This window comes from Daucus carota, chromosome 1 (genome assembly GCF_001625215.2).
Source record: "Daucus carota subsp. sativus chromosome 1, DH1 v3.0, whole genome shotgun sequence".
Taxonomy (NCBI): domain Eukaryota; kingdom Viridiplantae; phylum Streptophyta; class Magnoliopsida; order Apiales; family Apiaceae; genus Daucus; species Daucus carota.
This window is the reverse complement of record NC_030381.2, coordinates 39,286,906-39,357,792: the sequence shown is the minus strand read 5'-3', so window position 1 is coordinate 39,357,792 and position 70,887 is coordinate 39,286,906. Positions and strand designations below refer to the sequence as shown.

General features: G+C 33.1%; 9 protein-coding genes and 1 long non-coding RNA gene across 13 annotated transcripts; 3 read left to right on the top strand and 7 right to left on the bottom strand.

Moving 5' to 3' along the window:
* Positions 1-1,861: 1,861 nt before the first annotated feature.
* Positions 1,862-5,082, bottom strand: LOC108205471 (uncharacterized). Its single transcript, XM_017375445.2, has 3 exons — positions 4,730-5,082; positions 3,856-4,274; positions 1,862-3,386 (listed from the first exon to the last, which is right to left on the bottom strand). The coding sequence occupies exons 1-3, from the start codon at positions 4,820-4,822 to the stop codon at positions 2,123-2,125; spliced, it is 1,776 nt and encodes a 591-aa protein (XP_017230934.1). The 5' UTR covers positions 4,823-5,082; the 3' UTR covers positions 1,862-2,122.
* A 13,623-nt stretch (positions 5,083-18,705) lies between these two features.
* Positions 18,706-19,948, bottom strand: LOC108204630 (uncharacterized). Its single transcript, XM_064086385.1, has 2 exons — positions 19,382-19,948; positions 18,706-18,810 (listed from the first exon to the last, which is right to left on the bottom strand). The coding sequence occupies exons 1-2, from the start codon at positions 19,946-19,948 to the stop codon at positions 18,706-18,708; spliced, it is 672 nt and encodes a 223-aa protein (XP_063942455.1).
* Positions 19,949-20,577: 629 nt separating this feature from the next.
* On the bottom strand, positions 20,578-24,432 carry LOC108204631 (GTP-binding protein SAR1A). The gene is made up of 3 exons (XM_017374169.2): positions 24,162-24,432; positions 23,922-24,053; positions 20,578-21,291 (listed from the first exon to the last, which is right to left on the bottom strand). Exons 1-3 carry the CDS (start codon positions 24,288-24,290, stop codon positions 20,971-20,973), a joined length of 582 nt encoding a protein of 193 aa, XP_017229658.1. The 5' UTR covers positions 24,291-24,432; the 3' UTR covers positions 20,578-20,970.
* A 2,227-nt stretch (positions 24,433-26,659) lies between these two features.
* Positions 26,660-28,062, bottom strand: LOC108204632 (universal stress protein PHOS32). Its single transcript, XM_017374170.2, has 4 exons — positions 27,686-28,062; positions 27,391-27,500; positions 27,115-27,233; positions 26,660-27,023 (listed from the first exon to the last, which is right to left on the bottom strand). Exons 1-4 carry the CDS (start codon positions 27,864-27,866, stop codon positions 26,918-26,920), a joined length of 516 nt encoding a protein of 171 aa, XP_017229659.1. The 5' UTR covers positions 27,867-28,062; the 3' UTR covers positions 26,660-26,917.
* Positions 28,063-30,143: 2,081 nt separating this feature from the next.
* On the top strand, positions 30,144-41,314 carry LOC108212439 (uncharacterized). 2 transcript variants are annotated; one of them, XM_064083523.1, is made up of 9 exons: positions 30,144-30,391; positions 31,027-31,072; positions 37,954-38,026; positions 38,392-38,463; positions 39,124-39,188; positions 39,586-39,694; positions 40,392-40,472; positions 40,599-40,700; positions 40,795-41,314. In XM_064083523.1, exons 1-9 carry the CDS (start codon positions 30,340-30,342, stop codon positions 40,903-40,905), a joined length of 711 nt encoding a protein of 236 aa, XP_063939593.1. In that variant the 5' UTR covers positions 30,144-30,339; the 3' UTR covers positions 40,906-41,314. The 2 variants fall into 2 exon arrangements, with proteins under 2 accessions (XP_063939593.1, XP_017239657.1); XM_017384168.2 differs by lacking the exons at positions 30,144-30,391; positions 31,027-31,072 and having other exon boundaries at positions 37,735-38,026.
* Positions 41,315-43,090: 1,776 nt separating this feature from the next.
* LOC108222482 (histidine kinase CKI1-like) lies at positions 43,091-49,103 on the top strand. The gene is made up of 7 exons (XM_017396405.2): positions 43,091-43,144; positions 43,491-43,541; positions 44,128-44,361; positions 44,680-45,342; positions 46,351-46,723; positions 46,808-48,492; positions 48,708-49,103. The coding sequence occupies exons 1-7, from the start codon at positions 43,091-43,093 to the stop codon at positions 48,915-48,917; spliced, it is 3,270 nt and encodes a 1,089-aa protein (XP_017251894.1). The 3' UTR covers positions 48,918-49,103.
* A 3,327-nt stretch (positions 49,104-52,430) lies between these two features.
* Positions 52,431-53,774, bottom strand: LOC108205499 (bZIP transcription factor 53). The gene is made up of 2 exons (XM_017375480.2): positions 53,634-53,774; positions 52,431-53,500 (listed from the first exon to the last, which is right to left on the bottom strand). Exon 2 carries the CDS (start codon positions 53,111-53,113, stop codon positions 52,676-52,678), a length of 438 nt encoding a protein of 145 aa, XP_017230969.1. The 5' UTR covers positions 53,114-53,500; positions 53,634-53,774; the 3' UTR covers positions 52,431-52,675.
* Positions 53,775-55,606: 1,832 nt separating this feature from the next.
* LOC108211573 (calvin cycle protein CP12-1, chloroplastic) lies at positions 55,607-55,993 on the top strand. Its single transcript, XM_017383214.2, has one exon. It carries the CDS (start codon positions 55,607-55,609, stop codon positions 55,991-55,993), a length of 387 nt encoding a protein of 128 aa, XP_017238703.1.
* Positions 55,994-56,643: 650 nt separating this feature from the next.
* LOC135148398 (uncharacterized) lies at positions 56,644-57,293 on the bottom strand. The gene is made up of 2 exons (XR_010286566.1): positions 57,210-57,293; positions 56,644-57,055 (listed from the first exon to the last, which is right to left on the bottom strand). It is a non-coding gene; the product is annotated as an uncharacterized LOC135148398 (long non-coding RNA).
* Positions 57,294-58,103: 810 nt separating this feature from the next.
* Positions 58,104-68,469, bottom strand: LOC108205006 (histone-lysine N-methyltransferase EZA1). Of its 3 annotated transcripts, none has more exons than XM_017374748.2 (19): positions 68,298-68,469; positions 67,150-67,233; positions 66,795-67,069; positions 65,254-65,415; positions 64,287-64,371; positions 63,948-64,100; positions 63,804-63,851; positions 63,653-63,724; positions 62,417-62,528; positions 62,046-62,308; positions 61,832-61,941; positions 61,324-61,477; positions 60,152-60,372; positions 59,819-59,950; positions 59,488-59,575; positions 59,353-59,400; positions 59,137-59,265; positions 58,680-58,757; positions 58,104-58,598 (listed from the first exon to the last, which is right to left on the bottom strand). In XM_017374748.2, exons 1-19 carry the CDS (start codon positions 68,337-68,339, stop codon positions 58,407-58,409), a joined length of 2,448 nt encoding a protein of 815 aa, XP_017230237.1. In that variant the 5' UTR covers positions 68,340-68,469; the 3' UTR covers positions 58,104-58,406. The 3 variants fall into 3 exon arrangements, with proteins under 3 accessions (XP_017230237.1, XP_063939584.1, XP_063939588.1); XM_064083514.1 differs by having other exon boundaries at positions 63,948-64,103; positions 68,298-68,466; XM_064083518.1 differs by lacking the exons at positions 66,795-67,069; positions 67,150-67,233; positions 68,298-68,469 and adding an exon at positions 66,610-66,734 and having other exon boundaries at positions 63,948-64,103.
* Positions 68,470-70,887: the final 2,418 nt, after the last annotated feature.

Genomic DNA, 70,887 nt, shown 5'->3' with positions numbered 1-70,887 from the left:
TCAAGTCATCACTTGCAAGTGAGGTTTCTACATAAAATAATATTCCATTTTATTGTATAAAGTACTATAAATTTCGATTCTATGAACCCACCCAAATTTGAAAATTTTAATCACACGAATTAAAACAATTATTTTAAACAAGAAGTAAAAACATATGCATCAAAGTTTGCCCCTCCATTTACAAGAAAGCTCCATGTCTTGAAATTGAGGCACCATTATAATTTTAAACAATTTATCCCACAAAAAGACAGAGCTTAGCAAAGAATATTTGTACTTGCATTGATATTGAGAATGATAACAAAGCTCTTTTTCTCATGCAATCTTGTAAGTTTATGTGCAGTGACAAGTTTATAGAGTTTTGTGGTAGCAAAGTGTCAGAGCAAGTCCAATAGGTGTGCTAAATCAAGTCTTAAATCCAAAAATAGAGAATATGAGATAAAATTGCACTCCAACACTATGCTAGTGATGTGCTAAATCACTAGCACAAGCCTCCCCTTCCCTATTTTTAGAATATGCTAGCCACTTCTAAACTATTTCTATCATTAAAATATTCATTTCCCTCTCTCCTCCACATCATTTCCCTCTCTTGTTTTTCCTCTTTCCCTCTTTTTTTGATATTATTATAATAATAGGGAGTGGATATAGGGAATACTATTGGAGCTCATGTGCTAAATCTTGTGCTAAATCATTAAGACATATTATTCTATAATATTTTTAGGTAACCTCTTAGCATAGTGTTGGACTTGCTCTTATGTATTTTATAACACTGTGTGACATTGTTATGCTAAATTCAGATAGCATGGTAACATCATTTCACTAGCAAGGTGATGATTCCTTTTCATCATTTTCTTCTTGGCTTCTTCTGGGCTGCAGCTTATGATCTTTCCTTTAGTTGCAGAAAGACCATGCTCTAGAGAAGAAAGAGGAAATAAAGACTCTGGCTGGTTGTATTTAAAGGTTTTGCATCATAATTTCACTTTCCCCACCAAACCACTGCTCAGGTAATCAACAAAATTAAAACAACCTACACATGGACATGGCTTTATTTTTTTACCATAGACAGTATGAGTAACAACTGGTGACTAACTCGAGCAGTCAGACCGGTTAAATTCAAACACGACTCGAATTCGATCCAATTGATAAAAAAATATGAAAAAAATATATTTGAAATGCTATTTAAAATTGGGTCCGGTCTCAAACATATCTATGTTAATAGCATACTTTCACCAAGAACGAAAAAAAACCCCAAACATATTAACCATAAATTTTTATGTATATTCTACGGTATCATTAAGCGAAAAATTGTCTCGTGTTCCACATCCAACATTTTTTTCATTTTCTCCAACTGGAGGTGTACTATCAAATGATATGTTATGGACCTTACAATTTTGTTATCAACTTTGAATGGAAATACAGTGCTTGTCATGGAGACATCAAATATTCAAATGTCTAGTTTGGTCAAGAAGAAATTGAGGGAAAGGACAAGGGCCTTTCAAATCCGTACTATTCATTAGGGTAGATGACAAACAGATGAATGCTACCTACATACTATACGCAGAATTAATATATAACATGACAAAGTAAAGAATAAGACAATGGTAAACTAGCATATGAATCAGAAAACTAGGCTTGTGAATTGTCATGGATAAGCCTTTTGCAGTGCATCAGATAAAAACATGAGGAAAGGTAAATGCCAGCACTTTTTAATGCTGTCAAACAGTAAATTCTTCCATACTACTTTTAAGTTTTACACCTGCCATAGCTTTTCACGACCAATGCATTTATTCTACTTCTCTCCCTTTTTTTTCACTTATTTAGCAGATAAGAGAAAGAAAGTGATAGAAGATGATCACACAAAGTGTTAAATAGTTCAACAAGATTTAAATATAGAATTTCAGTACTGAGATTAAGTCTGTACACATAGGAAAAGGGACATGGGAAAGAAGAAAAGGGAAACAAGTGACAAAATTTCCCCAACAGGAGTACTAATATAACCATTTTATACAAATACAATACTAATAGACGCCCCTGCTGGTAATATCTGATTAACTTCTTGGCTGATCCACCCTGAGCCTTTATTAATCTTCATCAGAATCAGATATTGAACATATAGGTATGATAATTAACAGCTCAGTGCCTCATATTTTACTGCAATTGGAAGATTGAACCCAGTCTGCGATAACAAACTTCCAACTGCTGCAAGGTCCCGACAGAACACTCCTTGAAACACCGATGATGCAGCTGCAGCAGCTGCTGCTGCAGATGGGGTGCTTTTGTTATTGACCCTATTGAGATTCGATGACTCTGAAGTAACTATGTTCATAGAAGCTGCATTGAGTAATTCAGCTTGGTCTTGTTGTACCTGATGAACTTGCTGCTGCATTGTTGCTGTAGCTTGCAACGCCGCAGATGTCGTTTTCCTTTGCTTCTCCATTGATTCATCATCCATGATCGTAGACATAACATTAGTATAACCCTTCTGAATCATTCTGTACAACAGCAGTGAAGACATTCTAGCTCTGTCTCTGATCGAATCAACATCTTGTTCATCCGAAAATTGACATCTATCTATGAAAGTATTTGATTTATCAGGCTTGTGTCGTAAAGTAAGTAAGAGATGCGCTCTATCTAACTCAGATCTCGAACATCCCCTCCTCAGACCAATCAACGCATAGTAATCCACATTTCCAGTTTCCCCAGAAGCCACCCTTTGCTTCAAGGCTTGAATCTTTGTGGCCAATGTACATAACCTACCAGGGATTTCTCTATAATGTACGTATTGACGCTTCCAGGCTGGGCCCGGTAGTTTTCGATCACGTAAGATCGTATTGTATAAGAGCTTTAAGTGTTCAAGATCATGAAGTGAGTCAGGTAAACATCTGATTGTCTCAAAAAGAGAGGCTCTAGTACTAAGAGCATCAACACAAGATGGATTCAAGGCCAAAGCACGATTACAATCTGCCAACGATTCAGCAATTCTACCAGCGGATCTATATGCTGAAGCCCTATTCACATAACACTCAGCCAAGAAGCCTTGTGGAGCTCCACGTCGACCATCTACGATCTTGGAGAAGTGTCTTATGGCTTCAGCATAGAGCCCTGCATCAAGGGCAGCCATTGCTGAGGTCTTACGGCGAAGGAGAAGCTTAATGTGGCTTAAGAGTTGAGTAATGGTTTCGAATTCACTTTTAGGTTGAGATGCTGTCTGGTTATTTATTATAATTTCTCCAGAAACAGGGAATTTCGAGAAAAAGAAGCTGTCATCTGACCAGCAAACACTTTCTCGTCGAAATGCAGCAGAAGCCATCCGTTTACCAGTCTGGAGAAGTACCATAGCATCTTCCATTAGTCCCAAATAACAACATGCTTGTCCCAAAACCAAGTACCTGAAATTCCAAAATGTTTCATCAGCCAAAATGCTCAAAATCATATCATTACTAGAATTTACATCTCCCAAGTCCTAATGGTAAAAACCATCAACATTTGCTATGTCTAAATATACAACTCAAGTTCAAGTTTAATGTTTAATCCAATAATTTGATAGTAAGTACTCACATCCAATGAGTTTTTACAATTGGACATGGTAATTGTAATTCCTACTGACTAATCATAAGATATTAGATCAAACACAAATTTAATTCACTTATAACTAACTTACAATAACCAAACCAAAGGAGTTACAGATGTTGACTTTGTGTCCTATCAAAATCAAAAGCATGCTTATTGATTTCATTCATTTATAGCTGTCACTAATTAACAATCCAATGTTCTCCTAAATTTGACTTTAAAATTAAAATAAATCAACAGCTTAATTAAATAAACAATAAATTAAACAAAATAAATTTGGCAAATTACCTCCACTGCCCTTCTTTCTCAGAGCTTTTACAAAGCCCAGCCATAACTTTTTTCTTCAAATCAGATACAGAGAAGCACTTAAAAATCGGTTCATCTCGACCCGGTGAGTCGCCAGAAGACAGAAGCTTAACTCGTTCTCTGGAATGAGACGAGTTATCAGAAGACAACGAAGACGATGATGACGATGAATTGTCATCAGAAGATGACATTCTGAGACTGGGAATGTGGTCTTGTAACATATCAGCAACATCTTTATATCGCCTTAGAAAGAGTAAAGATCGAGCCTTTAACTCGAGAGCTGACTCAGATTTTGGTGTAAGAGTCAAGGCCGAGTCAAGAAGATTGAGAGCTGAAGCCACTTCACTCTGTTCTTGAGTCTCAATGAGATATCTTGCATCTTTCAAATATTTATCAACTATCTGCACATTCAAAAAAAATTAAATTAATGGGTATTCAAGAAATGTGATCAATGACATAAATACAACATAAGATTGAATTTTTGTGCAGATTAGATTAATGGGCCACCCAAAAATGTGATGAATGACATAAATACGACATAAAGATTGAATTTTATGCAAATTAGACTAATGGGCCACCAAGAAATGTGATGAATGACATATATACAACATAAAGATGAAGTGTTTATGCAAATTGGATTGATGGGTCACCAACAAATTTCAAGAAACGATGAAATTTGACAGAAAGATTGGGTTTTTATGCATAAAAATCAACTGGGTTGTCGAAATATGACACAAATAATGATAATATAACAGAAAGGTGCGATCTTTATGCAATAAAACTAATGGGGCTTGTTAAAATGAGAGAAAGCTCAGATTGTGATGAACAGTTTGAGTGTCAATTGGTTGTTAATTACCTTTTTGTTGGTAAGCCACCAGGGCTTCTTTTCTGCACAAGTGAGAGATGAAGATGGAGATGAAGGCATGGTTGATATGCAAATATCAACCATTAAACTCTTACTCCCTCACTGTATGTGTATGTATATGTATCTCTCTGACCAAACTGTGCAATGTGAACAGAGGAGAAGATAAGAGAAGATGGAGAGGAATAAAGAGAGAGGAGATGCTGTGGGGATTGAGATTTATAAATCCCTGCTCATGGTCTGATAGATAAAGAGAGAGATGGGAGAGAGATGAGGGAGAGAGATTGTAAAATATAAAAGAAGGGAAAAAACCCAAAGTGACAGCTTTGACCTGAGAGGAAAGCTTTGATCCTTCTATTTCTTAGCTGGCATATATAGATTCTCTCTCTAGTCCCAGAAGAGTCTACAAGGCCTCAAGCTATTCCAAAATGTATACATACACTATGCTTAATTTTGGTGGTGCAGGGTTGTAATTCGAGCCGAGCCGGGCGAGTTTCGAGCCGAGCCTAATTCGAGCCAATTTTAATCGAGCCGAGCCGAGCCGGCTCGATTAACTAATCGAGCCTAAATCTTTGGCCGAACTCGACTCGGTTAATTTCACGAGTCGAGTCGAGCCGGCTCGTTTAGCTAAACGAGCCGGTTTTAACGAGCCGAGCGAGCCAGCTCGTATAATTTTACACTTAATCGAGCCCAAACCTCTACCCGAACTCGGCTCGTTTAATTTCACGAGTCGAGTCGAGCCGGCTCGTTTAATTAAACGAGCCGAAAGCTTTACCCGAACTCGGCTCGTTTAACGAGTCGAGCCGAGCCGAGCCGAGCCCACTTAAACGAGTTCGAGCCGGGCGAGTTCGCGAGCCGCCCGACTCGAATTACAGCCCAGGTGGTGTATCTAATACTCTTGCTATCCTCATTTAACTTCCAACCCTCACACATTAATTACATTTAGCTTGTTTACTGCTGATAAAAGTAAAAAAGGCTAGGGGGGATGTTTGTCAAACAAGCTTATGGATGGAGTGATTAAATTGTAGATTAGTCCTCCTCTGACTTTTTGCACTTCACAGAATGAATTTTTTATGGTGTAGTTTTGAAATAAAAGATATTTAAATATAGTTTTTATATATTCAAATATATATAGGTAAGTGAAAATTACAAAATAAATTGAACCAAATTTGTTCAAAAGTTTTTCCATGATTTGAAATTATCATATAAAATAGAGTAAACTTCAGAGTTGTGGCCAAAATTTACACCGATTTTCAGAAAGTTGGTTAGATTTTCAAATTCTCAGAAACGTGATCAAAGTTTGGTTCCATTTTTTAAAAGTGTGGCTTCCGTTAAATGTCAACTAAAGGGAGCCACACTTTTAAAAGCAGAACCAAAGTTTGGCCACATTTCTGAGAATTTGGAACTCATTTTTACACATCTGTCCGTTACTCCCGTTAGTGACATTTAACGGGAGCCATACTTTTAAAATGCGGAGCCAAAGTTTGGCCATCTTTCTGAGAATTTGAAATTCTAGCCAATGTTTTGAAAATCGGTGTAAACTTTAGCCACAACTTTGAAGTTTACTCCATAAAATAATAGTGTATTTAATTTTGATTTAATTAAACTTGTTGGTTAAAACTTTATAACTTTATTGAGTTGCAAAAGTACATGTATAGTAAGAATTAATAATTTAATAATACATGTTTAAGGTACTAGATTTTGTGTCTCCTTATTTTGTCAGGTAAATAAATTTCTATCTTTTAGTTCAGAAGAACAAATCAATTAAGAGAAAAGATTAAATTTATGCACTATTAATTATTAAATCAATTGGTTATTCATTTCGATTTTATCTATTTCATGCTTATTTGAGAAATTTGTATTTATTGTTAATACTAATTTTATATTTAGAAAAGAAAGGTTAAAATTATTATGATAAGAATATTATATATCGCCAACAAAATTTTGGTGTGATGGTAAAACTCTTATACCCCTTGTGAGAGGTCGGGAGTTCGACTATTTACCAGTGTTGTGAAAAGCGCAAATCGTTTCTAGGCGGTGGAAGGACCTTCTAGCGCTTAAGCGGTAAAGCGGACGCTTAAGCGGAATTTTAAGCGGGCCAATAAGCGGATTTAATAAAATATAATACAATATTTAATTATAATATTAGTATATTCAAAAATAATATTATGTTGTGGTAAGAATTTAAATTTTTAATAACATATATATTTTTTAATTTTTTAATATAATTATAGTTATATTATATAAAAAAATATTTTAAAACTGAAAAATAGCAAGTCAAAATCATTTTAACCGTTTAAGCACCGCTTAATCCGCTTAACGACCGCTTAATCCGCTTAATAGCCCGCTTAATTTGAAAAAACGCTTAAAAATCCGCTTAATACAAAATCGAAATGTTTTAGGGCCGATTCCGCTTAGACGGCCACTTAAGCGACCGTTTAATGCGCTTTTTACAACACTGCTATTTACTGGATTATCGGTTACCACTAACACGTCATGGCTGGAGGTCCAATTGGACAATATCATGCTTGAAAGTGTGTGTCAACTTTTACCTGTGTACGTCTGTTTTTCTCAAACACGTGTCATAGTTTGGAAAGTCGAATTTTTTTTTTTTTTGACAAAATGCAAATTCACTCCATTAAATTAAAACAAGTCTGGTCAGGACAGATCCCCAACTGACAATGCAATCAGGTTAATAAACAATAAAACGAGCTAAACAAATAGCCGCATTGTTTCCAGACTGCTTAACACAATGAATCCAATGATTCTTGAAATTGAAAATGAATACAAAGGCTTCTCGAGTAATCCAGCCTACATCAATCCTGAAAATGGTAGTTTCACAATTGACCTTCACAATAGTTCCATGGCTGTTGCGGTGTTCAGACGACTCAGTTGTAAAAACTAAGCAATGAGGAACAAGAATCCTCGAATAATGAACAACTATAATTTGTGAAAGGTGAGCACATGCGATCACCACCGTTCCAAGCAACCGTTCCAAGCATACCCCAGCTATCTACATGCCGGGAGCCAGCTATAGACATGCCGAAAGTATTAATGATGCGATAAACCAGATCTCCCAAAACTCCATCCCAATCATTCTCATTGATAATGCAGGAAGACATAACAACCACAAATATAACACCCAAAAATTGGGTACTAAATCAACACACGCCAAAAGGCGAGACGGAAAAACACAATCGGACCTTTTTTTTTCAAAAGATCTGATTTATTCAGAAAACAATCAAGTCCAAACTCAAATCCGAAACAGATCTGAAAATAAAACTCGATTGGAATCTTCGAGGTTTAATCAACACTCGATTTTATTGAAAAACAAAAAACAGATAAACAGTGGAGAAGATGGGAGAGCGAAAATGATTTGGTGGATGTAGAAGATGAAGGTGAAGAATGGAGAAGTGACGGCTAATTTTGAGAGTCGACTCTCAAAACCCTAATTTGAAAGGTTTGGAAAGTCGATTTAATTCTTTCTACTGCAATATTCACAGGTGATAATTTGTTTTAATATTGTTAATAGTTTGTTGAGAGCTTTTAATATTATACTTTCTAATAAATTTATTTATGTCAAGAAATATAAAATTATTTATTTATTTCATTTCACAAAACATATTTTTAAAATTATAAGATAATATATTTATATTTATAGAAGAAAAATGATAAATAAAATGAGAACCTTAACTGTAATAAAAAATAAAATTAGGGTAACAAATAAAAAATAAAATTTAAATAAGATGAGAAATATAAATGTATATTTATATTTGAAATGGAGTTGATTAATATTTTTAAGAGAATTTCAAATCCTCAAATTATGAGTTGAATATTTAGATTAAATTATATTAATCTAATGCATAAATAACTTGATATGTATATATAGTATAGAATTGTAAAAATTAAAAATTATAGATGCATCATTTAAAAAAACATATTTTCCATGTCATATTTTTTAATTACCATATGATAATATACATTTTATTTATAACAAATTTAAAGAATAATAATTTATTATTTCTGAAATATAGCCGTCGAAGCAAAATGGTTTACGACAAATTTTACCTACTATCTTAGAGATCATATTGCCAACCATTTTTAGCCAACACTGCTCTTAGACTACATTTTTTTGATATATTACCTAAATGTGAATTTAGGAGGAGCTCATCTAGGTAAACTATTAGACTTGCTTTTATTATATACACACATTGTTCTTAAAATCATATTTAACATAATCGGTATCTAAAATATTTTAATTTTGTATTAAACGTTTGATTAAGGCTTTTTAGAAATCAAACAATTATTAAGCAAATTAAGAAATCGTTTCAAAATGATGATGACTTGCTAATTTTTTAATTTTTTTATAACATGACTAAAATTATATGAAACAAAATCAAGATATTAAGAATATTATAAATTTAAATTTATTATAACTACATAATTTAATTTTTATAATAAGAATAACATATTTAAATATATTTAATTAATCTGCTTAATTATCCCTTTAAAATTCTGATTAAGTGTTCGCTTAACCACTAGAAGTTCCTATATTTTAGAATTGATTTATGCTTTTTAGAATTGTGTGTGTGTGTGTTTTTTTTTCCAGATAATTCAGGATAACATTAATTCTCAAAATCCTCGAATTTTTAATAATTATCCCACTCTGTATTTGAAATATTTCTCCCATATTTGACCCAAACGGGCGGATTAATAATAAAAGAAATTCTGATAATATTCATATTCGAATCTTTGATTAACAGAAAATCTCATTGACTTAATATATTACGTTTTATTTGGCCACTTAGAACTCGACTGCAATTACAAGCCGATTTAGGCAATCTTTAGATGATCCAAATTGATTTGAACACATCCTAAGTGCATAAACAAACTGCGTAAAGTATTATTACAGATCTAACTTGTACAGATAAACACAACGGCATATATTGCTGTTCATATTAGCTATTCGATTTGATATTGTGTAACAACAATATTGTATCTCTCAATGAAATTGCATCAAAATGTCCACGATTTGATGCAGTTTTAAAACATGATTCTTGCTGCTAAATTTTTATTCTTAAAAAAAATGGAGAATCTCTTTACTTTTTAATACTTTAATTTATGCCAACTGCCAACCTTGCCTTGTAAGCAATCCTCTTTTTACTTTGATACGTGATTGGTTAGTGCTTGGATAAGAGATCCTTCTTATCTAATTGGCTTTTAAGGTTTCCAGCTTAAACAATGTTTATTATTTCCCTCTTTTTCCTAATAACTAATGGAGTAACTAATAATGATTCTGTTAGTACTTTCAACAGCAAAATATAATTACATCGACACTTAAAAAAGAGAATACACATGAGATGATTGACCTCGAATAACCATAATATACACATAAGATGATTGAAATGACCAAAATTAAATTACATCATAATTAGTCTAATAATTAGAAGAAAAAATATTGTATATCTAAAAATTATTCTCATTTTTTTCCAGATGACATTGTATGATTAATTTCACTCATAATAATAATAATCAGGGCCGTGCCTGAGATTTCATGTGCCCTGTACAAAATTTTAGAATGGTGCCCTATAATTAAAATAAAATAAAATAATAAAGTAAATAAAATACAAAAATTAATTAAATATTTTCTTTTATAATATAATTTAAATACATCGAAAATAAGGAGATAAATTACAAGTACATAATTAATAAGATGTAATCATTATAAACAAAAAAACAATGACATAAACCTAATTTATTTATTTAAACTTATTTAAATTTTATATAAATATATAATTTAATTAATGTAATTTTATAAGTTAATATTTTTCATTTAATATGTAAACATTGCATGTAGTTATAAAATAAAATAAATTAATTAACTAAGAATTGAATTACTAAAAAAATGATAAAATGTAGAAGTTGTCTACAAAACCCTAGTGTTCCCGGTTGTAAAATATATTTTAATGAAATAAGTAAGACGGGTAGTCTATATTAAATTATTATGATTAATTTTAATCTTTAAGATCAATATAACATGTTTTACGTTTACTTATAATTATAATTGATAATTAGTTAGCATGTATTATTTTTTAAACTTTATTCTATCTGCACTTTTCTTTGTTGAAATGAAATTATAATTACTATTTTTTCCAACAGTATATATCATGTATATAATGCATTAAAAAAAGGCCCCTCAAATTTTTGGGCCCTGTTCCGTTGAACACTTGGAACACCCTCAGGCACGGCTCTGATAATAATGAGACTACTAGATACACATAAATTGCTCGATTAAAATCGGTCATATGCCCGGCTTTGAGAAAAAATAGAGACAAAATTTGAAACACATCTAACATTGATCTAGAAAATGGGTGTACCAAAGAGATCAAAACGAGCGCGCTAATTTGATGTGCATACTGCATTGCAGACAGCTAATTATTCACTTGTTGAATTGCTACGACATTTAACCCCAAGGTGAAAAGTAGCCTTAACAATTATGAGGTTAGTTAGAAGGGGATGGTGAAAGGGGGTAAATACTTGAATGGAAAAAACCAAAATGGAGGTAAATAAGGTAACATAGTGATGTAAAATGCAAGGAAGGTAGAAAAAAATATATAGAGGATTGTGTTTCAAGGCACAAGAATCATGATAGCTTTATCTTTTGAGGGTTTAGAGGTTACCTTTGCATTTAATTTCACCCAAAAAGTCCAAATCTTGCACAATTGATTAATGAGTGCACATGTATTCTAGATACATTCATTCGTATGTGTAGACTGTAGATGAATCTCTCCCATCCCATATGCCCTTATGGGCTTCTCTTAAAGTTACTATCTCTCCCTTTCCCTTCTCTCTCAAGTCTCAAGCCATACATTGCATTGACACACACACAAAGGACCCTCCTTTATAAAGCTACATTTCCTTCATTCTCGTGCATGGCTCCCACCTTGAAAGCCACATCACTAATTATGGCCAACCAAACATTGCCCTAATGCTTTTACGCTGTTTCCACGTTTCACTCACTATCTTGGGTCTCACCTTGTTTAATTCCTTTCCCTTGTCCCCGTATTCCCAATTTTAGGTCGACGGAAATTACACAACCAATTATACTATTTAGTTGTGTATTATTCTTATCTAAAATCCGAGAATCATAATTAATCGGCTTGCCCAGGATTTATCAGACACATTCTTGTACAAAAAATGATATCCAAACAATGGAAACGTTAATTTTTCATGATAGTACGTAATAGATTGCAAGTTCGAAAACAAAAAGTGTTTATCAATGATGACATGAACAAATTCCCATCGGTTTATCATTACAAGTTTAATAACTATAATCATACACGCTTAAGTAAAAACAACCATGATTAATTAGCAATGTCAATATGTAAATCTAATCTTAAGCCCCCACCCCCATCCTACCCAATCAAATGGCTGGGCTTCCACAATTGCAGCAGTAATTTAGTGTACTCGAAAATCATTGCCGATGAAGCCAATAATTGTACATTTCTAACTCGCCATTATTTCCCTCGAGAATTATTGTAGTGCAGCTTGCTGCTGTTGCTATCCGCTAATTAGAATTTGTTCTACGTATGAGTGGTTGATGCCATTAATTCAACATTTGTGTGTTGTCCAAAAAATTAAACAGAAATGGACTATTAAATATTAAAATAATAGACTTTTTGCAGCCATGTATATATGCATGAGTTGCCACTCACCATAATACAGCTAAGGTTCCAGGTTGGATAACTATAGGGCCCCGTATCAATTAAGGTTAGCCCGTCTTCTGCTACTGTGGGCCTCCGGGTCCACTTATGTTTAAGTAATTTCACTAGTTATTTATCCATGCAATTAGTAACGTTGAATTATCAAATTATTGTTTGCAAAGGATAGAGTTTTGGTTGATGATTAAGAAGATTTTCTATGTCAGTTAGATATAGAAACTCTTCTTTCATGATTTAATATTTGGATTAGTAACTTAATTGATAAAGATGTTAACTTTATTGATGGATAAATGATTTTAATTATATAATAGATTATTGGGGTTGTATATCTGAGTTTATAAATCCAGCTTATGAACTTATAAGTCAGGTTAGGTTAGAAGTAGCTTAACTTATTTATACTGTCTATGTAAAAATCAATTTTTGATTAATTAATCATATAGAAGAAAGTTGAAGATCGTAGTTTTTTTTAGTTACTTATTTTTATTTTTGAAATTTAATTATATATATATATGTAAATGATCATTTTAAAAACTAATTTATAATAATTATTATATCTAACAAATTGTAAACACCAAAAATATATTTTAACACATAAAATGAAAATTACTCTCCCAACCGGCCCTTATATGTTATTCCCATTCCCGCCAATTTCAATACCCGCGATCTTCATTCTTGTTATGTTGTTGTGAAGGGTCTCAATCATCCTAAATGTCACATGAATACATGATCTCGAATTAAATTTCTTTAACTATGCATCTGAATCGTGCTACTCTAAGCAATAACAAGTTCACATGTTATTGAATATAGGGATGGGAGAATTTAAAGAATGGGATGAGGGATAATGATATGCTGATCTCCTGCAGTTAAACAAGTTCCATGCATAAACAGGGTTTATAATATGCACAAAGTCCCATGCAACTTAATGGAGAACTTATCCGAGCAAGTCATAACACACATGGCTTGTTTCAAGATTCATTTTAATAATTCGAACCCCAATTGGTTCCGGGGAATCAAATTTCATTGCAGAATAGTCCCCACTTGGAAGCCATAGCAGCCTTTTCAATGCCAATCTATAATCACTTTCATGTATGTATCGATATGTCAATAATTATGAGAATCATGTATCCATTGTCATGGTACAATACAACAGTGGTTTTATATACAGTATGGTTAGCTACGACCGGGATACAATGTCTACTTTGGTTTTATTCTAGCTGCCTTGTTGTCATCCATCTTATTTCTTTCCTAAACTATGTATACTGCGCCTACTTTAGATTTCAATTTAGGGACCCTTCTATGTAGATTTAAGATACTCCTAATGTCCTATGATTACATTTCTCAAAATTGATGATGAATCCCGATTAATCCATGCTCCAAAACTCGCGGAACTATCTCTTGATTATCTGGTTAATTATTTGATTGAAATTACCGACTAATCCGATCAATCTTTCGGTGTTTACACTGAATAAGTCCCATTCACATGTTTTACGACGCTGTTCACTGGCAGTGAGATAAGTGCTCGGTCAACATACATTTTTCAGTTTAAAGTTGAAAATAACTTTAAACCCCGGCTTAAACCAAGCAAGGGGCTCTAGGAATTGTGATATTTAGGATATGTAGTTTATTATTCTAAACACAATTAAACTAGGCTTTATGATAATTTGAAGGTAACTAATGCATCTGGCGAGATCCTCATTTTAGGGGAAAATTAATATAGACGTAACTGCTACTCATCTGGTGAGATCCTCATGAACAATATTATGACCAGATAGCAACTCATACAGTATTCTGCGAGTTGATTTAATATAGGTGTAAGAAGTAATAATGTGGTATGCTCAGTTTATATAATTAGGTGTGTGCAGTTTGCAGATTGCCAGATTAATTTAATCTGTGATTAAATAATGGGGGATGGAGGCTTCCCACATCTGGACATGTTGGAATCCAAGGAGGCATTGTGTGATGTTTACTCGAATCCTATTATTTTTCCCTGCTCTAGTATTTTATGTTTTCAATCAACTCAAATATATTTACCAACCGATTATATATCAAATCATTCATATTTATATGATAAAAGTTGGTATGATTCTTTTTATAACCTGGATTACTATTTTATATCCATCCATCCGTCAAAAACAATTATAACTCCAGCAACTTCGATGAATAGCCCAGATATATTACGGATAGGTAAATATTATGTATATTTTGAAATGTCATGACTTTTAAATTCTTGATATTAATTGATAAGTTCTTCTCGAATATTGCTTGAGAGTCTAAATTTTTGGATCGATAATAATCACGGGACACCTATTTCCCGCGTCATATTTATTTGAGAGTCTAAATTTTTGAATCGACAATAATACACGGGACGTCAATTTCCCGCTGACCCGAACCTCTGATACCGTATTAAAAGAATGGTATATTGAAATGGTAGAGTATTTTGAGTGTTCCGGAGTAATGGTCCAAGAAGGGAGTAAAAAACATGTTAATATGCGATCTCTGAACCCAACCAATGATAAACAGATAGGTTAGCATTTGGATATGGATTCAATTCAACAATGTGACAGAACAAACTTTAACTAATCATCCAACTGATCTGTGGGAGGCACATGAGCTAGATAAAATTTCACGTGGGGCTCTGGACAGTGGGTTCGCATGTGAGAGCGTTGGGGCTCTGATGAGTTTTGATCCAACCACAATGCAGGTATGGCCAAACCAACATTGCCAGCCTCATTGAGTTGCCCCCGGCCCTTTTTTCAAATTCTTTTGCTTTCCCACCAAAAAGGTCAAGCTCTTTTTTTCTGCCGCTTCGTACAAGTTCATTCGCTTGCAGAAGGCGAAGATAATTTTCCAGAGAAAAAAGAGAGAACAAAAGTCTACTTATGCGATCTAATAATAAAAGAATATATAAGAAGAAGGTGTATGTTTGACGTTAGTGAGCATAATTCCCTATGATTTTGACTTTGGAACTCCTGCTTGGCACATGTAGTAATTTTTATCGTTATAAATACACATTACTCTTTTATTATTTTATATTTTGATAAATGTTTAATCATATAATAACACTTAGAATTTTTTTCATAAATAACCTAACTTAGAAAGTATCTCGTAAAGATATTATAAATTTTCAAAATATCGTGAAAATATAATTTTCAAAATAAGAATTATAAAATATTATTTTTTGAAGTTTCTTACAAAAGTACATAGATCATATTTTTAATAATATTTATAACTGTTAGCAATCATATATGTTTTAAGTAAAGATTTGTTGAATATTACGTGTACTTACATAATAAATTGGAAGTGGTTGCATTCAAATGAAAGATAATTTTACAAATATTTTCAGAAGATAATAAGATTGCATAGAATTTGTCAAAGAAGAATCTATGATAAATATCCCAAAAAAAACTAATTTAGAAGCGAACCAGGAGTTATCTCAAACAAAGCTCCATTTTTATCATCAGATTCTTTTATTTAAATTTCATCATCAAAAAATCGACACCCCTCATTTTTCGTAATTATATCTCTGTCTTCTGTCCTTATTCTTTTTAATTCTTCGTTCTATCACATTCTAATTTTTACCCATTCACCTCTACGAAATAAAACATTACTTCTTGAACCTACAATTATGAAAGAGCAACAATTTTAGATTTAATTGAATGTAAAAAGTTGTCTAACTTTAAATTTTAATGATCATATTGACTAATTTTTACCAAAAATTGAGGACAATTTTTTACTATTTTAAATTGCTAGAAATTATATTTTAAAACCGCTTATATGAACTTTACAATGATATATATATATATATATATATATATATATATATATATATATATATATATATATATATATATATATATATATATATAATTTTTAATTGAATAATATATAACTTTTTTCTAATTTTATTATAATCCCTTTTCCAAATTTAATTAATTTAATATTTCTTAAACAAAAGAGATATTTTTAGTTTAAGATCTGGGCTTAAAAAGTTACCCCAAGACGGTCTGGACACCACATCTCTCTTTTAAGAGCCCAAAACCAGGCTCCACGAAAGTCCACTTGCAACCGAACTGGGCCTCTTATGTCCAGCCATCCTATTTAAACGATTTTAAATAAAGAAAAATATAATTGTTAAAATTATAAATGAATCCACTGTTATGAAAAAGAATAATATATTCTTGTATTATTGTCGAATAAATTTTAGGAATATTGCAGATTTTAATATGAAAACCCGATTTGATAATATTCAGTGTTCATGGATCGACGTCCTAAAATAGTTATCACAATTCTATTTTTGTCGGTCAAATTGACTAAGTTTTGACCAAAGATTATAAATCAATCACTCATTATTTTAAAAAATTGAAAATTACATCTTAAAGTAGATTAAAAGTTATTTCCGGTGACATATTTTTTTTTATTTTGTCAATTGATAAAATATTAATAAATTTCAGTCAAACTTTAGTCAATTTGACCGGTACAAAACCAAATGTGACAACTATTTTGGGACGGAGGGAGTATACTATTATGTTGTGTTTGGTTGGGGTGAATGATTCCGGAAGAAATGGAATGAAAAATGAACTATCTTATGGACAATTTTTAAGAAATTTCATTCCTTTATCCATTCCATTCCTTACATCATGTGCTAGATATCACACCTTCAATTTGAGATGGAATGCTCCATTCTCTCTCATCCTCAATTTCTTCTCAAATCTCATCATAGCAATTTTGCACTTCCTCAATTTTTTTTCAAAAATTTCTTCCTATCTTTATTAGTTTCAAGTATTTTTACTCATTCCATTCCATTCCATTCCAATCTCCCCAACCAAACACAACATTAGGTTGTGTTGATTTGGAGTGAATGGAATGAAGGGAGAATGGAATGAAATATTGCACTTAAAAAAGGTGTTGATCAAAGAAAATGTATACAATTTTCATTCCTTCAATCATTCCATTCATGCTATTTTAACTAAAATTCTAAACCACATGTTTTGGAAGGAATGCTCGTTTCATTTCTACATCATGTTTTCTTACAATCTTTCTCACAAGAAATTTGAATACATTCATATTTTGTCACTATTATCTCATACGTTCTTCCTTCTCCTTAAAACATTTATATAATTTTTCATTCCATTCCATCCAAATGAACACAAACTTAGTGCGGTTCAACAACTAGGGATGAGCGAGGGCATTTAGGGGCCGGGGAGGGCTATCTCCATCCCGTCCCCGTCCACGAATGAGAATTTTTTCCTCCCCGAACGGGATACGGGGATCCCCGCGGGTATTCGGGAAATTCTATATTTTAATAAAAATAATAATTTTATAATATATAATATATTTTTTATTACATAAAACAAACTACTAACCCTTAATATATTAATAAAATGATATTATCTCATATTTTTAACATCAAATCATATTAATATTGATTTATAATATAAACAAAAGATAATTTTAAAATTTTAAAATATATTATATTACAATATAATTATAATTGATCAATAAAAAAAAATTATTTATAATTATATATATATATATATATATATGTTCCCGATTCCCGAATTTTTTATAAATCGTTCCCCGTTCCCCGCTCCCGAAAAATTCACGAATTCCCGACCCGAATGGGGCGGGGATCGGGTCGGGCGGGACGGGGTGAATGTCCATCCCTATCAACAACTTGTTTAATATATTTATTTCTAAAAAAAATGAATTAATCAATGATTGTTTCTGTCTTTTGTTTGTTCGACGCGACTGTTTATGTAGATGTCGTATAGTTTTTTATTATTGAATTAATTCATTCATAAAAAAATATAATGAAATGCCAGATTGGCACGTTTTTAATTGAAATTATTGTATAATTTCTCCCTGTGACAATTTTCTCAAAGAAACAAATTCTTAGATGGCAGGCTACCGGAGAACCTAATAATTTAACTTAGGCCTAGCAATCCAAAATAAGCTAACTTTGCACGACTTATATACGAAATTATTTAAGACCCTGAATTTTGAATTTTGACCGATGGACTTGTAAAGGGCATGAAAAAACAAATCACAGATAAATAAGTTTGATTTATTATGGACACATTGCAATTTGTTTTAGAATAAAATGATTGTTTGAACAAAATGACCGATAAATAAGTTCAAACAAATAAGTTCAAACAAGATTTCTGTTATTTATTTTTAATCATTTCATTTCATTCTCCCCAACATTATTAATCAATCACTAACTACAACAAGACACGTTGATCTTAACGATTAATCAGAGACTTTGAAACAAAGTAGAATAACATCATCAGCATTAGAAAGTTGAAACAACACCATAAGAGCAACCCCAACAGACTCTCTATACATGCTCTTTACCTATAATTTGAAGAAATTGAAGAAAAATATGCCTCCAACAAGCTCCTAAGTCATCCTCACATTCTTAGGAGCTTCAAACCTCTCCTCAATAGTGAGGAGTCTATCGATCTTCCTCATTCAATTTTTTATTAATATAAGGTAGCTTTTCTCACATCTTCCTTGTCTTTGTAACTGGTGCTATCTTGGAAACTGGTACTGAGTAATTAATGTGACCAGATTTGTACTAACAGAACATATATATATAATCATAGAGTCTGGATATGAGGAGGGTTCTTGGAGTGTCAAGGTGATTTTGTATCTTAAAAAACTAAGAGCTAATTTAATAATATTATGTATGAGGAGGATGCTAAATAGTTGTTGGAGTTGCTCTAACATTTCATCTGGGTCATCCAAAAATCAAAACCATCATCAACACTACACTGATACGGAATGGAAATCTAAAATCTTGATCCACAAGTTTTCAGCTATAACGCTAACTATTGCACGAGATTAATAGTACTAGACTCTTAAACAATCTTACAGCAGTACTTTAAGCAGTTTGATCAAGCTCTTAAGATAACCAATGGAGTACCTTAGGCTTAACTCCCTTTTCTACAATAGTGTCCAAGCTAGGTTTCCATCCCTTACCAGAAACTTGCCTGGTCATGAACTCCGTCCCCATCTCCAACATCTTCTCGAAATAATCTTCTTTTTCCAAAGAATTATTTCCCACAAATTCTTCCTTTCTCTTTGCTGCACGCCTATTTTTGTCAGCAACACATTTCCTGGACGCAGGGCAGATCCTGACAAGAAATGGCAAAACACCCGTTGTCGACGACAAGAAACTCGGGGATTTCAAGACGTTGCTTGCCCGTAAAAGCAATTCCTGGGACTCCAGTGATGTTAAGGAAGCAGGCTTGCCTTTCCTTACAGGTAACATAATGTAAAGCTTCTGTCTATCTAGCTTCTCGTCAGCTGGTAATGGAGACGGCTTGTTCCCTTTGGCGCCTGCCTTGTACTCAACGACTACTTGTTGCGGGTATTCTAGCATGAGCTCGGCCACTGTGAGTGGCGCATCGTATACATGAATGCTGCCATCGGAGAGAATCACCTTTCCGGTGGCAGGCAGGGAGCGGTTGGAAGTAATATGGTTGCCCATGTTGCTGAGGAAGAGGGAAATGTGGGGTGACTAATGCATGTTTATGGCCTTGTGGGGTGTTGGTGATATATTGGCATGGAAGTTTGGGTTTGTTAAACTGTTCCAACTTAATGTGTTTTGGTTGATAGGCACACAACTATATTGAAACTACTGCATTAAAAAAAAGGCCACGTAACTTTGAGTTTGATTCAGTCGTTTATAGAAGTTAGTGAGCCATTTGATTCATGATTAGTCTAGGTGAACAGGATTTTGTTTGGATTAACAAATTAGTGATATGGAATGAAAATCCCAATTTCATTTGGAAGGTAAATTATTCCTTCCACTCCACTTTGGATACTCATTTCGATTCCATTTCCCATTCCCAACCACGATCTAAACACCTCATTCCCATACCAACCACAATCCAAACCCCTCCTTAATCTCACATTTGAAACACCTGATTCCCATTACCAACCACAATCCAAACCCCTCCTTAATCTCGCATTTGACCTTCGGTCATTGTGAATATCTAGGACTAGAAGAATATGTTTTTTTGCTGATGCAGGCTCCAAACTTATCATATTTAAACTTGTAAACACAAACAGCTCGGTTCGCTCAGAGCTCTAATTTTGAAGCCTGAACGTCAAGAGTAGATGAATAATAGCTTAATTATTTAAGCTAAGTATACTAATCATTATGAATATGAATATAGAATGCCTGCAAAATTAGAGTCCCTAAACTGTAATTATTTCAGATACAAATTGAATTTATAAACTTACCATAGAAGAGGATAGTCTGCAAACAAAATGGATGGGCCGAGAACGGAGCTGGATTACAGGTATATTTTCTGCGGCTGTAGTTATGATTTTACACTACAATAAATCAAAGGCCTTCCATACTGATAAAAAAGAACATCCAAGAGAATTCTCTTACAAACCAAATCAAGCTGGGGAACGAATATAAATTTCAATCTTTCTTCGGAATGATTCATCTATTCTTCAAGTGGGTGATAACATAATGAAATTTCTCACTGGCAGTCTATCCTACTTGATGTATTGAGAAACCCATTTAAATCCATCACCATATCCCATTTTGCGCACAATGCTGCACATGAATACCTCTAAAGGACGCACACTTGAATCTGCAAGATTCACCCTCCCTTTTCCGGTGGTGACGCCACTCAGACCAAGATGAAAACGCAACTCATCCTCTGAGGCAGCATATGGGATGTCAATCTTATTCCCCAGAATGAGAAATGGAACAGTGGACAAGGACTCATCTGAAAGTAGTGCATCCAACTCTTTTTTGGATTCTGCAAACCGCTCCTTGTCATAAGCATCCACAAGATAAACTACAGCATCAACCTGTATAAATTCAAAGCAAAATTGTATCAGCTTTCCAAAGAAAGCTCTAAGAAAAAAGTAGTCAAAAAAGAGCACAGATAAAGTAGATTTAATAGTGGATGTGGGAATATATGCATCTATCATAAGATTAATAAGAACATTAAAAAAAAGAGAGGAAGTAAACTATATTTTATTTGATGATGTGCAACTTAACTCAACCCAATCTCATCTATAAAGGCACAATGATTACTACAACCTCAGATCAGCAGTCCATCTAGTGAGCACCTATATAAAGTTCATTCTAGTATTCTAAATAAACAGTTTCACATCTCTATATCGAACAATAATTGAGTTCTAATATTTCAGTCTTACTAGAACCACTAAGGCGTCGGTCATGTGACAAGTTGCAATTAAAGCAACTTCATCAATTTCAAATAAAAGAGACAATACAGCCTTACATTACACCAAAAAGAGTGAAGTTCAGTTCCGTCAAAAAAAAAGAGTGAAGTTCAGTGTTTTTTCAGCAAGCCAGTATCCATGTTAACAACTTCAAAACATACATATCTTTTTTAATCAACATTAATGAGTAAATAAAGTAATAACCAAACTCCAAAGGTAATAAAATTTCCCCATTTCTCTGATTGATTGGTGCTAAATACGACTTCATACAAATTAAAATAAAGAGTTAATTATAGAGGGGTCCGAAATTTTCCTCAAATAGCATTGTAGTGGCTAAATTTTTCAGTTTGTAATTAGGTGATCAATATTTACTTTTATCTTTTGAAAAAGTGGATAACAGCCACTTCCATAATATATACAAGCAAAGTCTAACTTTGACTTTTTAGCGACCAGCCACCTTTTTGAGAGACCAAATTAATATATGGCTTCCATATCGTGATATAGAGAAATCGGCCACCAATATACTACAACAAGGAAAGTTTAGCAATCACTTCACTTTACTCTAAAATAAATAGAAGTTAGTGTTGCAACAAAAAGAAATTGGATAGATTGGAAATTAAGCTAAAGGTTAAGTTCCACAAAATCAGTATAAAGTTCTGTACAATTTGTGTGCAGTGGCAGAGCCAGAAATGAAGTTCACGGGGGGCCAAAATTTTTATTAAAATTTTTATCCGAAATTTGGGATGCAAAACACAATTTTATCAGCAGTTTCGGGGTAAGTACCATCCCATTAAGGACAACTTTTGTTGTTTATATGCCAGGGGCTGGAAAGGTTTTGCGCGGTGTATCGAATTAAACCACATGCTCCACCTAAACGAATCTAATAAGCAAGACACGGAGTAATATACAATGCAATTATAATGCTCCGAATGCAGATTAGTTAAGCTTTATTGGTTACACATCACTATAAATCAAAACATATAACTCAAAAAATACTTATTTTTCTGGATGAACCTTTAAGTACCCTAGGCCCAAGGTGGCTCCGCCCCCTGTTTGTGTGCAAACTTTTATACATGTGCATTACTTACAAAATAAATTTTAACTCTAGCATTAGTCCCAAATAGAAAATAAATAGAATCAGCGAAAAAAGTCAGACAAAAGTAGTTCAGGTAAGAGGTTTTTTAAAAATAAATAAGGGACAAACCGTCCTTAAATCACATTAATCTTCAAAATTACAGGACATTCAAATTTTGGAAAATGTACATAGAAAAACATATCTTACATAACTAATGGTGTATAGTCCGCAGCGAACCACTCATTGCAGCGACAGAGAAACTATATAGAAGACTTAATATGCAGCTTATAAGTTTCATAAACACTGGTCCATATACAATGGAGTTGATATTGAAGAGAGCGCGATAAGGAACGGCGGGGAAAGATTAGAAAGAAAAAGATGTGATGATATAGGAGCACCAATAGTGTGAAGGACGTCGTAAAGTGGAATGTAAAGAGTGAATAAAACACCCATCAGGAGCCGACAGTGGACTTACTTCCTCATAGAGAGACATAAAAATGTGATGATGCATGCAATTTTACTTGATCCTATCTGTAAGGGTGTTCTTAATTAGATTTTTTGTGGAATATACTGTAATTCCAGAAACAAGATATATTTAGCACAATCAATTAGTATAAAATTAAAAGGCACAACACCAGCACAAGGCCGATTGTTTGTTGTTAGTTGAGGCCAAGAAAAAAAGAAACTTACATTTAATATTTTTATTTCTTAAACATCCTACAGGTATGACAAATTAGTTGGTTTAAGCAACTTTATTTACTAATCTAGGAGTCTTCCACCTGATTAGGCATTTCCCTTAAACTTCTAAATGCATAAAGGCTTCAAGAGGCCAGTCAGTGACAGCCACTCAGCTCAGAGTAAGTTACTTTACCATGTGATTATTTTTTAAAACAAGAGAATAGAATTCCCAAATGATCCATGTCAAGAATATTCACTTACAATAGAAAGCAGGAACCCTAAACTTTACCTAGTGCTCTTTACCGAGAAAAGTTACTCCTACATGATCACCTATCATTCTACCACATAATGACAATCAATTTTCACAAGTATTGTACATTTCCACATGCTACTAACCAATGATACACACAGACTATTAGAGACAGTGTTGAATAGATCTAATGATTATTGCATAAAACATATATAGGTCAATAAAAACATGGATGAGAATCAAATGAACCTTGGCATAGTAATCTTTCCAAACTCTACGAGCGATCTGATGACCACCCAAATCAAAAGCTTTAAACTTGATTTTACCAATACTCAATTCTTCAGATGTTGGATGTTGGGTCGGCTGATGTTGAACTAATCTCTGCAATCCATAACGGATTTATACATACAAACAAAAGATTATCAATCAAGGGAGGGAGAGAGAGGGGAGGGAGGGAGGGAGGGGGAGAGAGAGAGAGAGAGAGAGAACCTCATCCTTAAGCATGTGAAGAAGGGTGGTTTTGCCGGCGTTATCGAGGCCTAAAAACAAGATCTTGGCCTCTTTTTGCCATAGCCCAAGAGAAGCTAAGACCCCATAAAACCAATCAAATAAAAACATCCCCTTTTGTCTCTCTTTTGAGAACAGTAGTGAGAGAGAATTGTAGAGAGATAGACGAGAGAGATAAGCAAAGGGAGAATAGATACAAACAGATCTGGTGTACAACTCTTTTCTCTCCTTCCTCACTGTAGAGTCGGGTAGGTGGGTAAGTGGGTCGAACACCGAGTTTAACCGTTATAACTTTATTTTTCTAATTCTTTAGCTCAATCTCAGAATAATTATTTCTTAATAATATTTTAAGATGATTTGTTTATCCTTTCAAAAGATGATTTGTTTATACGATTTTTTTTGTCAGGTTTATACGATTTTATTTAAGTGGGTGCATAAATATTTTTCAAAACTAATTAGACTAAATTACTAAATGGATTAAATGGAATAAACAATCAAAATAATACTAGTCTATAATCAATAAATTTAATTTTTAGAAAAATAAAGTTATTAATTTATATTAATTAAAAATATTAATAAAATTATTATTGCAATATATATATATATATATATATATATATATATATATATTTGTATCTATTAATTATTCTTGTTAAATATTTATTAAAATAGAGACAAAAATATTTAAAATAAAATTAATTCTCGTACCTCAATCTCATACTTACCTCATTGGTATCAAAAATCCATATTTTTAGGATATGAAGTGTGAATTTGAAATTATTATTTTCTACAACCAAATAGTACTAGTATGAGTTTGGAATGGAAAACTCATACTTGATTATAGATTTTCCAGAACCAAATGACTCCTTAATCATTCAACAAAGTCTTTTATCAATTGGAATCGATTTCCCTTTTATTAAATAACACTACTTCTTCAATTGTTTTAAGGAAATAATTATGATTTGAAGTAATATGTAAAAGTCATTAGTGTTTTATTCTTGTACTAAAATAAAATAATATGATAATTTGTTCTAAATATAGAACAAAATGTAGATAAAATTATAATTTTTCACACTAGAAACCGAATATATTGGAGTAATTGTATAAAGCTAGCTTGAAAAGTGAACCAAATAGTAAATATATTGGTATCTAGGGGTGGGTTCTGGTACAAACTTACAAACTTTATACGTTCAACACATATATAATTTGAGTTCAACATTATTTTAACATATTTTGTTGAACATCGATTAAAATTGTGTTGGATAAGTACATAAACTAATTTTTGAATGTAAGAACTAAGTTAAACATATTATATAACTAAATTTGTGTTTCCAAACCCCACCCAAACCCCAGAGATATAGTTTAAGTATTTTATAGATATATTCAACATAATAATGATCATTAGTGTTCTACACCCGATATTGAACCCCAATTACCAATGTGTTGAATGCGCGATTTATTTATGCGTTATTTTTTAAAGTTGTGATGTTTTTTCAAGAATTTTCAAAATACTTTCTATAACTAAAGATTAACACATGGGAGAATAAAAAAGAGTTTGTAAGTTTGTAACTTAAAATTTTTTTTATTTGATTTTAAAGTTAGTTCAAAATTTATAGATGTCTATAATGTAAAGCGAGTTTGAAATTTATTGATAAAAAAGATAAGATACTTGAAGAATAAATTAAATTTGAAATATTGTACCAACCAGTTTAGATCAAAATTCACTATTAGTTCTAAGTCACAACAATAATTTCATTCTATTTTATTACGATCATTCAACCAATCAACCTATTCTTAGACATAGTCAAAATAGTATTAAATGTTATAATATACTCCTTCCGTCTCATTTTAGTTGTTATATTTTTATTTTTATTGGTCAAATTGACTAAATTTTGATCAAAAATTATTAATCACTCTTTCATTATTTTAAAAAACTGAAAACTACATCTTAAAGTAGATTAAAAGTTATTTCTGATGATATATTTTTTTTAATTATATCAATTAATAAAATATTAGTAAATTTCAGTCAAACTTTAGTACCGGCACAAAACCAGATGTCACAGCTAAAACGGGACGGAGGGAATATTACCAAGGTGTGCAACCGCTCTAGACACCTGGTATAAAAATTAGAAGAACTCACGGATTGTTCCAAATGGTGGACAACAACGTTTAAGACTAATTTCTTGAAGTCATGAATACTGGCCTTATCACCGGATTAACAAAAAAAGAAATGAAAAAAAGACATACTGTATCTGTCTGAGAAAATAAGCATGCTAGTATTTGGCAAAGACAGCACACCAGAGCAGTGCAGCATAAATTTTTGGCGCTGTAATTTTTTATCGCCACTTCAGGTTCAGGAGGCATATGGTAGTAGTATGTTACTACTATCTTGACTTTCAAATTCTAGTAGCACTTAATATTTCCTTAAAGTAGTATGTCTGAAATTTGAGCTATGTCTGCAACTAATTTTTGTCTGAGTATTTCAATCAAACTGTTTTTTTTTGAAAGCATTTAATGTAACATCATACAAGGAATTTTTTGCATAATATATACACAAGTATACTCTTTAATCCTCCTCAGTAGAGCTACATGTGTGCGAGTATCCAACTTTATCCTCTTAACCATTACAGCAACAGAAAAGCTATCCAACTCTCTGGACAATCTTCTCGACGTGTTAGGATGAGGACTTCAGTGGATGACGTACAGTCTTTAATAGAAATCTAGCCAACACAGAGGCCTTAACTCTGGTGATCAAGATTTTTCTCATTCTTTGGCTGCTTCACAACAACCGTTGGACACTTGACATTCTTCGAACAATAGTCACTCACACTTCCAAGAAGAGTCCTGAATGTATTAATATTACTCGTATTAATATGAATCCAATGATCAAAATTAACACACAAATTAAAATAACACTGATTGTGCTTATGCATACCTCTTGAGGAACCCATAGTCATGGCTTCCAATGACCAACATATCCACTTGAAGTTTTTTCACCGCAGCACATATCACTTCCTTGGCATCACCACTTCCTACTTTCTTCTCCACCTTGATCTGTAAATTCACAAATGTTCGCACACTTAGCTAGGCCTTGAACAACCATACTTGTAACAAAAATCAGGACTAAATTTGTTTTTTTTACGAAACATGAGTACAAATCCATTCATCTATTTTTGCTAGTTCAGCTAGCAACATACAATAATATGCTTACATTGCTGTTGAAGTTATTGCAGACAGTTTCAGCTCTTCTCATGACTGAAGTAGCCAAGTCCTTGCCATATTTTTCCAAGGCTTCAACAACATCTCCGGAAAAAAAGAACCCTGTGACAATTATCCGCTTAACAATAAATTAACGTCGAAATTCTAGAACACGATATAATTCTATTTAGCTCTCCTCCTAACAACCTGAGGTTTCAGAAAAATCCGTCATTTAACATGGTATCAGAGCTCAGACTTCACGGAAATAACAAAAACAGAATGACATATATGATATAAGATCAAAGTACCTGCGGCATCAATGGAAGAGTAAACAGGGGGAGGAGGCTTGACGTAAAGGAGGAAGAGGATGGTTTTGTTGTTTTGAGGGAAAAGATTGGTGAGGCACCATGAGAGAGCATGCATGCTCTCTTCACTTTCGTCTACTGCAACTAATATCCTTTTCTCGTTCATCATTTTTCCTATTTCCATCACTACTTTAGAGGATTAGGATTCTGAGGCTTAGCTTTCAGAAATTGTAGATAATATGAATTTACTCTTTGTGATGGGCTCTTTTTATAAGGAAAGATATGAGCTAGCTGTCTCTGGTATTCTGTTTTTCTATACTACCAGCGCTTTGGCAGCGCTTTGGCAGCTTGTTTCTTCATACTAAATTCAGATAAACTTTGATTTTTTACTTTTACCTGTTCTCGTGCGATCATTAGAAAAAGGGTTCAGTTGAATCGTATTACTATTTCAACCTCTATAATTACAAAGTTTAAACTGTGTTGTAAAAAACGGGATTCAGATTTAATCGGTGAAATTACGAAACAATGATTAATCGAGATTAATTGAATTGATTGGTGATTAATCGGAGATTTAATCAGTTCGGCGAGCTACGGAACATGAATTAATCGATGATTAATCGTGATTAATCAGCGAATTTTAGAACAGAGAATTTAAATATAAATTACTCATTAATATGAGAATATTGGATAGATTTAATATCATGTTAAGTAATCAAATATCGTAACATCCCGACTTTTGAGAGGATGAGTTAAAAAGGATTTCATTCTAATTTGGAATAAGGCTGCTCTGTTCATACCCTGTTTAGAGACCTTAGTATTAGTTATAATCAAATACGAATTTGTAGACCATGTGATTTACTTAAATAACAATTAAGTTGTTTTGTACAGTGCATGGCGACTATGATAATATGTTATTATTAAACTAGTCAAAAAATTCAGTTGGCTGACGCTCGTTTGCACCACCTCAATTATTTTTCAGGTAATAGTATCAACAATATATTACTCTTCAATCCCCATCACATTATTACTTAATCTTTTTTATGTAATAATGTCTAACTTTATATTTTTTAATATAAATTATAACTTTACATTTAAAATTGTTGAAAGTTAACATTCTAATAATTAAAGTTTGAACTCGATCGTCAACAAGCAAAACTCAAATTCGATTTATTTGTCTACATTCGTCAGAGTTCAGACAGTAATTTCGTTATTGTACACAAACTTGAATTATTATTTAGAACTTGGAGTAAGATATTTTGAGAGGAAACGAATAAAATTGAATTGATAGGTATGACCCATAAAGCTACTTGCAATTAATTGAGAACTGGCGGTACGCTATAATTCATTCCCAAATTACAATTCTAGACTGCATGGCCCCTTTAAATTACTTGAAATATCTATCATTTCGTTTCGAGAAATATCCTAGCTGGGTACTTTGACAGTTTGACAGTTGAGTTATTCGCAGATCTTTTATTTTTGTTGGATAAGTCTCGCAAAATTTGCTACTCCGTGTCTTTATGACGTTTAGCTCACCTTTGATTGCGTTGCATAAAGATCAACGCTTAGATATTTTTCGGTGTAGATAATTTGCTATTCAGCATAGTGTGGAAATAAAATTATTTTTTTAATTAAAGGATTTTTTTTTTTTTTGACAATGGAAGCTTATATGCCTTACAAATCATTATTTGTTCTAATACTATTCAGATGAGTCAGAGTCGAACCCGGGTCTCCGAGGACAACAGAGGATAAACCCACCACTTGGGTTATAAGATCGAATTAACTTGCAAAAAGCGGAGCTTACATGATTATTAAAATAAAATTTAGAAATATATTCAACTAAAATTTTATTACACTAATAAACATTTTATATATTTTATAGTGGCAATCTTCACAACATATACATCTTCGGTTTATCTGATCGGAAGATGCCTTCCCTCTAAGTTTTGATATTGTCCTAAATTACTAAATTACACAAATCTTGATATCATCCACAAAAGTGAGGGCTAACTATAGAGTTAAAGTCCATCATACAAAAATATATAATACACCAATTTAGATATAGATTTGATATCATGATTTTGGTTATATAATTAATAACGTCAATAATCATACCGGAATAATCAACAAAAAGATTACAAATTAATATAAATATAATAATATTTTTTACTTAATCAAATGAAATGCACACTTGTCTATTCTTCAAACTTACAAAAATATTAAATCTCACTGTCTACTGTCAGTGTATATTTATATCTATTTGGGTTTCATATAAGCTTATATTGACTTGTCAACTATGGGCATGCCGGTCAATATGGGCTCATTTTAATTATAAACTTTGAAACTTATTTATGGGCTATCAAAATAATGGTTGGGCCCATAAATCAATATATATGGATATTTTATAACATATTTCAATATACTATTAGATTCGGGTCGGGTTATTAGGGTAGTCAAGGTTTCCTCGAGTCTCTATATTATCCCTTTTCTCACTACAAATTCTTATCACTTCAATTACGGCCAACTAGGTAGCCATCAACGATTGCACAAAAACATATTATAGTGTTGTGTTCATAATATTGCTTGTGTCGGTAATTTTTTTTGAAACGCGCTTGTGTTGTTGATTACTGTCTCGTCCTAACTTGGTGTTCCCGATTCAAATGACATACTCGTTGAATGCTTCCATTCCAATTCTTTTGAAACACACCGCCGGTAAGTCTTTGTCTATTATTTTGGAAATTTCAGCATATACATATACAGATATACATACAAATATACATACAAATGCTCGCGCACGCACTTACAAATCGATGCATACATCAAATCTGATAATTTACTCATATTAAAGGATTATTTCGACTCATTGATTTAATTTGATTGAACCAGAATTAATATTATAGATTTATTTTATCTGAAATCGAATAATTTTGATTTTGGGTTATGAAGCGAACTCTAATTCGATCAAAATTGTTTATATAAATGACTATATTTTGGGAATCAATTTTAGATTAGACCTTGAATATGTCTGGAATTTTAATAAAAAATTGAATTTTTCAGAGATGTTATATATGATTAGATCGGTTGAATCCTCATAATATATGATCGATTTTGGATTTCAATTTAATTTATGATTGTTGTAGACTTTTTATTTTGTATTTATATCAAGATCAATCAAAATCAATTTTCGAAGATTAGTCGAAATTTAATTATTCAAATAAATTTTAATTATATAAGATATGAATTTTTTCTAAAAAGTTGGTCATGTCCACTATATTTAACAACTTCAACTTGATTCGTCAAAGAGTTTTATTACAAAAGTTATAGATCATTTTGTGTATTATTTGCAGGAAACAATGAAGAAAATGCTTCAAAAAACACTGAATCCGTTGGCAGGTAATTTCTCTTATATTTATTAAATTTGTGCTATAATTATGACCAACGTTGTATAAGTTAGAAATCAATCTTCTTAGATCAATTTATTGCATAGTTGTAATGATATGAAATTTAATATTAATATCAAGTTCATGCATGAAAAAGTATAATGGTGGAGATTAGTAAATGCTTCACTTAAACTGTTAGTATGTATAATTATGTATATTTGCTCATATTAAAAGCCCATTCATATGCATATGTTATTAGGTTAACTTTTGTTGAATCTTAATCTAATCAAGAGCATGTTATAATTTATAACTTTCTTTGAAATAATGCCATCAAAGTATTTGCTTAATGAGATGACATCGGTGTCTTTGAAATTCTTTTTTTTTTTTGACAACTATGACTTATAGCCTTACAAGTAAGTATCCGTTCTAATACATTCTCGGGGTGAGCGAGGGTCGAACCCAGGACCTGAGACGACAGAGGATAAGCTCTTCACCACTTGAAATTCTAAATGTCCTTCCTTTAAACTTATTTTACTCTCCAAATATGGATGATTATATCAACAAATATGAGGTCATTGTTTATAAGTATACAAGTTTTATAAATCAATACAATATTATATAATTATCTAAGTACAATCTACTTTTTGTCCACTTTTTTGAAAAAAGTTTTTTACCACTTTATTTTCATATTTTGAAGGAAAAATGTGATGCTTATGTATTGTCTGAGATTTATGAAGGTGGCGATTGTCAAGAAGTCACGTAGTTTATTTCATTTTATTTGTTCAGAATTTAATTTTATTGTTTAATCTATAATTTTAAAATAAATTATATTAAAATATCTATGAACGTATCTTAATTATAACTAAACTCGAAAATTTGCAATTTTATCCTCCTCAATTAATCCCATTATTTTATCCATAACATTTCATGTTTCTTTTCCTCTTTCTACTTGGAATAGCAACAGGGCGTACATACCTAATTCTTGTATTTTCATCCTTACTTGATTACTCTTATATTAAAGAACCAAACTTATCCTTGTCAAACAATTTATTTAAAATTAGCACACTCATTGTTATCTTCGAAAAGCATTTTTCACTCTTTTTATTTTCTCAAAATTTTCAATTGTCTCGGGATGTTTAGTATCCGAACAATTCATATATGAAATCTCAGTCTCACTCTCCAAATCATAATCAAGGCCATCACTATCATCATAGCAGTTTTTATTTTCAAATTCATTATTTTCAGCACGTACGTTTAGGGCTTTGTAGAACATTATTAAAGACATCATCCAGAATAAAATAATATACATATAAATCTATATTTTTATAGGATTTATGTAAATCAGCTCCTAAATAGTGTTGTCATCATATAAAATCCTAATATATTCATCAAATATTTGTCCATCTTTTTTTAAAACAAATATGCAAGTATAATCAAAATTTATTTCTGCGTAAATTTCTTTAAATCATGAAAAATAATAAACCTGTATCAAAATTAAATATCACATGGACCATCACATATGTACTTAGTGTCCAAACAATTTGTAAAATCGCCTTGATGGCGAAGATGGATGCTAATAGATATAGGCTGATGGGCCTACTAGGCGCGCCTAACTAAACAACAGTACGATATTGTCCGCTTTGGTCCTAACCCGCACGGATTTGTTTCTGGGCATCTCCCAAAAGACCTCGTACTATTAGAGTAGTTCTGACTGTTTATATTCTAGATTTCTGCCCCACCCATAATCGATGTGGGACAACTCCTAGCAATCTCCCCCTTCACACATCGGGCTCGACACATATCGATTTCCGCCTCCTGATGTATGATCAGGCTCCCCCTTAAACCCATACTGAAAGTCGGTCTGGCCATCTGGATCCCTCTAGGCCCAAATTGGAAGGCCCACCTGCCTTTATCCTTTAGCCCATCCGGGATCGCCGATCCGCCTCTTCCTAGGTCCATTCTGGAGCCTATATGAGATTGTCATGGACCGTTCCAACCTGACTCTGATATCACTTGTTTAGTATACAACAACGAAAGCAAAACCCAAAAACGAATAAACAAGAAAAAGAAAATAAACGACAATTACACAAGACAAAGATTTACGTGGTTCGGAAAATCTCACTCCCCAAGCCACACTAATTTTATTGATTTCTCACAATTTTGTTGTGTTGGGATTTTACAATTACATGGGAGTGTTTATAAGAGAAGAAACCGGCCTAACCAAATTAAGAGTCTAACTCCGAAATAACTAACTTTAGTTGGAGTCCAATATTTCTAACCAAATCAGAATCCAATTATGAATCTGACTCCACAAATACAACATATTATAAATAAAGCCAACACGTGTGTGAGCACACATATACATAATAAAAAAAAACACACAGATAGTTTAACACATATAGACATCACATATGTACTTATATTTATATAGATAATACAGTTTAATTTAGGATGCAAAGTAAAAAATGCATCTCAAATTGACAATTCTATTAGTATTATGAAGAATTTCTTGTTCATTTGCCCATATACACACGAGCCTATATATTTGGTTCACATTCATTGAGAACTGCTATGCATGTTTGAAATGTTATAAATAATATCAGAACTCTACCTAGCTCGAAGTGCAAAGACACTACCCGAATTTCGTAAGTTTGATTGTGGATTTGGCAAGGATGTCGATCCTATAAAAGAGTATATTTGTAACATCTCATATAGATTAGATAAAAAGTATTTTAGTCCTTTTATTAGCAAAGAAAATAAATAATTTACATTAATTTTTTATGACAAATGAATAATTTACATTAATTAATATACGTTTAGTTGTGTGTTTGAGATGTTATAACCTTATTTAAAATTGTCGGAGTTGTCCAGCATCTCCCTAAATCCAAACGTGGCACTAGCCGCTACATTATGCAGCTTATTGTTACGCTCCACAAGTAACTGATTTTAGTGTAGTGGCAAGAGCTTGATCCTTACAAATGGTAATATTTGTGTTGGACTTCTGATCTTAATAAATTTGAATGATAAATTAATTTTTAGAAAATTGACCTCTTATCAATTTTGCTTTAAATTTTTAAATAATTTTAAAAATTATGTTATTAAATACTATCAGTTCTCCTGATTAAACTAGACATATATATGTTCATCATTCATTCAAATAATTATTCTTAACAATCATTTTAATATTTAAAAAAATTATAATTATTAATATTAATTGATAATAAATAATAACTGACATCATGTATATAGTTATATATAAAAATATTATTAGGACCTAAATGCTCTCGGAACAAGCCTATGTCTCTGAACATAATTAAATATTACAAATAATTTAGAAAATTGAAAGTGTCAAAAGAAACTAAGAAACAAAACCGAAAGCAAGAAACAAAACCTAAACATGAACTAAAATATACAAAGGGACAAATTATAAAATATTACTCCCTTTAATTTCTATACACTTTTTTCTTTAATTATAACAGATAATGTTTGTTCTTTAATTCCTAAGTAAAGAAATTACAAAATATAATCATATTTATTTTTTCATAATGATATTTTAAAATTATCAATTTTAAATAATAAATATGGAAAAATATATGATAATCTTCTAAAAACTTTAAAAAAGTTAATCATTTAATTACAAGTATATTACATAGTATGATTAGGTTTTTTGATATAACTTTTACTATATTTTGTAATATACTTTCACTGTATCCAGTAATTTTAAGATTTATTTTCCTATTATATGTTATTTAATTTTATCAAAATTTTGTCCTTATTCATTTGAAATATATATAATTTTGACAATAAACAGGCTTCATATTTGGGTCCTTAGCAAGAAAACTAAAAAAATCTATCAAAGCCCTGCTTCTGGAAATTGCTTTTACATATATAATTTGTTTGGGCCATGGTGAAATTGAATGTCATTTCCATGAAGTCTGGGCTGGATCAATTTGAAAAATGTGAAAGCCTTTTTGTCCAAGCCTTTTGTCCGGTCCAAAATATAAAGTTCGGATGCAAAAATAATAAATCTCCAGGAAGGATATGAGTATTTGTTTTTAGTTATTTTGTAAAGGTAAATATTGAGATTTTTTTCAAATATGTATAATATCTTTTTAGAATTAAATATTTAGAGAAATACAGATTCTTATTTATGATAACAAATATTTAGTTCCACAAAAAAGTACAAATTTATGTATTTTTATCATATATAAATGATTTATATAATATAATATTTAGCATATTAAAATCCTAAAATATTAAAAACATTAATTTTAACGCCACTGAAAAAAATGTTAGTAAATTATATTTTCTAATAAAAGATTATTAAATATCAAATATATATATAATTATTGTTCATACTCACTTGGCAATAGTACTACCAGTTCTATTTGAATTTCTTTACAAGTTGTTGTGCCCCAAGGACACTTGTCATTTCTCCTGCACCGCTCCCAACAATCAAAGTTACATATTATTACTAGTTTTTTCTCCTGAAAAAATTATTATTGTAAAAATCGAATTAAAAATATAAAATAAGAAAAAATATCATACAAAATGAGCATAAAAGATGCAACAAGAAGATAAGGACCTTCGGAGATAACTATTACACGAGGAGGAGAAGATATAAACGATAATAATAATTATTTATATAGTTCATCCGTCACTGAAAGCCGAATTTTATGAATATCTTAGGTTGCAGTTTGAAAGAGATAGACATGTCTATATTTGAACTTCCTTGAGGAGAACGAGAGTCTAAACGTCAGTATGCATGAAAATTGTGGTGAACCGACTCTGTCTCTGAAGGATGAGGCAATTGGTCTTCCTTTTGAACTAGAAAAACTAAGTTTAGTCAAATTAATGGACTAAGTTTGTTAGTGTTTATTGTATTGCGTAGCATGGAGTTGAACTGCAGTTTCGCCTCAACAAACATGACACAAGACAAGAGGATAGGAACCCGAAAATGATAAGGATGAACAGTGAGGATGATACATGAATAAGAAGATAACTATGAGTATAAGAAATTTCATGATAGAAGTTTGTTTTAACAAATACATGTATTCATTTCATTTCATAAAGGTTGTTTTATTTAATTTTTATTGGTCAAATTTTGATTTCATTTCATTAGTGTTATAATTTTAATTTTTTTAATTATGTAATTGGTATTAATTGTTAGTCAAAATTTGATCAATTTAACTATTAAAATCAAAATAAAACTATTATTTTAACATAGAAGAAGTAACATTTTGTCGATTAATAAATTTAGACATTTAAGTAAGCACTGATATGTGTTCAATCAAGTTGATTTTGAATTGTTTCCTGTAAACACTACAATAAACACCACTTCCACAAAATTCATGGAGATATAAGTTTTGAGAGCAAGGGTACACGGAATAACAATGCGACCGTTTAGGAGTGAATGTTAATTATTTATGTACTCCCTCCGTCCCATCCATTTCTTTACACTTTTCTTTTTGGATGTCCCACCCAATTCTTTATATTTCAAAACTTACCAAAAATAGTTAATGGGTCCCACCACTTCTCTACTTTTCTTTCCTTTTCACACTACTTTTACTCCACTATCCTCTTTTTATACATTAAAAATCAAGGATCCCACCACTTTCCCCACTTTTCTTTCTTTTCCACTACTTTATACATATTTCTTAACCTCCGTGCCCAACCCATTCGATAAGAAATGGGTGGGACGGAGGGAGTAGTTTTTTTTTTTTTTTGAACGTTTATTATAATTGTTTCATATGTTTGTACTTTATTTTACACTATTTACAATAATGTATTTAGGAGGGAGAACTATTGTTATGATTGTGAGGTTAAATTATTAATCGAGAAAGTGTTACATTAATAAAAGTCAGATGGAACTGTGTCCCAAGTACAACCCTGAATCAATTAATATAAATACAGGAAAATAGTCTATCCTCTTGACTTTACTCCAGATGCCAAATGTGTTGGCAGTTGTTATTTAAACATCCTCCTTTCGGAGCTCAAGAAGACTTGAATATGTTACTAATCACCGGTCCTAACACTTTGCTATATAATGAATACAAGGTTTCAATTAAATATAAACAAACATATTCCCCCATCATAATGTAAATTGATTGACATGTTTTAAGAAAAAAATAGATAATGAAGCACCAAATAATAAACTTGTATGATTTTCTATTAAATAGAATCTTTCTAATACATGTTCATGTATTAGAAAATCTGAATAATTATCATAATATAATTTTATGGTTCTCCTCTAAGATAGTACTAGCATACAGTCAAGGTAGGATAGAATATTGAGTACCACACAATTGTTGCGATTTACAACGTGTGTAATTCTGAAGTTTCCCGCGTAAATTTCGAAAAGTTCCCGCGAAAACCAGTAAAAAAGAAACATAGTCGACAGAGAGATTTGTTTCTCAAAATGTATGACTGTACCGATCTCAATCGAGATTTTGTGAACGCCTGGCAAGTGTCACCATCATAGCCCTACACGTACAATTGTTGGATGACTATTTAGGATGAAGTCAAAGGAGATAATAGATGAGACATATATGTTTCAAAACCGACTTGGAACATGAAACTGCAAGTGGATAAACAATGATGTTCTGTAATAGAGGATATATATTAATGTGATATAACATTAGATGTTCATTTTGATATTGTCTAAGGGTAGTTTGGGGATTGTGGAGTAAAAGGTTGGTGTATATAAAGGGCTGTAAGTTGCCGGAAAGAAAATATAAAGCAAACAAAAACAAAAACAAAAAGAGAAAACAGAGAGAGGGAACAAAATTTGAAAAAGAAGACAAGGAGAAGCTGAGAGATGGCAGAGACAAATGGAGTAACAGTCTATGTAGATGATATTGAAACTGAAATTGCTGCTGGGACTCCCTTTTGCAGGATATGCCATGAGATTGAATTTGAGAGCTGCAAGACTCTTGAAGCTCCTTGTTCCTGCTCTGGCACTGTCAAGGTTTGTTGCCGCCAGCTCTCTCTCTCTCTCTCTCTCTCTCTCTCTCTCTCTCTCTCTCTCTCTCTCTCTCTCTCTCACTCACTCTCCCTCTCCCTCTCCCTCTCCCTCTCCCTCCCTCTCCCTCTCGCTCTCTCTCTCTCCCTCCCCCCTCCCTCTCCCTCTCCCTCTCTCTCTCCCCTCCCTCTCTCCCTCTCTCCCCCCCCCCCCTCCAAAGGATTCTGCATTTTGTACAATGGTTCTGCAAAACTGTACTTTTGCTTTTCAAATTTGATTCTCAGAGTTCTCACGGTTTTATAATTCTCAAATATATTAATTTATGTTGAATTCTTTTGAGCTGGTCTTGATGATTTCTTGTTTGCTTACAGTATGCACACAGGGACTGCATACAGAGGTGGTGTGAAGAAAAGGGAGACACCACCTGTGAAATATGCTTGCAGGTTTGAATAATTAAGTCGGTGTTTAGTGTTTTAATTATCTCTGTTTGGATGTTCTGGGTTCTTCTTAGAACTTGGAGTTTTGCTTATTGACAAAGTTACAAATAAAATAGAGTACTCATCCATTATCTGGTTAATTAATTTGTCCTTTCTATTTCTTGTTCAAATTCCAGACACTCTGTTTTTATTTTTGTTAATTAATCATGATTTTTAAACTTTGATGTTCTGTTTTCTAATCATGTCCGATTGGACTCTTGCTGCATAATTTTTTTGCAAACAAACTTTGCTATTGGAATCATTTTACCTATATATTGATTGAAAGCGAAATGAAGATAAGCAATGAATCCAAGCAGCCAGGTGGTATATACAGGAAGAAAGAGACCCTGCTGTCATTGTTCTTATCCAGAAACTATGGTTTTAACATACATGACTTCATATTTTAAGTTTCAAAACCTTTGGTATTAAGAAATTAAGTTGAATTGATAATTGAATTCGTAACGGAGAATCTGGTTTTTTATGTTGGCTTTAACTTTATGGATAATTTTTTCTGCAGAAAAGGTGTACATGATAGTATTTGAATTTTAAATCGAGAATTTTTTTAAATAAAGAAATTGGTTGCCTATTAATTGTATTGTATTGAGAAGGACTTTTGCCATGTTACAGAATTTCGAACCTGGGTATACTGTCCCTGTCGATAAGGTCTTGCTGGATGGATCTGTTACCATAAGGTATTTATTCCTCCATAATCAATATACATGCACAATGTTACATTATTATCAGTTATATGTTTCTATTCTTCCATTAATTATATAACATGAATTGACAATAAGAATAATTCAGATTAAAGATAATTTGGTATTGTTAGTTTTATGTCAAGGCTGCTATAATATCTTCTTTGAGCAAAATCATCATTTGCAGGCTTTAGTCTAAAGAAAGGTGTTGTCTAAGTTGCCGGCATGTTTAAAACTTAAAACGCTAGCCAAGTCAAATAACAACCTCCACTACCATATACAGTTTACTTCATTTCAGGCTTTAAATGTGTAAAATAAAGCGAAAGAAAATCCATTTATTATCATTATTATATTTTGTGTTATTGATCTGACAAGTGTTTTTTGATCAATATAGGGGAAGTTTACTAGTTCCCAGGAGAGGGCAAGGAGGTTTGGACGAGCAGCTGATCACCAGTGAATTCTCATCGAATCGCTGGAATTGCTTCAGAGTGGTTGCTCTGATAGTAAGTTTATATTTTCTCTAATAATTTTTAAAAAGTATCTTAGCCATTGAATTCAAGAACTTCACATTTGATGAATATGGCCTTGTAGCCATTTTAAGTTGCTAAGCATTAACGAAAGGCAATCAACTATTTAATGGACGATGGACACGACACCTGCCTGTAGTTGGATATGCACAATAATATTTTCAACTAAGCTTTTATTGTTAGACTTTAAACCACTAGTGATCTTGATTGTACTACAACCACATTTTTTGAATTTGTGACCCAAGATTTAAGTCCTTGAGCATGGTTTCATGCGGGAGGATAGGATATACGCCAAATTTACCTCTATACTTCGAATATTAACATTAGCTGATGCTCGAGGCCATTGTGTATAATGGATCCTACCCTATTTCATGTATTTTGATTTAAAGTGTTTGGAATTTACTCTGTTATTTTTTTTACAAAAGACAAACACGATCATGTGTAGTACATAAATCCAAACCAAAAACCAGCCAAACCCCAATGTGACTCCATTATTAGCTCACTAACAATAATTCAGGCCATGGCTGAGCCGCATATCATCATAACTATTAGTCGACTGTTGTCAAGTATGATTATAGATATGTACTTTTTTCTATATTATTAATAGTAGTGCTATTCTAACTTGACAATTTGATACACTTTCACTAATCCTATATATTCATCATCTTTGCAGTTCACAATACTTTTCCTCCTGCAACATGTTTTCACGTTGCTCGTCGGCGCAACAGAAAATTTCCCGTTTTCACTCTTTATTGTGAGCACACCAAACTTTGTTTTAGCTATTATGATTGCTTTCGAGTTTAGACTGACTTCAAAATTTTCTGGACTTGATTGCCTCATGATCTTAAATTAAGTCTGTATTCATTTGTTATCACTGCAGCTACTTGTTGCAAAAACCACTGGAATAGTACTTCCCATATATGTAATGATCCTCATAGTAAGATCAATCCGCAAGAGTTTACGGAACAGGCATCAATACGAGGTTAGTTCAGGCATTTCTTTTAAACAAATTACCTCTTTCTGCATCATAATACTCAAGTGAAACTAACTATTGCCAATGTTCAATAACTTTTTAGGCTCCTGAAGAAGTTCAACCATCTTCTGAAAGTGGAGGAGGTGAAGAGGCTGAGGCGGGGGCGGAGGCGGAAGATCACCTTGAACATAGAGTTGAAATACATTCCACGTGAAGGAGGAGGATCTTTACCTTCAAGATCTCGATGAAATCCATCTTCATGCTCAAAAAGATGGATTTCATTTCAAGTCAATCATATTTGTTGATTTCATATATATATTAGATGTAGTCATAGTAGAGCAAGAGCCCTTGTTTTTCCAGGCAAGCATGAGTCCTTTGTGTATAGTACAAACACCCTCTTATTGCGGGGAAAACAATAGCAAGTTTTTTCTATTGTTATTGACAAAGTTATAGAATAAAGTTAATATTTCTAGAAATTACTTCATCGAAGGACAAAAAGAGCATAATCATATGTATATCTTGTCCCTCTACAACTTTCTGGTTGTTTGTATACTCATAGTTGAAAGAGAATACAGATGTTTCAAAACTTGCAAATTTGTAAAGAAGGAAGAAGACTTTCATAACCATGAGTTGTTTTTCCTTGGTGATAAAAGAACAGATTTACCAGTCAAGTTACCTGTTACCATATGTTCCTGGATGAGAAGATCCATCACATCGAATAGAATTTTGTTTCAAATTTTAAACAACGATTGGACAATAAGCATGAAGCACGAGCCTGACAGACGTCCTACCATATTCGTTTAGAGGTTACAATCCTTCACCATTCGGCCAAGAGCGGATACCAGGGCAGTTACCAGTTAAGTACATGGAATTGGTTAGGCTGGCTAATATTTCCGTTAATTGTGCTGCAGTATTACACAGCTGATTGCTTGTCTGGCATTTGACAAAGATTCATATTAGGTGTGAAACACATTTTATCTAGTCCGTACATTGCTTGCCATTTCGACATTATTAACACAGGACAAATTGGTTATTGGTGTGATTAGAAAACCTAGTACTAGAAGATAGAGATTGTTAACTTTCAAAAGAAACAATCTGGTACAAAACAAATGATGCTTTGTGTACAGTAGTTAGCGAGTCACACTCTCCCTTTGTGTCAATTCACTCTGTCGGATTCGTATCGTCTGTCAATTTCTCTCCGTTATTACTCTCCGCTAAGCTTTCATTCACAACTTCCCCAGGAAAAATACAAACTCAAACCAAGCCGAACTGAAAAGCTCAGAGGTTTAGATTGGGGCTACGGACAAACTTTAGCACCAATCGATTATAATTAGCTCCGGGCTTAAATAATTTCTAGGACATTATAAAAAATACAATTTTCTAAAAATTATAATTTATTCTAGCATACCCAATGTTCTGCATGAGTCCGCGTCAATCAAAATTATCAATTAATTACAGAGGACATGCTAAGACTAAATAATATGGAAAGAATATTTTAATCTCCGAATTCAAAAGATCCTGTTCATTGAACTTGCAAATGTACCGTACAAAGTATAATCACGATCAGTTTGAAACTATTTCCGTTAATGCTTCGAAAATTCTAGAAGTTGGTCTCATTCAATATGATTATGGTGCATGTAAAGATTATTTTCCTCTAATAACAATCTCTCATATTTTTCCTAATGTAAAAACTTCTATATGTTTAAGTGTGTAATAATCTCTCAAGATTTAATTGTTTAACATGAAAAACCGAACTACATCATTTGTTATAATATATTTAAATTTATATAATTTTCAAATAAAATTTACATTCACAGATATGTTTACTGATCAAATACAAAACTTAAATAATTTAAATAATTAACATGATCTGAAATGTAAAATTAAATATTTTATTTGATATTTAGATTTGTTGATAATTGTAGTTTACACATTACTAAACACTAAGCTTGGATTTTAATATTTTATATTTTTAATTATATTTGTAATTGTTTGAGAAATACATTTGTGATATAACATTACATGTTACACGCCTATATTTTTTCTAATATATCTACATTTTTTAAAAAATTATAATGTTTTTAAAATATAAATATTTTCATTTCTTTATATGATCATCACATGTAAACATCATTTTCTGTCTTCCTAATGTGACAAATTCGATAGGCTTAAGTTTTTAATAATCTCTCAAGATTTAAATGTTTTAACATGAAAAAATGAGCTAAATCATATGTTGCCATATATAAGCTCTTGTTTCAAATCAGCTTAGACTTTCTAATGAGATTTTTCAAGATTCTTTCCGGATATCATGCATGTAATTACAAGAAAGTGGTTTCAATTTTGCATATTCCACAATTATATTTTTAATGGCAGAACAGAGAAGACAATGTTCAAGAACAATGAAGCTGAAAAATTCCATTGTGCTGAGTCATTTTGGTTTGCTGATTGTTGTGGTAATTTATCTTTGCATATGTATTTTACTTCTTGATCCATAATTACCATTTGACACTGTTAAACTCCAACTTATGTGTTGATATGGAAGTATGAAACTCAAAACTCTATCTTGATGTAGAGTGGAATACTAGGATATAGATTGGGAGTAATATTCGACTATGATGTCCAAAGGAGTATTTGATAATGTTTTGTTTCGAATCAGAGGCCGGTCAAGAGTTATGAACTTGTGATATCAATCTTAGGACATCAAGATGCATGGTATTTTTCAGATATGGTCACTTGCATATATTAAATTTCTGCACACTTGTAGTTTTATGCAAATAAATTTTTGCACCTATAATGCAGATAAAGGGTTGTGATGCTCATTATCGGTGTTCAAGGTTTTGGCCTGTTCAAGTTTCTCTTCGATTTATAAATCACCCCAACTTTGGGAAGCCCTGACAAGTGACAACAAATCAAATGTGTTGGTTAATCTAAAATAAACCAAAGGTGTACATGTTGTTTAATCGTGGTTCAACACTCAGTTTCATCTGACATAAGCTTGATGCAGCCTTTCAGTCTCTCACCTATTCTGGTACATACTACGGTTGTGCTCGGAATGTGTGTTAATTTTTGATAACTCGTGTGTGTGTGCGCTTTCATTTATACATTTTGTTAGAGTTTTGTGATCGGTTTATTTAGAGATTGGACAGTTAATGCTGCAAACAGCAGATAAGTCAGGTCAAAAGAGTTATGAACTTGTGGTATCAATCTTAGGACATCAAGATGCATGGTACTTTTCAGATATGGTCACTAGCATATATTTAATTTCTGCACACTTGTAGTTTTATGCAAATAAATTTCTGCATCCTATAATGTAAGTTAGTGATTGCTCAATAAGTTTCTCCATCCTATAATGTAAGTCAGTGATTGCTCAAAGTATGAATCTTCATCTGCGCACAAACTTTGTAGTATGATCTAATACTATGAATTTGGTAAACAGGTATTGATAGTGCTGGTGCTTCCGACTGTGGCATTGCTACTACATATCATTAAAGTCAGGACAACTGAAGATATAGAGAGAATTTCTCAGACTTTGAACCAAGAAATGATATTGGAGATTGAAAGCAAAGCTAAATTACTAGCTCCATTGAGTTCATCTGCTACAAATCTTGCAAGAATTTTAAGCGCATCAGTGAATGAAACCAGGCTTTCATTTTCTATAATTGAATCAAAGGTACACACTTACTAATGACTGCAGTAAAAGAGTCAAGGTTACAACAGACAACAGTAGAATTAGAACACTGATGCTATTAATCATGTTAAACTACTTTGAATTTGCATTACAGTCATATATTTTTTAAATTGTGCTTCTATAATTTTGTAAGATTAGAATGGTGAAAAAATGTCAAAAAAAATTTCAGGGGGGACACGTGTCCCCCTGTGCCTCTTACTAGATCCGCCCTTGGATATCTTACAACTAAACTTAAGCAAATGGCAGCATAGCTTAATTGATAATTTTTGGATAATCTTTGTGAGTTCATCCTGAATGCAGGTGGCTCCTCTGCTGTTTCAAGCATTTTCAACTATTCCATACCTTTCACAAGTTTCATTTACCGGAACAGATGGTTTGTTCTTCTCATACTACAGCAAAGAAGATCAGCAACAGCCTGTTGCTGTATATTTTAACTCCTCATCGCCTATTAACCAAAAAAACTCAACAATGTACACCTGGTACACTCAGCCAGTTAGTCGCAACACTGGAAAGCCATACGGAGAAGCTGTGATTACTCCTCCAAGTATTACTAATGCAACTAAAAACAAATTTGCTTCACTAGGAACATCATGGAATGATTCCCAAGATCTCCATTTCCTTAACACAGCTGCTATGGATGGAAGAGGAACTATATCTCTAGGTTTCCGTGTGAAACCATTGCTCAGTTTCTTCTGCAGTTTCGATGGTGAGGGTGGCAGTTTATACTTGGCTACAAAAGATGGAGTAGGAGTACTAGAAGGGACGATTCCAAACACTCGTGTAGTCATAAAGAGCAATTCAGTTTCAGTTCAGCTGATAGATTCATTTGGTGTGCAAGTAGGTCAAGTTGGTAATGTTACTTGTCAACAGAATGATGGCACTACAGAGGAATCAAATTTCAACATTTGGAAAATCAAGTATTCGTTATACTGCTCAGACCTAAAAATTCTTGGGGTGGAATTGGTTTGTCTCCCCTTCCTCTCTTTCTGATTAATTTTTTCTCATATATGTGAGATGTGCACTGATAATGTTAAAACTTGCATGGTACAGCACAGTTATAAAATTTTCAAGCACCTGGTTGTCATATGAAGATAGATAATAGGTGATATTGGAGTGAAAGAATGAGGAACCTAGAATGGGGCCAGTTGTGGGAAGCTTATGCCTAATTGCCTAAATTTCTTTGCCAAGTATTTCATCAAAAGTAAATGTGGTATATGAGCCGATTCCTTCCAGCTCCTTCACCTTTTTACTTTGGATGATAAGTGCATCTTCTTATTCATTATTTCACAAGGGAGTGCAAGGGATTAATGAGTAAAGATAAAAATTAATGACATCTAGTAAAACTCTGTACTTTATACAGATCTAGTAAAAAACTAGCTAGGCATCAAACAGAATTGATCTTTAATTCCGATTGGGTGATCGGATGACAAAGGCCTGCAATACTCTCTCTAACATTCCTAAAATGCAGTTACGTGCGAGTACCTCTTATGGAAGAATTGTGCAGCAAAATAAATAAAGTAAGGGACAGTCAGAGCCTCCTGCAAAATCTGTGAATTACAGTACTAATAGAAGAAATTTGAGTACAGGTAAAAGATGCTATATAGATTGTGGAATACATGATGGAGGGTCTGTTGTCTGTTTATTAAGATGAATTCTGTTGGCTGGTCCTAGGTTAGTTTAGGCGAAATTCGTGAGATATAAACTGGCATCTTTCTTCTGTTTGGACTTAGGCTAGTATGTTTAATGAATTGTGATCGCCAGGCTAGAATTTGTTACGTTTGTGAGGAACTGGCAATAAAAAAAATCATGCTCATTTTGGTTATAATGTCACCAAGTTTAATTTGTGTGCTACTAAATACATTAAAGTTCAGTTCAACATGTTAATAACCAGAGTGTTTGCTATCAGTGAAAAATAGCACAATATGATAATAGGAAATTTTATAAGTATGCATAATATTGTTCATTTTCCAGGTTTATGTATTGACTATACCACATAAGAGACCCCGGAGCTTTGTGCATGGCTTCAACAATGTGCTTGTTTCCGTCCTGTTTATAGTAGCTGCTATTTTTGTTACTACAGTTTATCTTCTGCTTCTTGTTGTCTGCGGGGAAAGGACAAAGATGGGGTTACGTGCTGCTCTAATACAGCAAATGGAAGCCAGCCATCAAGCTGAAAGGAAGAGTTTGAATAAGAGTCGTGCCTTGGCCCGTGCAAGCCATGACGTGCGTGCTTCACTAGCAGGCCTGACTGGCTTGATAGAGTTATGTCACGAGCTGGTAGATCCTAGATCCGAATTGGAGGGAAATTTAGTACAAATGGAAGCTTGTACAAAGGACCTTTTAGGTAAGGAGTAAGCTCATATATTAGTTAGTGACATAGAAACACTACATTTATATTAACAAAGTGTGTAAATTTCACAATGTACAGGTATTTTGAATACAATTCTTGATACAAGTAAGATTGAATCCGGGAAAATACAACTGGAAGAAGAAGAGTTTGATGTGGCACAATTACTCGAAGATGTGGCTGATTTGTTTTATTCAGTAGCCATGAAGAAGGGTGTAGATGTGGTGCTGGATCTCTATGATGGCTCGGTTAGAAAGCTTTCCCGTGTTAGAGGAGATCGAGGGAAGCTTAAACAGATACTCTGTAACTTGGTTAGCAATGCTGTCAAATTTACCTCAGAGGGACATGTTTCAATAAGAGCTTTTGCCAGGAAACCAACTTTTGATGATTCAATACTTGCCAACACTCGGAATAATCTAGTGACATGGTTACCTTTCTTGTTCTCCAAAGAAGCTGAAGCATATAATGACTATGAAGCTAAAAAGGCTTTCCAACAAAATGAAAATTGCATGGAGTTTATATTTGAGGTAGATGACACAGGCAAGGGAATTCCCAAAGAGAAGGCGAAATCAGTATTTGAGGACTATGTTCAGGTTAAGGAGACAGCTGATGGACAAGAAGGCACTGGCTTGGGGCTTAATATTGTTCAGTCTCTTGTACGTCTAATGGGAGGAGAGATCGTGATTAAAGATAGAGAAGTTGGCAGGAAAGGAACTTGCTTTAAGTTCAATACTTACCTCTCTCTATGCGAGACTAACTGCATAACTGGAAATACAAGAGAGTATGACCCTGAATCACTTGGTAGCTACGTTTCTGGTGGATCTGATCAGTCTTCAGGAAGAAACCTTGCAAGGAGTGGTCAAAAGATAGAAGGAACATTAGTTGTTCTTTTCATCCAGAGTGAAGAAAGGCGCAAGGTTTCTAAGAAATCTATGGAGCGACTAGGGATTAAAGTTTTGGCTGTAAAGAACTATGAACAGTTTTCTAATACTCTGAAAATTATCAAAAGAAGGCTGCTACATTCTCAGAGTAGTTCTTCTGAAAGACCTGACCTAAGCTCCAGGAGTGATTGCCTAAAAAACCCGACACCAAACAGTTCTACCACTCAGAATATTAATACCAGTACATCAATATTCGTTATAATTGTTATAGATACTGATGGAGGACCATTTCGTGAACTCAGCAAGGCCGTGGCTGAATTCAGAAAAGGCCATTGCAGTAGTTGCAGCAGGATCGTTTGGCTAGATAAACCAGGAGCACGAAATATTCAAGTTCAAGGCCTTGACAAGGATAAACTCCCTCCAAATGATCTCATCTTGTTCAAGCCATTACATGGATCACGTTTATATCAGATTTTGCTGGACTTTCAGGCACTGACGCGCAACTACCAACCATCAGCAGAAAATAAAATTAATTCATCAACTCAAAAATTCCCCTCAGGACCCAATGCTACTAGTGGTAAAACAGTGCTAACCTCAACACATGACTCTTCTGCTAAAAGCATTCCAAAACTTCATGGGGATATCAAAGAACAGGGTGGGCCAGTAAATGAGAAACCTTTGGGTGGGAAGAAGATCTTGGTGGCGGAAGATGATATGGTGTTACGTAAAATAGCATGTTCTGTTATTACTAAACTTGGAGCCAGTGTCGAAATATGTGAAAATGGAAAAGAGGTTCTGGAAATTGTCTGTAAAAGTTTGAATGATCAAAGGAAACAAGAAGCTTCTGATGTTCCACCTTACGATTACATTTTTATGGATTGCCAGGTAAACATATTGTCCCATTAGTATTTCTAATCGCGTTGTTAATAGAATACCCTGTTAAGGAATGTCAAGGCAATTAAAATATACTCTGCTATAGCATCAATCTAGACATCGTAAAAAAAGGTGTAAGAAATGATTGTGTAGAGTATGCATTCCTGTCTTCACTCTTCAGTCTCTTGCCATCTTAGTGCATGAATTAATAAAATTTTATGCTGTAGATGCCAATTATGAATGGCTTTGAAGCAACTAGACGTATCCGAGAAGAAGAGGAACATCATGGCATTCACAAGCCAATAATAGCTTTAAGCGCTCATACAAGCGATTCAGAAATAAGAATGATGATTCAAGCTGGAATGGATCATCACATACCAAAACCAGTGAACCCAACAAAGCTGCTACAAGTTATTATGGATATTCATGGAAGATGAAACCTACATCTACAAGTCTTTTACAGTTCTACAGATGGCAAGTAAATGAACAGTTGGGCTCAGCATGAGTCGAGCCTAGTAATGGTTGGCTCTGGCAATATGCCCCGATCAAATAAAGAATGAATCTGAACTGTGATCCCCATGTATAACTTAAATTTACTTGCCAATGTAGGTAATTTGTCCTTGGTGTTGACGTTTTACTTCCACTGTTTAAAGTAACTACATTTCCCACAAGGTAATTACATTATACATTTCTCTACATAAGAAGCAATATTACTTGATTTCACAATGTCAGATGTCAGCAGTTTACCATCACAATTGAGTGCCAAGAGTTCATCAAGTATTATTTAAGAGATGTATAATTCTCATAGTGATTTAGTTTGTGATCGATAGACCGTTAGATAGTGTAAAAGTATTCTTGACAATATTATTACTAAGGTTGCGTGCATTATGAACTCGGGGATGTTCAATTTGAACTTTGGATAGGTCTTAACTAAAAAGGATTACATTATTAGTTTCAAAAATATGAAGTTCAGCATTGAGCATTTGCTTCTGTGCAAACTTATCTTTGCACTTCCAGATATTGTTCACTCGTGTCGATAGAGCTTCATCCCAGTACCCTGAAAAATATAACACAAACAATGGAAATTAATGTAATCGTCAAAAGTCATAATAGGCAAGTCCATTTTCAACTGGTCTAAGAACTGGCGTTCTTTCCAACCATGGTCCAAGTCGTAGATTACAAAACCATGTATCTACTTTTTCAGATGAACCGAAAGGATGAAACAACCTGAAAGGGACCAAAGAGAGAAATTAAACAAAAAACTACGAATTGGAACCATATTCATGACTAGAAACTTCAGTAACTAGACTTGGCAATTACAGTATTTCTTATATGATTCACTTGGTATGCTTCCTAGTAATAATGCTGGCTCACTTTAAGTTGCTGCTGGTTTTTAGTTCGAATCAATGGTTTCTTTGGCTTGCTAGTATCAAATGCTGTTAATTGGCATGTCATTTTGTGCAAAATTTTGTACTCAATTTTTTGCATGTAGCACTACACGTGTTTGAGACTTTGAGTTGTCTTCTGTCCTGTGGCCTTGTTTGGAGGTTGTTTTTACAAGATTCTGCAATTGGATTGGGTTGGTAATGACCACTGCGGATGTGTGGCAAAATTCTTAAGCAGATTTAGTTTATTTTCTGGGTTTCGAATTCTGGGTGGTTTGCATCGGATTATGTACATAAATCTGCATTACATCATGAGATAAGGAAATCAATAGCCAGTCTCACATAAATATTAAAGTTTCTCACATATATGGTTATCCGTCTAAGAATCTCTAGCATACCTCCGGAAATAACTTTTTTTATCTGAGATAATAAGTTATTTAGCTTTGATTAGTGAAGCAACTTTAAGATTCACTTCAAAGATTAATTTTCTCTAGTTTGGTTTCAAGCTTGTTTTTCAAATATGCCTATACTTACTAATAAAGGTGGTGACAATTTGTTATGGCTTAAGTTGCTGCAATAACATACTTTCTACGTGCCAATTTACTTGTCTTTTTTTATTTTTAGATTTAAATTGACCAAACTTTACCGATAATCAGTAATTATACTTATGTAATCTTGAAAATCAAAAACATACATTTTAAAGTAGATTAGATGTAGATTCTAGTACTCCCTAGTCCCTCCTTCGCTTTTTTAGTTGTCACATTTCTATTTATATTGGTCGAATTGACTATTTATTGGCTATAAATTTCAAGTCACACTTTCATTATTTTAAAAAACTGAAAATTATATTTTAAAGTAGATTAAAAATTAATCCGGTGACATATTTTTTCTATTTTATCAATTGATAAAATATTAATAAATTTCAGTCAAATTTTGGTCAATTTGACCGGCACAAAATCAAATTTAACAACTAAAAAAGGACGGAGGGAGTAATATATTTTTTATAATTTTCTGAAATTATTCAATATATATAAATTATAGTCAAAATTTGGTCAATTTAACTACAAAAAGTTAAACAGGACAAACAAATGTTATCATTTACTAAAATTGCAAAGTAATTTAGTTAAGTTAAATCATACAGCTCTCCCACAAACAACTTTAAACTTTCTTTCAAAAAAACTTTTTTACTTTAGAAGGGAGTTCTCTACCCAGACACTTTTGTCAGTGGTTAAATGGCGTTTTGGTCATTCAACTAATCGGAAACTTGCAATTGGGTCATTCAACTTAAAAAGTTTTCATTCACATCATTATACACGTAAAAATTTTCATTCAAGTCACTGGCCGTTACACTCCGTTAAAAATTTGACGGAAACCTGACTAAGCTTCGTGACTTGGCTTAAATAAATCCACCGTGGCATGTACAGTCAGTCGAAACAGCATTTTGATCACTTAACTGAATACAAACTTGCAATAAGGTCATCAAACTCAAAAAACTTTCATTTAGGTCACTTATCATAAATTCGGTTAAAAATTGAAAAAAAAAGTATTAAAAACTATCATGCAGCACCTTTTTTCCTCTCTTAAATTTTTTAAAATTTATTAATAAATGAAACACATACATACTCATAAAATCAATAGTTTCACCCACAAAAACTTAATTTGTGTTTATCTCTTATCATTTTATATATCTTAAGACCACAATATAGATTTCTGTCAAAAAAAGACCACAATATAGATTAAGTTTTTGTGGGCGAAATTATTGATTTTATGTGAATGTATTTGTTTCATTTATTAATAAGTTTCGAAATTTTTAAAAGAGGAAAAAAGGTGTTGCATGACAACTTTTAATTTATTTATTTTTTCAATTTTTAACGGATATTATGATAAATGACCTAAATAAAAAAAAATTTGAGTTTGATGACCCGATTGCAAGTTTGTAGTCAGTTAAGTGACCAAATTACCGCTTTAGCTGAATGTACATGCCACGGTGGATTTATTTGAGCCAAGTTACGAAACTTAGACAGCTTTCCGTCATTTTTTTAACAGGGTGTAACGGCCAGTGCCTGAATGAAATTTTTTAAAAATATAATAATGTGAATGAAAGCGTTTTGAGTTAGATGACCCAATTGCAAGTTTCCAGTCAATTGAATGACCAAAACGCTATTTAACTCCTTTGCCAGGGAAAGTTCTACTTTTAGAGGGCCAAAGCCAAACACCCGCAATAACTAGTAGCGGCCTAGTGGGTGAAATAACTGACCCTACACTCAGTGAGACTGTGAGAGGTAAACAACTTGGCTTGTGAGCCCTGGCATCATTTTTAGCTTGAAACATGAACAAAGCTTGAAAAAAAATCATGGAACCTTACATTAACCTTGTTGCCATATTTCCCCCACCAAAGTTAACTCCATCTTCGTTTACTAATGGATAACACCGAACAAACTAAACTACCAGCAATCCAACGTTTACTAATGGATAACACCGAACAAACTAAACTACCAGCAATCCAACATTGAACATTTCACAATAAGATAAAAAAAGTATGAACAACAAAAGGGCAGGCAATCCATGAAACTAAAACATCAAATATGTCGAAACCCAATCTCCTTGATACATGATCAAACCAAATGCATAACATCCTAACATAGGATAACATAAACATTTAACTACTTATTAGCAATACTAGACAGAATATCATTAAACATGACCAATATAACCATATAGCAACCACTTATTAGCAATACCAGACAGAATATCACTAAACATGACCGATAGAACTATATAGCAAATCCCTCCAGCAGCAGCACCATCATTCAGAAGTTGAACATATTGGCAGATGTCGTGATTGGTTGTGCTGGACATGGAAGCTGCCACGGTTCCATCAAAGTATCCGGCAACTGAGGAATATCCATAGCAAGCCCACTCACCTCCTCCACCATATGCAGCACCGAGTTAAGTGAGTACAGCCTATCAGTCAACTCCGAAAGCTGAGCTCTCAACACATTATTCTCAGACGAAACACCAACAAATCTATCAGTCGCTTCATTAATCTTCTGCATAACCACCTTGTTCTGGCTTTGCAACTCGCTCATTTCTGCAATCAGTTTATCAACATGCTGCTGCTTCTTCATACGAGACCTCCTTGCCGATTCCCTATTGGAAATCATCCTCTTCCTCTTCTTCTCATCAAAAGCCGCATACCGTAAATCACCATCAGAGCCTGAACTAACTTGATTCTGTACTGATGCCATTTCAATCCTAACTTCAAAATTCTATTTCGCACTAATCTCGTCCGGGTCGGGTCGGGTCAATTTTTTAATATAAAAAACTAGGTCAAATAAATGGGTTTTTTAGGGAAAATCAAAATTAGGGTTTTCAAACAAGAATTAAAATTTGGGCTTTTTGAGAGGCTAATTTATGAAAAAACGTAGAACCAGTAGAGATAGACAACGGAGAATGAGTGAAGAATTCGAATACGACGCATGAAAATCATCGGATCATTACACCTAACATCTAAATACACAGATTACACATATATTTAAAAATAAATTTTTCAAAATTATTTTAAGACAAGAAGCTATCGGTGAACAGGTTTATCGTAAGCTAACCGATCGATGTAAGGAGATCAACAGCAAAATCTGAAAAATAAACAGAACATAATCAGATCTATTAAATACATAAACATAAACACAAGCATAGACAAGACATAAACATAAACATAAACAGAAAGACAACAATCAAACATAAGAGAGAAAGAGGAGAGAAACTTACACGTACGATGAAACTACGGGACGGAAAGAAGGTAACGTAAGAGATAGGAGCAGACTTTTATAGAGGGTTTTGGCGTGTAATTTCCAGCTGTTAATCACTACTTTTTGTTTTAATTAAAATTATTTTCAGGATGAGATAGGCAAAAATTTCGCTAATGTATCTTTTACTTTCCGGGTAGTTTCTTTTGGCATCTTTGATGGAATATTCACTTAAGTTGAAGACTCGAAAATGGGCTTCTTTTTTAGAGTTGATTGAGAGAGTGCCAATTTTAAAAGCCTATTGAACTCGGAGACAATGGATTATATAATTGCAAAGTTTGTTACTTTGTTTATTTTAAAACTTGTATCTGAGCCCTTTTTGGATTTTAATTTATTTTATTTTTATCAACTCTGACATCGAAAGAAAGATCTCTTTATATTTAAGAATCTGAAAATCTATTTTGTGATTAAACCGTTTTTATTATTATATTGTATATATAACTAAATTAACTTTTTTGTCATACCCTGTAAAAATTGATTCACGCTCGACATCAGACGATATTAAAACGCCTCGGTTCATCTTTAATGAACACAGTAAATTAGGTATTTTTTTTCTAAAAATCGATCAATGTCGGTCACAAATGATCAACTTTGTGACTATATAATCTAGACGACCAACAATAAAGTATCTTTTATAAATAAAATTTAATATAATATGATAACTAGAAAAAGATAAAAATAAATCGATGTTATACATCGTTCTTAATATATGTTTAAGCTTAAGATGAACATCAACATCTTTGATTTAAACCCTTGGGGTGGTAGAACTAATCAGGCAGTTGCATCCATGAGTTCGTTTACATTCCTATTCTTTCACATTATAAGGGTATTGATTTCCTTTCATCACTTTTAATTGAATCAAGATACCAAAACAAAAGGAAGGATTGTTATGCTGGGTTTTAATAAGAACACCATTCATCATTAGTACATACACTGATTTGATTTAATGTAGAAAATTGCGGAGAAATTTCTTAAATACTTGTTATTTTCAAGCCTTTGATGCAGGTATTTTTAAGTATTTGCAAGAAACAGCCAGAGATACTACAATTAGTGATTTTGAATACAATAATCGTGTAGTAGACAACAAGTTATCAACGAAAAAATTGCTCAGTTCTAAAATGTTCGATCATCGACTGAATATCCGAAGATATGATGTTTTATCAATTTTCAAGTTTCAAATATCAGCAAGTCGGTGAACTCGGACAAAATTTCTGCGATAATTTTCTGGTTACGACACTCTAGTTGAAAAAAGAGAACTCGGATCATTAAATTGACGGAAGGTTTCACCATGTTAGTCCTGCGTAAGAAAATTATGAGTCGAGATACTATTTACATACATATCATATAATATTTTGTCTTGGACTAAATCGGAGTTTTCATGAAAATAGCTAGCCTCCCTACTCTCTACAATAGGGGCATGATCTGTATATTCTATCCTTCCTTCCAGGAGATATACTGGTACGTTTGGTTTGGTTTAAGCTATATTTTTGAAGACTGCGTTAATGCTTGTAGTGTGCTTGATTAGCTTTCAATCTCACTGGTCTTAATTTACTCTTTTTTTCAGCCCATGTATTCTCACAAATATCTATCATATTTTGTCCCTTGCTCCGTTAGTTCAAACTGGAATAAAACGGACGGATACAACTTAACCAAGTGGGAAGAGTAATGCAAACGAAACTTTCAAGAAAACGAAAGCTAGCAGATTGTAGAATTCTAAATATTACAAGAAATAAAGTTTCAAATAGACAGATATTAAGTAGCAGAAATGCATCTTGATGACAATATCTACTAGACGTGAACGGTCGTGATTGGCGATTAGATGATAAGAAATAAGTGCCTGAAATTCGTTACACCCCAATTATATATCTCCAATTTCAGATTTTTAGTCTTCATTTCATCACATAACCACAACTCTCTGCACAACTGTATTCTGCAATGGCTGCATCATTCTCTGGTGTGAGCCTTTCTGCTCCAGCACTCTTTAACAACATTTCAGATGCACCAACCATCAAGTCCCCGTGGCTAAAACTGAGCCAGCCATGGACCAACAAGTCCATCCAATATGGTTCAGGCCGGATGGGAGTTCGGACCATGGCAACCCAGCCAGACCTCACAGGGAAGGTGGCTGAGAGCATCAAGAACGCGGAGGAGACGTGTGCAGGGGACTCTGTGGAGGGAGAGTGCGCGGCTGCGTGGGACGAGGTGGAGGAGCTGGCTGCAGCAGTTAGCCATGCAAAGGACAAGGCAAAACAAACGGACTCCTTGGAGGAGTTCTGCAAGGATAATCCTGAGACTGATGAGTGCCGCACTTATGATAATTGATGTTGTTGGAATATTTCGGGTGACAACTTTCTTATATGAACTTCTGTCATAACATTATGTGATGTAATTATAAGTACTTGATTACTTAAATAGTTACACATACTTGCTCACATAGTACTTACAGCACCTAATTATCCGTATTTTCTTACTAATTTTTTTAGTCGAATTTAATTATATCTTAGTTAAGTGATGTCCAAGCGGAAGAGATAAGTGCAGTTTGTGCCTGTGGATGACAAATAGATCCATGTTTTAGGAGGATTCAATTAAAGTATATACAGAAAAAAATAATTGCTTAATAGATGTGGATTTGAGAGTGAGTCCAGCTCAGATAGGCAGAGTTTGCAGCTGAAACCTATGTTACACCAGATACGTCTCCCGTGTCGGATTCGGGCAATATTTTAAAATTTTACATGTTTTTTGTTTGAAATAACTGTCACAGTATCCATACTCATGTCTGAGTGTCGAGTGTCCGACACGGGTACAAAATAATGAGTCAGGGTACATATGCAGAAACTGATTGAAATTCAGGATCCATGCATGCTATACTGAGGACACAATAATTATGCAAAACAAAATAAACCACCAGTAGCTAAGGCATTACTATACTAACTGAAAGATGAATTAATGAATGTTGTGAGAGGACATGCAAATGAATCAGAAACTCCAACAAAATATTACTATTATTCAAGAGTTTGTCAAACGAATCACAATCAAAAGGCCAAAACCAAACCTGCAATCTTATTTCATGTACATATATGACCAGCATTTAGTAGCATACATGCACAATTAACAAGAACTAGCTACAAGATTACTCATCAATAACCACACTAACTTCACCTCTATCAAGCATGTCGTAGAATTGTCGTCTAGTATTCTTCATTTCCCAGTGTTTATATTTCCAGAAAGAAGCTATGACTAATCCCATGGTAGCTGCCACTGCAATTTCCTTCACCAGATTAGGTCCCCTTAATTTTTCATGAACAATCCTCGGTCCTCCCCCCATACTACGTTTCTTCTTCGAACTCGAGTTCGTTCTAGATTATGTGCACCTTAATCAAACCCCTGCAATCAGTCAAATAATCTCAGAACCAATGATTCTTGAATATTATTTACAAGAAACAGAACAATAAATAGGCATATAGCATTGATACAATACCACATTGTAAAACAATTGTTAAAGATAATGAAGCATGATTGTACAACATATGTGATCGACCTGAAAAAATAAAGAAACCAGGAAGCTGCTCCTAATATGTGTGCAAATGTGAAGCTTAAACTTATATGTATTAGAATCTTAATTTGAAGTGTTTGACTAATTCTTATATCACATGTGTGTGGATGTGTTGGTTGGAGGAGTCATTTTCTACGGAAATGATGCAACAGAAAGAATCGGTCTAACAAAGAATCTGCAAATATTGCTTCTAATTTACACCAGCAATATTATCTTTTATCATGACATCAACTTCAAGTGCTAATTATATCTTTTACTAATATGTTAAATATGTTAATACATGTTTATTTGTAGTGAATTGGTTGAATTTTTTTATTTGTTTTAATTCTTCTTAAAGTATGTTCAGTTTTATATAATCTCTTTTACCCCTAAATTAATTAGCTGCTCATATATCTTTTAATTCATCAAAAAGATAAACAGACTATTTTCTTTAAGGAAAAATATTAGCTTTTTCTCAAAAAGGTGATCCTTAAAAAATGATATATAAAAATGTTTTTTAAGATATAAAGATAATGTATGCCCATCAATTTATAAATTCTCGCAACTAAAATGCAAAAAAGATAAAACTCGACCATCTAAAAAACCACTTCAAATTAGTGATTTCGAACTCTTAAGAGAGAAAACAGAGAAAGATGATGAGCGGCATATCTATTTGTACCTTACCACTTACCAGTATGAAATTTAAATAAAATCTAATTCTATCATGTAACGATAACTTTTCATTGTCTTGGTTTAAATATTAATAGCATTGTTAATTTTAATTGTTAATACATGAATAGTACTTATAAGTCACTCATACAACCAGCAGTAACTTTTAAGCATCTTCAAGCTACATATTTGCATAAATCATCGGAGAGATAGAAAGCGCGCATCAAAAACTTTTGCCATCTTCAAAAATTACTTTTAAAAATAAACTTCTGCTATCTTATTGCTGCTGCTACATGTGTATCATCAAAGACAGCTGTTCTAGAACTTATTCTGTAAGAAACATACCAGAAATTTGATTTCACAAGATCCTTAAAAAGGGGAAAGGAAAAAGGAATCATCATTTCTACATCACAGCTGAAATGAATTAGCTATAACACGATATATTTGTATACTTATTGTGTATATATATATCCACTCCGAGGGGGACATGAATCTTGCAATTTCCACAACTGTGCCGCCAGAACTGGTAAAAAATCAATGAGACTGGTGTTTCTTGGCCCGACCTTGAGGAATTGACGCATCATCTCCCTTCCAACCCTCAGGTCTACGAGCCCATTCCGGTGCTTGATCAGGTCCATAACGATAATCATAGAATAGCTCTTCGCTCGCTTCAATACGCTCATTGGCAAAAATGCCAACTCGATGATCACCTGCCACGAGCATAACCTGAAGATGGACTCTCTGTAATCAGCTTTATCATAACAAATACAAAAATACTTGGGCATGCTAATTTATTAAGTTGAATACCTTTGCATAGCAGTTGGGATTTGACGAGTGATTTGCGAATTTCAGCTTGTCTCCTTTGCGGTAAGCATCAAGGACATACTGCACCAAAAAAAAAACAAAAAAAAAACAGATGCATTGGTATTCCGAATTCTACAGTACAAAAATTAGAGTTTCATTACTTTCAGTCTTTTATTACTATAATGCAAGTTTCTGCAATTGTGAAAATGCTGGAACTTGGGAAGTCGGTGGATTCAATTAACTATTTTAAGTTTTTAACCGAGGCTATAGAACGCAATCAGGAGAAAAATAGTGTAGGATGAAAAATGCTGCATTTGAGATGGCATCAAAATTAATTCAACCACTCTCTTTAATTTATGTACCACAAGTTCCGTGATGACACATATTGTTCAAACAATTGGTTTCTAAGTTAAATTATACTACTATGCACGATACACAATATTTAGCAGTGGTCACTTGCCTGTTCATTCAAATCAAAAAGGAACGAAGAGTTAGCACGGTCATAGATCTTCCCTCGCTTATCGGCTTCTCGGTGTGAGATCAATTCACCAGTATATTCTCCAAGATAGTCATTCTTGTTGACGGGATTCTGAAACCAAGTGGATAAGTTATACATTTGAAAATATTGAGAAGTTAAACAATTACGAGAGACGACAAGTCATTTGTGCTTTCCTACCTTCAGAAAGGCTCCCCATCCAGCAACATCAGATTTTGCCAAGAGGATCTAATAGGAAAAGAAGAGAACATTAATAAGTACAAGCTTTGTCCAAGTCCAATGCTTATTCATGTTGAATTTAATATAAATAGTTACCCTTTGCTGCTGTCTAAGGAGGAGTCTCATATTTCCACAATGGCCATCTCCTCGTCGAGGTGGCTCACCTAATGAGCCATCACCACAACTGAAAAAGTAGTAATTTAATCATTCCATGATAGAATTTATAAATGATGTTATTTGAAGTGGTTAGTTCTGAAAGAGAATCAGATAGGCTGCCTGTAATTTCCAAATATAGGTTTCCTTATATAAATATGAACATCGCATATGCACAAAACTATTATTCAAGATCAATACAGATCTATATGACTATATCAATTACCAAGTGAAGGTTTCAAAATCAGAGGTAGATGAGCAAGAGACTGATTACCTAACCCAGCAATTACGGCAAACATCAGGGTCACATTCACGTCCAGCAGCAAAACATGGACACTGCCGACTTCTACACTGACTTTTTGCACAGTGACATCCTCTGAACCTATTTTTGCAGCTCTTGGAGCACCTAAAGATTTCAAAATTTTAATATTTATTATTAGGCAATAGGATTTAGTCTGTTTCAGATTATCTAGTACAGAAAAATAGATATATAATATAATTATATAAGTATTGCTTGTCTGTTTTCTAAAACTACACCCATCTTTCGAGGCTCTTGGTCAACAAAGTTGATCACTCAAAATTATTTTTCCACTTAAACTTGACTTACCCACAATATTTTTCACAGCAAGTTCCATTTTGATGACAGGGGCACTGTTTTCCACATATAGAGTCGCATCCACATGGTATATACTGTTTACAAGACTGATTTTTTCCATCTGCAATCCTTCTCCAAAATGATGGATGGCCAGCAGACTTCCAAGAGTATTTGAGCTTCCGTGTTCTGCCCCTTCTACGAAATAAACGCGACCTTGCCTGAAGACCTTGTTCCTGTGATGCACAATATATTAGGCAGAACAATTTCTTTTATCATGAATGTATTTGGTTTGCAGGGCACCAAGTTTGATGCTGCATATTGAATGGATGGAAACATGAATATACTTGTCTTTTGTCTCTTATCCAGTCAAGCTACATTGGTGCTACTTCAAAATTCTTGAATCTAACTCAAATATATTGCTATACTTGTAACAGCTATTAAGTATATTCATTGGATGAATGAGTAAACCTCTGTTGATAATTTCAGACTATTTTTCTTAATAAAAATAATTCGCGCAAATTTTTGTGGTGCAGCCCAGGGGAAGAATATTACTCCCTCCGTCCCATTTTAACTGCTTTTGACTTTTTTACACGTATTTTAAGATATTAAAAAAATTACATTTAAACATGATTATTTTTTATAAAATTTATATCAAATAAAAGTTTAGAGTCCAAACTTTTATTTGATATAAGAATTGAAATTTTTTATTGAGTGTAGATATTGTTTTTTTACACCTCAATATACGTGTTAAAAAGTCAAACATCAGTTAAAATGGGACAGAGGGAGTATATTCTATTGCTCACTCTTCTTCTGACAATACTGTTTTTCATTCTGGCACAAGTTGCAATACTTAATCGGTAGACATATATAATTATATATATAGCAATTGTGCAGTACTGCGATAATACTCCATCCTTATGCTCAGACACTCTCTTCGTAACCATTACTATTGTTTTAAAATCTCAGATTTGTACTTGCCAGATATCAGCAGAACAACTGTATTTGACTTCATTTATGTACAAGTTGACTTCAATCAGAGGATAATATAATGGGAAACTGAAAAACACAGGAAATACTCTCTAGCTTAAGAGGAATATCAGATGTGGTCTTCCCATTTGCTTTCTTCCTATTATTAGTTTTAGATGTGCAAGGAAAACATGGAACTGAAAGCCAGAAACATATACCAGTTTTTTTGCATCAACATTCCCATCACCATCGAAAAAGGAATTTGATAGGGCAGTAGATCCGTGAGACATTGCTGCTGCATCATGATTCATGTAAGCAGATACCTCTGAGCAAGTCTTTAGGCCAGGAAGTAAATTCCTTGCTATTAGGCAACTGTAAGGCATGCGAAACCTCAAAATCGTAAGCTACAGCACGATACTCCTTATACAGAAAATAAATTAAAAACTTTCAATTTTATAAATATAAATTCAACCTAATATAAATATCATGGGTCGGGTGGAAACTGAGTATTTATTGCAGATCTATAAAGCACGCACATGTGTATTAGTCAACTTAGTTTTTGTTTAAAAGTGTTTCATCCTTCAGGTATGGCAGTAACACAAGTTCAATATTTTTTTTATCAACAACACTAGAGTTTGAAAGTTCTAATTTAAACATAGCCTACTGGGTAATTCTATAGATAGGATACAGTTGACATATTATATATTTTCTAGAAAGTCTATATACCTGTTTCTTCCAAAAATTTCTATGCCCTTTAAATATAAGTCTTTTTCAAGGGGTTTCCACTCGTTGCTACTTACTACCCCTTTTGCCTGAGAACCTACAAATACAGGAGCCTGCATCATCACAACATAGAGTGTTAAGCAACTACTAAAGTTCTAATAATACTATCGCCATCCTGATCTGAAGTCATTAACGTTAACAATGAGACAACAGCTACCTTGTTTGAATCATGGCTAGATGATGTACTGCCAACATGTTTGGTGGATGAACCGAAATCGTCTTTATCGATTTCAATAATGTCCATATCTGCTAATTTGGTACTAGACCTGTCATCCTCAGCTAAACTAGTTTTGGCATCCGTTGCAACTTCAGTAGGACCTGATAACACTTTTTGTTTCTTATTATAAACTTGAGAATCATTAGAAGAACCTGTCAAACTCTCTTGAAACTCGGATGTTTGCGTTAAACACTTGCGTTTCCCTGTATCCAAACTTCATATAATTAGCACTGATTTTATTGACTACCAAAAGAAGATATGATTTATATATGTACAAGCAGGTATCCTAGGGGTATCTGTTCAATTGCAACCTGATTCACCATCATTTGAGGAAATTGGATCCGAGCATTCCTCTTCTTTACTTTCAATCTTAGCGGATGAATTGGCGAGTGAAGTATCAGGCAAGTCTTTGGCAATTCTTAACTGCATAATCAGAAAGACATACAGAAAAGCAAAACTTTACTCAGAAAAGCATGCAAGATAATAATAATCTTATTTACGATGGAAGAACAATATGTAGTCATGTACAACTGGAGATATAAGGAAGCATGTTCGTGTAATGATATTCAAGAGATGTAATACATAAATTCAAGTGCATAAAAATTAATGATAAATATTAGCAATTTGAAGGCCACGTGCCTCGGGAATTGTTATCATGAAGGCATGTATCAGATACCATATTAGCAATTTGACGGTTAAATTTTTAACACTCTATGGTCAGCATATCTCAATACTTCGATCATGCTAATGAAGAGTAATATTATAAAGCAGGAAACTGTCAGAGAATCAAATACAAATGTCTCAGGCCTTCCATGCAGTTCACTTTGTTACTAAAAGGTCCAAAGTAACCAAATTCAGCTCGCATTTTCTTCGAATTTCTCAATCTTCAAATTTTTTTTTACATAATTTGAACTTTTAATTACCATACACTAAAAAAATGTATTACAGGAAAATAGGGGTCTGCCCTAATAATATCTAATTCAACAGAGGAGAAACTCCCAGACTAATACTATATCTAACATGCAACGTAAAGGAGGAAAATAGACCTTAATTATCACAAACTACATAAACCAAGCCTAAGATTCAATAATCTTGGGGTTCATTCCTACAGTACATGTAAGATAAAGCACCTAATGCCATTTCCAATGTGCAAGTGTAAACATGTGAAGTGTCAATCTTTTTAGCATACGTTGTTTTTGTTGCAAATCTTAGATCATCAAATGGCATTTTCTAAGATCAAACACTTAATCGACCCCTCAGGCTAGGGGAACAACATTTTCCATCTTCAGGCTTTTCACCCCTTAAAATCCCATAGCAGATCTCTTTCCTTGAAAGTATGAATCTTACACTAATAATTGCACTCTCCAAGGGGTCAGCTTCTAGAAGTGACAAATTTCATTCGACATCTCTTAAAGTTCCTTTCTCTAGGATGACTACTAAACTGCTACCAGAAAGTACATTACGATATTTAATTTATAAATTTACAGAACTGATTTAAGTCAGCATAAGTATTTCATACATATCAATATCCAAAGTAAAAGACCTACCTGGAGATAGCACTGGTCACTGCATGGTTTGCCATCGTCTTCAGATTCAGATGCATATGGCTGTTTTTCAGTCTGTCCAACAGTATGTTTTAAAGGTTAGCATATGAATATACATGATTCACATAAATGTAAGAAAGAATGCAACACTTACAGAATTAACTAGACCTTGAGAACAACCGTGCAGTCGACAGTCGAATACCTGTTAAAATGACATCAAAATGAAATATTATAAATAATTATCAATATTCAGTGGATCTCTTGAACACTAAACTGAACAGGGTCAGAGGTCAAGTACCAAACAACGACGACAGAAAAGATTATCTAGAGAATCCAAATTAGCACCAAGGCTTTTTTCTAGATACATGCTTGTGTCGAGCCTTTTTTCCTCAGAACTGGGATTCGGTCTTTGTTTTTCCTCGTGGCTTCTCTTGAGCACGTTGTAGCGTTCCTGCTTATTGCAAACATCTCTAAGCGGTTAACATGATTGAATCAATAACAAATTCAAAGTTTAAACTGAAAATGATTAATGGTATTTTAATTTAAAATATCGGTAACAGTTGTAACAACATTTACTTGTTTTGTTTATAATAATTTTAACATACTAAAAGAATCATTAATACAGGGCAGTGTGTACCATAATTTCAGAAGAGGTTCCACTAATATAATGTGTCAAGACGTTCAGCACTTCATCACTTAGTTCATGTTCTTCGGCAATTGTCCTATAAGATTTAGTAAAACATATAGATTGTTTAGAAAGCAGCCAAGGATAAAGATAATTGAATACTAAGCAATCAAACAGAGATCATAAAAACTGGAAACTAGGATTATTTCCTGGTAATCTTACCCGACACTTTCAATTTGAAAAATTATCTGAGCTAGGTCAATTATTACAAAATAGTGAGTGCATCGGAACTTAATCATGCTGTCCTGGAAATTGATTTCCATCGGGTACTAAGTTGTGGTGGTTCCCTTGAGAACTGATCTCTGATAAATAAGAAAACATAATGTAAATCTCATTTCCTACCTTTAGCAAAGGATGGGGTATAGTTGCCGCAACTTTCGAAACTTTCTTCATTGCATAGTGTTCCAGTAGCTACTAGCTAGTTTCTTCCATAATCTAGAAGGAGGCCATTTCTTGGTATTTCTATTTTTTTTCCAGATTTCTACTGACCTATGCCTACTCCATGAGTTTTCTTTTTCATTTTTAGCCGGTAATAATTCATTTCTGGCTATGGTGATTCTCTACAATTAGGTTATTCCTGTTTAATCTCCTAATATTATTTTATCTTGCTACCGAACAACGATCCAAAAAATTAGTTTCACAAAATAATGACTATTTTTACCTTCCTGTTCTCACATGTCTCACATTTTAATAATTTACTGTAAAGATGAAGGCCAAGCAAATGCACATGGCCAATACAGCAGGTATAATTTAGAGCCTTTCAAGCTTCTTTTCTGTCTACCTTACTAACACATTGCATGTTAAAAACATCTGTATAAGCTTTTCAAACCGACCAGGGTATGCCAACATAATTGGTTGAAATAGATATTAATCAATAATTTTTAATATATAATTCAGGCTAGCTCCTAAATGACCTTACCATATAATATGATCTTCCTCCTTAGAGAATTCATGTTTCTCTTCATCAGGTTCTGTCATCTCTTCCTCGCTGTCACTGCACACCAGTGCCTCACTTCCATTCTGATCATAGTAAATACGTCTCCTCCCAACAACTGATTGGTCTTCGGCCATCCTCTGGTTCCTGCAATGTGCAAACAATGTTAAAGGAAGAGAGAGGAAGATTTATTCTGGAAAATATATTAATAAATTGAGCATCATCCGCAAAGTGCCCAGCCAAAGATACGTATATGCTAACAATGGCACTTTGATTTCATAAATCTGAACAGTTGGCATTTAATAATTTCATTTTATTTTAGAGCAGACTCCTAGATATCCAGACCAAACGTATCAAGCAGGGTTCGTGGACATTAAAATTTATGGTTGTCACCAGACCGTACCTCTACTCCTAGGAGTAGAGAGGCATAGTGCATACAGCATACTCCTGGAAGCTCTAAAATCATACAGACAGGGATTGGTAAGAATTAAGGGGTAAAATCTTAGCACAACAAACCTTACACATTAATTATTTCTACTTTTTGATATAATTTTATCTATAATCTCGTCATCACATATCCAAAAATCTTCCATCAAACAATCAGATAAATCAATACAGATACTAAAGAAAAATCAGACTGACAACTCATTAATCATAATCCAAAATCCATTCTTAGTAGCAACAACTAAAATGCCAAATATACAAAAAAAAAAAAAAAAAAAAAAAGGATGCCAGATAGGATATACTTTTGCATAACAAAACGGTGAAGGTTCAGGGAGTAACATCAGATCAAGAACTATTTGTCATGGCCAAAGAAAACACTGTTTGTCAAGAAAGAGAAAGCCTTAACATCTATCCATGTGTCTTAAGTCGGATAATGATTCAAGCCTTTCACATCCATACACTTGTCGTTGTTCAAACAACTACGCAGAGTTCCTTCTCAGTTCTCATCTAGCAGAAAAGAATCACGCATAGTATAATTCATTTTAGTTCAGGGCAGCCGCCAGGAATGAGAAATAGGAATATACTTGATAAACCACATATGACAATAAATCAATATATACTACTTCTACTTAGAACCTGGATTCCCAACCAGTATACTCTCAAAGAAAAAGGGAAAAATCAGGTGTGAAATTTTTGGTTGAAAATTCGTCTCTTTATCCATGTCAGGTTGAATTTAGATGTAGGTTTAAACTCAGGTATTGATAAGCTTTAGGAGTGATTTTACTAGGGCAAGTTTAATTTGCACGTGTTCACATATTCCCATATTAATTTAGCACTAAGTTTCAATTGATGTAGTTGTAGATTATCTAAGAAATTTATCTGAAATTTCGAAATTACCCAAGTAATTTGGGCATGAACTAGCCAAACGGATGGATTGCTCCAGAGAAAATTTGGTTAAACCAATTGGATACTGCAATTTGAAATAACAATAGATATTTGGAGCAAGGTGTCATGTCATTAAGTATGGATTGTGTATTGATGTGCTTTGACAGCAAAAAAGAGAGAATTTTAAAGCGACACACCTGTCCAAAAATATCCATGTAGTATAAGATGGTATCTTTTCAACAAGTGGAAGTGTGGCACTTGTCGGATATGTAGCATCTTGACAGCTGAAAACTTCTCTGTCTCCCAGTCCCTGAGCAATTCCTCTGTATATATGGAGAGGGTTTTCTATTTTTGAAAAAAGCATGTTGCCCAAATTACTTTTTTCTGCCGATGAAATATCATAGTTGGATCCGTCTGCTGGCACAAAAGATAAATGAGTGTCTAGCTTTTGTCTGTTTGTCTGAAATATTTCCTGTGATACAAAAAAGGATGCATTACTTTCCAATCATTGTTTACTAGGTGGTTAAACACAAAAACAACTAATCGACTTACTTTGACATACTGAATCCTGTCTGCTTGAATCTGCTTTTCCAATTTAAGTATTTTTTGTTTTACAGATGCTATTACATCACTGACCTGTTTCAAGATAATTAGCAACACGGTCATTCCTGATAAAATTATATGGGGGCCTATGGAATTGAATGGAACTCCAAAATATGAGTATCAATAGAGAGTGAGAAATTTAATAAAAGACAGGAACTACTAAACTTCTATTTTAAATACATAAGCGTTCATAAAGGGTGTTGGATATTTAATTTATCTTGTATTTTGTTAATTTTTCTTCTTTGATGTATCCGAATTCCGAAGTGTCAAGCTCCATTATTGGCTGTAAATCTAAATCACGATAGACATCTATTTATCTACAATTAATCCTACATTGAAGATCTATCTTGTACCGAATATACGAGATTATGCTAATTATCCAAAAACCAATGTTCAGCGCTTTCGATTATTAAATGACATTCAAAAATGCCTAATATCTGTTTTAAATCTTATTAAGAAAACGTTCAATCTTCATGACTTGATTGTTAATCAAAGGGTCCAGTAACATAGATTAACATTACTTGATTAATGATCACCACATGATAATTCCAGTGTTTGGACAGAAGTTTTATAATTCTCTTATAATGTGTGACAGCGTTCTGAAAATATATGATATTAAAAAAGAGCCTACTTTATGATAACCAACAAAACAAAAACCCTAATTACCATCAACGTAAAACAAATCAATCTTGAAAATCTATAGTTCAATTACCTAAATTTCAGCTAATACTGGTAATTCGAATCCAATTCCTTTCCACAGATATTCTAAATCAAGAACCCACAACCAAATAACCAAGAATCATTATACTCGTTATAGCAAAATGTTTCGACTTTCGAGTAATCTATTAAACAAGGGCAATCAAGAATCAAGAATCAAGAAAGGTAGCTTCTTTATCCACTAAAAACACAAAGATGGTAACACAATTCATTCATACCCTCCAAAATCGAAAATGAAGGGCTAATAAAGCAAATCATACCCAAAACCCTAAATTCAAAATCACTAACAAAATCAAGCACATATGCAAAATCCAAAAAAGTACTAAAAACAGGGGAGAATTTAATTAAAATCAAAAGACAAGAGATAAAAAGGTACAAACTTTAGCTTTCGACGATGAATCACTGGCTGATTTAGACACCATGGCTGCTAATTATGAACTGCTTGTGTTGTTAATCCGATCGAAAAAATCGCTGAAGAAGAACAGACATGAACGTCGTAACGTTAACGCATAGAATGTATCATATGTATGTATAGTACTAGTGTAGTTAGTGTCTGTGTTTCTATTTATAATTGGGAATGGTATGTATGTGTGTACTAAATCAGTTACTGCTCATAGTTGCGGTAATAATTGAATAAGGTAATTGTCTGACAGTGGGCTCAGGTGAAAACGGTTAGTAATTTACGGCTACTCGACTGTTATTTTTATATTTATCTACATACGCTGTACCGGAGTCAATGTATCATATTTTTACTTTACTTTTCCACAAACGAGATTGCATTTTCTTTATAAGATACTCGGTAAAAATATACATTTATAGAAAATATTTATACGGAATCCTGACGTTTAAAGCACCCAATTCATCTTTTTTATTTTCCAAATCTTGAATCAGATTTCTATTTTGTAGTCTTCCGTTTTTTAACGAGAAAAGAACTAGTACTAGTACGTTCAGATTTGATTCGCGTTCGAATATCAATATTCGTCTATTTTTCAGCTTGACTTGAATGGATATCAAACTACTTATATTTGATTAATCGTATTCGAATTCGTAAAAAGTAATTAAAAAATTATGAATACTCGAATAATTATCAACTATAATTATAATAAAATCATTTGTAAAATATTATATTAATATAAATATTATTTATGTGATGTATGTTATACATAATAAAATACATGATTTACAAATTCGATTCGAGTATCTTTATTAAATATGAATATTCGAGTACTCTTCATTTAGTCGAACTACTCTAAATAAATATGTTCGAGTACCATGTTGGTAGGATCCGACTCGATATTCGTTTGAATGATAAGACCAGATTCAAATCGCTCAATTTTATACTAATACGAATTATATTCGTTTTTAACGAGTCGAAATCTGGTTCGAACCCGAATTACTCGGATTCTTTTTCTGAACAAATATGTTTTATAAAAGTTCATAAGATTTTTCACAGAATGGTTTCTCGTCTCAAAAATATTTTCTCTTCAGGATCAAATAAATGTATGAAAAAATATTTAAAATAAATGTATGAAAAAATATTTAAAATTTGTGTTTTTTTGTAGTTTTATTTTTAAACTAATAATAAAATATTCTTTTAAAATGATTTTATATATCTTTATAAATAACATAAATTTCCATATTACTCCCAACAAGCCTGATACTCCCAAGGTTTTGATGATCACACTACCAGTAAGCTAACAACATAAAACTGGTACTTGTTAGTGAGATATCAAAGACATATATGTGTATGCTAACAGTTCGCAAGTTTCACTATAATGTTTTTTTTTTTTTTTGAGCAAAGTTTCACTATAATGTTCAACTGTGAGCAAGCTTACGGGTTATCATCCAGATTTATCAGCAAGCTCACAGCGTGAACAGAATAGCAAATGGATAAGGATCAAAGTTGAAAGTCATGGAGAATTGTTAGGAATTGATTTGTAAGGACTTTAATATTTATATATGACTCATATAAATATTAGAACTCAGTTTTAAACAAGAGTTTTAAAAAAAACGAATTCCTAAAAGATAGGAGAGTTTATCTCTTATTCGATCTTATCTTTAACTACTCCTATTTGATTTCAAATTATGGTTTTTATATAAACGTTTTACTGATACCTCTCACAACGGTCTTTATGCTTTTACTCAATAAAATATACGTTGTTCAAACGTTCATCTTTCAAACAAATAAAAACGTGAGATTTATTAAATTAAGAACGTTGGAGATTTGTTGAATTATGACCGTTTGGAATGACGGTATAAATACTTGAGTGTGGTTGCCGTTTTTATTAACAAGAACACACCTCAAGCTTTCTGAAAATACAACTCATTCATTGCAAAATCTTTCTTTGAGCTCTAGTACTTATATTTGATTATATATCTATATTGAGTTCATAGTTTCGGTTGTATTACACTCGTACATTGTATTGTTCAAGGTGTAAAGTTTTGTTGTTGTGTATCCAGCTTGTGAAATAAGGGAACTAGTTAGCTAGAAGAGTATACTTAGGATATATAGGTCTTGGAGGGCTTTTGGTTCGTGGTTCAGGGGTTTCAGCAAGCTGATAACAGAAATAAGGGTTGAAGGGAGTTATATTATTGAATCTAGTAATTGTTAACATTTTTGATTAATAATATAATCTCTTACCAGTTGATAGGGGATCAGGACGTAGACCAATAGGGTTCGGGGTCGAACCTGGCTAAAATTCTTGATGTAGCTAGCTTACTGCTTTTATATTTTCTGCACTGCAGTTACATTGCTAGCTAGCTGACAGTTTACTCTGAAATTAACAGCAAGCTGTATGTGACAGTTTAACTATTTGATAACAATTAAAAATCGGTTAAATTAGCCATAACACCTATTCACCCTCTCTAGGTGTGAAATATCAAAGCCAACTTACTCCTCTCCTCTCAATGTCAGGAAATAATAATAATTATGTGAGAGAATGATGAAGATGAATATGATGGGTGGGGAAG

Bases quoted from the DNA above. Each gene is read 5' to 3' on its own strand.
- LOC108205471 (XM_017375445.2), bottom strand. From the start codon at position 4,822: ATGGTTGATATTTGCATATCAACCATGCCTTCATCTCCATCTTCATCT. The intron at 4,275-4,729 runs GTAATTAACAAC...TTGAATGTGCAG, and splicing joins GGTGGCTTACCAACAAAAAG to ATAGTTGATAAATATTTGAA. The intron at 3,387-3,855 runs GTAATTTGCCAA...TTGGAATTTCAG, and splicing joins GAGAAAGAAGGGCAGTGGAG to GTACTTGGTTTTGGGACAAG.
- LOC108204630 (XM_064086385.1), bottom strand. From the start codon at position 19,948: ATGGGCAACCATATTACTTCCAACCGCTCCCTGCCTGCCACCGGAAAG. The intron at 18,811-19,381 runs GTACTCCATTGG...TTCAAATTATAG, and splicing joins AAAAGGGAGTTAAGCCTAAG to GTAAAGAGCATGTATAGAGA.
- LOC108204631 (XM_017374169.2), bottom strand. From the start codon at position 24,290: ATGTTTTTATTTGATTGGTTTTATGGGGTCTTAGCTTCTCTTGGGCTA. The intron at 24,054-24,161 runs GTTCTCTCTCTC...TATGGATTGCAG, and splicing joins TTCACATGCTTAAGGATGAG to AGATTAGTTCAACATCAGCC. The intron at 21,292-23,921 runs GTTCATTTGATT...GAATTTATACAG, and splicing joins GGAAAGATTACTATGCCAAG to GTTGATGCTGTAGTTTATCT.
- LOC108204632 (XM_017374170.2), bottom strand. From the start codon at position 27,866: ATGGAAATAGGAAAAATGATGAACGAGAAAAGGATATTAGTTGCAGTA. The intron at 27,501-27,685 runs GTACTTTGATCT...TAATTGTCACAG, and splicing joins CTCTTCCATTGATGCCGCAG to GGTTCTTTTTTTCCGGAGAT. The intron at 27,024-27,114 runs GTATGCATAAGC...TAATACATTCAG, and splicing joins GACTATGGGTTCCTCAAGAG to GACTCTTCTTGGAAGTGTGA.
- LOC108212439 (XM_064083523.1), top strand. From the start codon at position 30,340: ATGACATACTCGTTGAATGCTTCCATTCCAATTCTTTTGAAACACACC. The intron at 38,464-39,123 runs GTTTGAATAATT...GCCATGTTACAG, and splicing joins CCTGTGAAATATGCTTGCAG to AATTTCGAACCTGGGTATAC. The intron at 39,695-40,391 runs GTAAGTTTATAT...TCATCTTTGCAG, and splicing joins TCAGAGTGGTTGCTCTGATA to TTCACAATACTTTTCCTCCT.
- LOC108222482 (XM_017396405.2), top strand. From the start codon at position 43,091: ATGAAGCTGAAAAATTCCATTGTGCTGAGTCATTTTGGTTTGCTGATT. The intron at 44,362-44,679 runs GTACACACTTAC...TCCTGAATGCAG, and splicing joins TTTCTATAATTGAATCAAAG to GTGGCTCCTCTGCTGTTTCA. The intron at 46,724-46,807 runs GTAAGGAGTAAG...CACAATGTACAG, and splicing joins TTGTACAAAGGACCTTTTAG to GTATTTTGAATACAATTCTT.
- LOC108205499 (XM_017375480.2), bottom strand. From the start codon at position 53,113: ATGGCATCAGTACAGAATCAAGTTAGTTCAGGCTCTGATGGTGATTTA.
- LOC108211573 (XM_017383214.2), top strand. From the start codon at position 55,607: ATGGCTGCATCATTCTCTGGTGTGAGCCTTTCTGCTCCAGCACTCTTT.
- LOC108205006 (XM_064083514.1), bottom strand. From the start codon at position 68,339: ATGGTGTCTAAATCAGCCAGTGATTCATCGTCGAAAGCTAAA. The intron at 64,372-65,253 runs GTAAGGTCATTT...TAAATCTTATAG, and splicing joins GAGGAAGATCATATTATATG to GACAATTGCCGAAGAACATG. The intron at 62,529-63,652 runs GTAGGTCTTTTA...CTGATTATGCAG, and splicing joins GTGACCAGTGCTATCTCCAG to TTAAGAATTGCCAAAGACTT.